The sequence below is a fragment of the Solea senegalensis genome, linkage group LG6, assembly GCF_019176455.1.
Source record: "Solea senegalensis isolate Sse05_10M linkage group LG6, IFAPA_SoseM_1, whole genome shotgun sequence".
Classification (NCBI taxonomy): Eukaryota; Metazoa; Chordata; class Actinopteri; order Pleuronectiformes; family Soleidae; genus Solea; species Solea senegalensis.
The window spans coordinates 2,533,049-2,603,257 of NC_058026.1; the positions used below are offsets into that span (position 1 = coordinate 2,533,049).

The 70,209-nt window shown below is 42.4% G+C and overlaps 7 protein-coding genes, 1 long non-coding RNA gene and 1 other non-coding gene across 16 annotated transcripts in view; 4 read left to right on the forward strand and 5 right to left on the reverse strand.

The window, feature by feature from the left end:
* Positions 1-963: 963 nt before the first annotated feature.
* LOC122770886 (tripartite motif-containing protein 16-like) lies at positions 964-2,902 on the reverse strand. Its single transcript, XM_044028087.1, has one exon. It carries the CDS (start codon positions 2,791-2,793, stop codon positions 1,129-1,131), a length of 1,665 nt encoding a protein of 554 aa, XP_043884022.1. The 5' UTR covers positions 2,794-2,902; the 3' UTR covers positions 964-1,128.
* Positions 2,903-5,123: 2,221 nt separating this feature from the next.
* LOC122770895 lies at positions 5,124-15,843 on the forward strand. 3 transcript variants are annotated; one of them, XM_044028100.1, is made up of 6 exons: positions 5,124-5,384; positions 11,704-12,105; positions 13,803-13,946; positions 14,922-14,972; positions 15,557-15,622; positions 15,724-15,843. In XM_044028100.1, the coding sequence occupies exons 1-6, from the start codon at positions 5,315-5,317 to the stop codon at positions 15,792-15,794; spliced, it is 804 nt and encodes a 267-aa protein (XP_043884035.1). In that variant the 5' UTR covers positions 5,124-5,314; the 3' UTR covers positions 15,795-15,843. The 3 variants fall into 3 exon arrangements, with proteins under 3 accessions (XP_043884035.1, XP_043884036.1, XP_043884037.1); XM_044028101.1 differs by having other exon boundaries at positions 5,125-5,384; positions 11,707-12,105; XM_044028102.1 differs by having other exon boundaries at positions 5,125-5,384; positions 11,710-12,105.
* Positions 15,844-20,922: 5,079 nt separating this feature from the next.
* Positions 20,923-31,763, forward strand: tmem132a (transmembrane protein 132A). The gene is made up of 14 exons (XM_044028059.1): positions 20,923-20,953; positions 22,690-22,797; positions 24,165-24,391; positions 24,602-24,811; positions 26,399-26,580; positions 26,797-26,922; positions 26,998-27,264; positions 28,172-28,324; positions 28,574-28,769; positions 28,863-29,006; positions 29,456-29,658; positions 29,773-29,992; positions 30,095-30,286; positions 30,710-31,763. Exons 2-14 carry the CDS (start codon positions 22,704-22,706, stop codon positions 31,577-31,579), a joined length of 3,084 nt encoding a protein of 1,027 aa, XP_043883994.1. The 5' UTR covers positions 20,923-20,953; positions 22,690-22,703; the 3' UTR covers positions 31,580-31,763.
* On the reverse strand, positions 24,369-26,066 carry LOC122770906. The gene is made up of 3 exons (XR_006360566.1): positions 25,974-26,066; positions 24,580-24,768; positions 24,369-24,436 (listed from the first exon to the last, which is right to left on the reverse strand). It is a non-coding gene; the product is annotated as an uncharacterized LOC122770906 (long non-coding RNA).
* Positions 27,816-27,889, forward strand: trnai-aau. The gene has a single exon. It is a non-coding gene; the product is annotated as a tRNA-Ile (tRNA).
* A 1,589-nt stretch (positions 31,764-33,352) lies between the features above and the next one.
* Positions 33,353-56,736, reverse strand: si:ch211-89o9.6 (zinc finger and BTB domain-containing protein 49). 3 transcript variants are annotated; one of them, XM_044028075.1, is made up of 8 exons: positions 56,213-56,736; positions 52,276-52,382; positions 51,429-51,540; positions 50,270-50,397; positions 45,090-45,183; positions 43,581-43,729; positions 39,240-39,603; positions 33,353-35,398 (listed from the first exon to the last, which is right to left on the reverse strand). In XM_044028075.1, the coding sequence occupies exons 1-8, from the start codon at positions 56,487-56,489 to the stop codon at positions 34,851-34,853; spliced, it is 1,779 nt and encodes a 592-aa protein (XP_043884010.1). In that variant the 5' UTR covers positions 56,490-56,736; the 3' UTR covers positions 33,353-34,850. The 3 variants fall into 3 exon arrangements, with proteins under 3 accessions (XP_043884010.1, XP_043884008.1, XP_043884011.1); XM_044028073.1 differs by having other exon boundaries at positions 33,353-35,401; positions 56,213-56,734; XM_044028076.1 differs by having other exon boundaries at positions 33,353-35,401; positions 43,581-43,696; positions 56,213-56,733.
* On the forward strand, positions 36,737-38,610 carry LOC122770888 (tripartite motif-containing protein 16-like). The gene has a single exon (XM_044028088.1). The coding sequence runs from the start codon at positions 36,819-36,821 to the stop codon at positions 38,493-38,495; it is 1,677 nt and encodes a 558-aa protein (XP_043884023.1). The 5' UTR covers positions 36,737-36,818; the 3' UTR covers positions 38,496-38,610.
* Positions 56,737-58,791: 2,055 nt separating the features above from the next.
* Positions 58,792-62,939, reverse strand: LOC122770882 (transcription factor Sp8-like). 2 transcript variants are annotated; one of them, XM_044028082.1, is made up of 4 exons: positions 62,550-62,939; positions 62,308-62,372; positions 62,088-62,199; positions 58,792-61,963 (listed from the first exon to the last, which is right to left on the reverse strand). In XM_044028082.1, the coding sequence occupies exons 1-4, from the start codon at positions 62,911-62,913 to the stop codon at positions 60,921-60,923; spliced, it is 1,584 nt and encodes a 527-aa protein (XP_043884017.1). In that variant the 5' UTR covers positions 62,914-62,939; the 3' UTR covers positions 58,792-60,920. The 2 variants fall into 2 exon arrangements, with proteins under 2 accessions (XP_043884017.1, XP_043884016.1); XM_044028081.1 differs by having other exon boundaries at positions 62,088-62,202.
* Positions 62,940-66,094: 3,155 nt separating this feature from the next.
* ttbk1a (tau tubulin kinase 1a) overlaps positions 66,095-70,209 on the reverse strand; it is a 39,186-nt gene continuing 35,071 nt past the window's right edge. For all 3 annotated transcript variants that reach the window (XM_044027948.1, XM_044027947.1, XM_044027946.1), the window contains exons 15-16: positions 67,598-69,009; positions 66,095-67,502 (exon numbers count right to left, since the gene is read on the reverse strand). In XM_044027948.1, the coding sequence (XP_043883883.1) occupies positions 67,088-67,502; positions 67,598-69,009 (1,827 nt within the window). In that variant the 3' untranslated portion in view covers positions 66,095-67,087. The remainder of the gene's footprint in view (positions 67,503-67,597; positions 69,010-70,209) is intronic.

Genomic DNA, 70,209 nt, shown 5'->3' on the forward strand with positions numbered 1-70,209 from the left:
CTAACAAACACTTATCATTTCAAAATCCACCATTATGTACTTCTACAAGTACTTCTATATGTTTGCATATGAACTGAAACAGACTAAAAATACACTTTATTTCTAAAAGGGTGATTCGGACACAAGGACATTTGACATTTTCTGTCTCTCAGGTGTTACCTTCCCTCTCTGTCCTGGAACATCTTTTGAAGGTTATTAGGAAGCTTCAAACCTAATCTGTGAAGCCCGGAATTTCACTACATCCATGAATCACAATATCCAGCCTTATTTATTATCCTCATTGCCCTTTTTTTTTTCTTTTTTGCAGTATGTACATGCTTTGTAATGAGCTCTTGTACGCGTTAGCCCAGACGTCTTCACAAAAACTGAGATATGTCAATATAAGTCTATACTACATATATATAATATGTAGATATTTAAATTGAAGAAAAACCCACTTTTACACATAATTCCAGCACGTTTAGCCGTCTTAGAACACAAATATTCCCATAAACTCTCTTAATCACCACACTTCAAGGCAACTGATTGCAAATGTCATTTAAAAAAAATGATAATGAAAAACAAACAACTTAGGAACCAGTTGTGAACCCTGTGGCACACCACGGCTAACGTAGAGACACCCATTGAATCAAATTGCTACTAACTCCATTAAAGCCATGGATGTGGATCCGGATGATCTAAAACCTACAAGTGATGACAAGTTATTAACACTGTTGCAACAGGAAACTCCAGTTTGTAAAGCACTCACGCTCCCACACCAAAGTCCATAGAGAAAATCACTGATTTTAGCTTGCGGGGACACAGGAGCCGCTGGTCCTCTGCTGCCTTGTGTGGTCACTTTGTGTCACTGAGGTGAATCTGAACAAAGGATTTCAAACACTGAAGGGACAAAATAAGACATTTGAACTCAGTGATGGAGGCAGCAGTGGATCAATGACTCCTGTGTGCTGTGATGTTAAAATCACTGATTTTCTCTGTGGACTTTGTTGCAGAGAAACACAGAGAGTCGTGTGGACCTGACAGACTTAATCAGCGACTTTGACAGTGGTTTGAATCCAAAAGACATTTGTTTACCTTTGAAAGTTGTGGTCTACACCTTTAACTCACTTCTTCTTACATAACTCAAGGTTATTTGAGTTTACAGAACTCAGCTGTGTCTCCATAATCATAACAAAGCCAGACTCCAGCATAGAGAGGCCGAGTGAACGTGGTCTGGACTCTGTGGAGCAGAGTCATGGTGTCAGAGACGCTGTAGAAGGACAGACCTGCTCTGTGGTCCAGGTAAACTCCGACTCTGGAGACTTTAACATCTGAGACTTTAGTCTTGATACTGTTGTGATCAAACTTACAATCGTTTTGGGAACAATATAAACTCCAAGATTTGTCATTGAATCCAAATCTACTTTTATCTCCTGATCTGCTGATGTTCTTGTAAGTCACTGCTACATAAACTCCTCCTCTCCGCTCCACCTCCCAGTAACAGCGTCCAGTCAGACTCTCTTTACTCAGGACCTGACACACATCAGTGAATCTGTCTGTGTGACGAGGATAAGACTGATTTTTCTTCATAAATGTCACTTTCCTGTTTCCCTCAGATAATAACAGCTGTGTGTGAACTGTGTTTGGATCCAGTGTGATTTCCTGTGAATATCTGAGGAATTCAGCTCTGGTCTTTGGTTCTGGATCTGTCAGTAAAACATCTACTAGAGTCACAGCCAGTGAGATGTTTGTCCACGTCTCAGTCAGGACGTCCTGTATTTGACCTTTGACCTCTGCCACAGCCGCTGTCACCTCCTCAAAGTGTCTCAGAGGACGGACATGGACGGTGTACGAGTGTGTCGACGGACTGAGTGCTGACAGTGAGCGGTAGTTGAGGAGAAACTGGTTGTGGTCGTGTGTGAGTGAGAGCTGCTTCAGTTCAGCTTCTCTCTTGTTCAGCTCAGTGAGCTCCTGCTGAAGCTTCTCCTGAAGATCTTTGACTCGACTCACTTCAGTTTCCTGCTGGGATCTGATCTGCTGCTTCATGTCAGAGCTTCTTTTCTGCAGGAGACGCATCATCTCAGTGAATGTCTTCTCAATGTCCTTCACGGCTTTATCAGCAGAGAGAGTGAGAGCCTCCACCTCCTGTTGAAGCACCTTCACGTCTCTGTCTATGTCCTGGACTCTCTGCTGGATTTCTTCTCGACTCAGATCCAGCTCTCTCTGCTTCTGCGTCCTCTCTGCTGCAGCTGAGACCGTGTCGTGGTCTTTATGTTCGTCCACAGAGCAGAGATAACAGAAGCACTGCTGATCAGTACGGCAGAACATCTTCATCACCTCATCGTGACGAGGGCAGATGTTCTCCTGGAGGTTCTTGGACGGCTCTACCAGCTTGTGTTTCTTAAATGCAGGTGATTGATGATGAGGCTGGAGATGTTCCTCACAGAAAGAGGCCAAACAAACCAAACAGGACTTGAGAGCTTTATGTTTCCTCCCAGTGCAGAAATCACAGGCCACATCTTCAGCTCCAGCATAGCAGTGATCAGCAGGAGCAGCGTGGAGTTCAGTCTTCTTCAGCTCCTCCACTAAATCTGCTAACATGGTGCTTTTCATCAGTTCAGGCCGCGGTGTGAAGATCTTTCTACACTGAGGGCAGCTGTAGATCCTTCTCTCATCCTCTTTGTCCCAGTGGCTTTTAATACAGTTCATACAGTAGCTGTGTCCACATTGAAGAGTCCCTGGATCCTTCAGAAGATCCAAACAGATGGAACAGCAGAATCGCTCTCGCTGCAGCTCAATTCTTTGCTGCGCCATTTCGTCTCTCGGTAACAACGACTGTCTGAGTTTCACTTCGTCACAGACAGAACTGTTTTGAGTGCAGTGGGCGGAGCCTGTGGTCAGCTGCTCCCTCCTGAGGGGGAGGGAACCAGGAAATGTGAGCTCAAATCAGAGCAGGCTGTGTTTGAAGAGGGAGTGTGACTTGTTTCCAGGAAGAGGAATCGCCTGACAAACACTCTGTGTTTCACTGTTTGTGTGCGATTATGACAAATGAGCAGTGAAACCAGGCCTCGATTAACACACAGCAAAAGTTCTACTGTTTTCTTGTGTTGCTGCAGTTCCAGAACAATTTCTCATAACAATCTGTCCTGTGAAGTTTCCTGAGTGCTGAACCAGTCTGTGAACAAATCTTTTTAAATCCACTGATTCTAAAGATTCAGTTAAAAAGATTCAGAAAATTCTAATCTTTAGCCATAATTAGTCACAACTAGACCTGGTGTTCAATATAAACAGCCATAACTTACAAAAAGACACAAACTAGGAGCCTTTCAAGGTTCTCTCCCTAGATACCAAAGCACGGGGCATCTGGACCGGATACGAAATCTCAAGGCTGACTTACTATATGCATCAGACCTGGCACGCTGCTCGCCAGAATCGGTCGCGGATCACTGCATCGTGAAGGACGGTGGTGACATTGTTATGACCCTAGGTCACATGTTTTGTGACCTGCGAGGCCGACACTCACACAGGTCACAAAACATGTTCTATACTATTCACACAAGCACCTACATGTATAAACATAGAGCCCAGGTTAGAAAAATACTGTTATTCCCCTTTAAATAAAAAGGTGTCAGAACTAGAATTTGGAATTATAAGCAGATTTTAGAATTATAAGTAGGATTTTTAAGTCTTTTTTAACTGATCTACAGTTGGACGTTGTTGGCTTTGATTCTTGTGTCGCACTCATGACTCTTCAGTGACGACACTCTCTGACCAATCAGAGGCCGGCAGTCTGTTGATGTCACATTTCACTATCGGCTAAGCTCTTAGAACCTCGTCAGAGCAGGAACTGAAAAAAAGTACCCGGTACCTGGAGAACATACAAACTCCACACAGAACAGAAAGGACCTTGTTCCATTTCAATGAGTTTGATAGAAGCCGTCACAGAAACGGCTGCAAATGATGAACCAATGTGTTCTCCATGACACTTACAGTGCAGGAATTTATAATAACCACCAGATGGCAGGGTGGAGCAATGAGTGAAAAGCTTCAAGACAAAAGACACTGCTTCATTCTGTCCCTACAACCTATTTTTAAACACATATTTGATGTTTTCCTGCCACCTGACATTTACTGCTCCCTAACAAGGTAGATGAATCCAGAAGTAATTACAGTCATGTCGGGCTGCAACACATGGTTATTTTCATAAGCATTTATTCTGCTGCTTATTATCTTCAATACATTGTTGTGTATGATGTTCTCAAATGATTCAGTCTGAATGATTTGAACAATTTGAAAGCTGAAAATATTCACATTCAAGAAGCTGAATAATCAGAGAAACTACGTATTCATTTAAATTTAGTAATGAATTTCTCTTGGTTTGCTCCGGGTTGGGACGTTTCCAACGGATACTGGATGTTCCGAAGATAGACAAAAAGTTACATCCACATCTAAAAATGAGGTCTATACCACCAAAGATCCCAGCCACATGGTGGAGTAGTGGCTAGCACGACCGAGGGCCTGCGACCCGGTCCGACCGAGGGGCTGCGACCCGGTCTCTAAATTGTGTCCTGTCCAGGTTGTCAGCTGGGATTGGCTCCAGTGACCCCCGTGACCCAAAATGCCGATGCTTGCCGCGGCCACGCCCATTTGCGTAGGCTGCAAAACGCCAAAATGGCGCAGAAATTCAAAATGGCCGACTTCCTGTTGAGTTGAGTCCGATTGACTTTTTTGTTCGTCTTGGTCTACAACATCTTCCCACCAAGTTTTGGGAAATTCAGTGAAACTCAATTTTAGCTCCGTTTTCACCTTAGTGGGCGCTATAGAGCCCTTGAGCAACGCACAGGTTTGGGCACTAGCGATGGGAGCCATTTTGGCCCCTGGCACTTTCGTGCTCAGTACACTAAATATTTATTTAACACCCCTTTTAGACTTTCGAGGATCTGTTTGCCTTAAAAAAAAAAACATTGAGTATGATGCGTTCATGCCTCGGCCTTCCTGCACCAAGAGGTTCATGACTGACAAACAAGAAAAGTCACAGACTCTTCCCTTCACCTCTTCCTCCTACCTCTTCCTCCCTTCTTCTTATCATCATTTGTGATTTTCCCCTCCCCTCAATGCGTCTGTCGCTTTGAAGGGAGGAAATCTGCACTTTTGCACGAGCAGCAGCAGAACGTGGATGAAGTGATTCACTCACTGCATGGAGGGAAAGACAGACAGAGAGAGAGGAGGGGGGGAGTGTTTACACCTCCGTACCATTTCCTCTCTCATCACTTTTTCTGTTGTCGACGTCTTGATCTGATTTGTGTCGCCCGTTCTCCTAAAGTTCTCTTCTGTTATGGATTTCACGACTGTTGTGACCGTCTCGGCTCTTTTACTCGTGGTCGTCGCTGCTGCTGCTGTGGGCGGTGAGTGCACGTTGTTGTTGTTGTTGTTCTTCTTCTTCTTTTTCTGGCTCAGACTGACTATTAATGAAGAACCGGGAAAAAATTAAATGTCTCTTTGGTGCAAAACTACGGCTCTGACCTGAAGGCCTGAGTGGAGACTAGAGAAAAAACATCTAACTTTCCACTAAAGCTGATTTTTAACTCAACGAGATGCAGAAAAACAAATCCATGCGTTTATCGCGGGTTAGACAACTAATGCAATCTTTACTGGTCTCCCCAAAAAAACAATTGGAACTCTGACTTTGAACTACGACCAAGAAGAGTGAGCACATCACCGCTGTGCTAGCTGAACTGCACTGGCTCCCTGTTTCCTCTAGAATTGATTTTAAGGTTATGTTAATTACTAACAATTCTCTGAATGGCATAGCACCTTCATATATCGCTGAGCTTTTAATATCTTATCAACCACAAAGGAAACTTAGGTCTTTTAATGCTAATTGTTCGATTGTACCCAAAGTGCTTTTATTATCATTATGCCCCAAAGCAAAGGAACATCCTGCCTCTGCACAGCAAACAGGCGAGTTCAGTGAATATCTTTAAAAAAAGACCTGAAAACATACCTTTAGTTAACTCATCTTATCTTGTAGAATACTTTCTCAGATTACTCTACATTCGACTGCTGCTTGTTCTTATTGTGTTACATGTGCCAAATGTAAAGCACTTTGAGCTGCATTCTGTGCATGAAAGTTGCTATACAAATAAAGCTTATCATTATTATTATTACTTTGAGTAGCCTGTGAAGTAAAGTTCACCGTCACGGTTGGTGTGTGTGTGTGTGTGTGAGAAAATAAGAAATTCTGAGGTATAAATTCTAACATTTCTGATTGCTGATTTGCTAGTTTTAAGAATTGTAGCCGAGCAACTTTTCTTACATTTTTTTACACCCTAAAAATTAGATTTCTTTTATTGAATTCTTCCTATCAAAGTAAAAGTCCCGGAGTCTGTGATGAGTAAAGGTGAAAGGAAATTTGAATATTCCTGTATTTGTCCGAGGAGAACACAGGTGTACGCGGCCTGACGCTACCTCCAATTCTAAAGATATAATCAATCTGTCGAATGACCTTTAACCCTTAACACAAACTGACTTTGCTTTTGGCTCCAACATTATCCATATTTTTGGTTTACACCAAATGAACACAATAGCAATGGCTCTGTACTTTTATAATAAATAATATTCAGTAACGGTAGAGGTTGGCCAAGAGTTATGAGGGTAACCTGTGTGAATATCAGCACCTGCTCTTTATCATATCCAAACACTGGGTCGAGGGCCCACAGGTGGGTCGCAGACGTAAGTTTTTAGGTGCAGGTAAAGTCAATTTGCTGCAATTTTTCCCAGCGTTTTACTTGAGATTTGAAATGTCTTTGTTTTTAAATGACAGGCACAAAAACGTAGGTAACATATCTTTAAGGACGTGACGTGTCAAAAGTGGCGTTCGATGTCACAGAAATTGCACAGAAAATGGTTTAGAAACAACGTCCACACGCAGGTACGCAGGTACACCGTGTACAATCTACAACATTTATTGGTAAAGTCCCGTGTTGTGGCATTTCCTTCCAAGAGTGTTGGAAAACCGATGTAGCTTTCAGATAAGCGGTATATATACGATACGATGCAAGTGCGCAAATCGCCAATGGCTGGAATTCAAAATGGCGGACTTCCTGTTAAATTTGTTTGTCTTGGGTTTCGTAAAAGATTTGGTGCAATTTAGTTGGGTTTAGGAACCCGTTTCGGCCCCTGGCGCTTATCATTTTCGCTTTAAATATTTTTTTTGTCCATTGTGGGCTACTGTAAAAACACGGTGGATGACCAAACTGCTGATCTTATCTTTCATTTCTGCCAAATTAACATTATTTCCCATAATAATTGTTCACACTGGGCCTTTACAAATGAATAACTTAACTGATTTTATAGTTATTTCACTTTTATAATGTTTTATGCATAGTTATTGCTCTTGTTTTTATACATCTTGTGTGGATCCTATGTAAATATCTATATATATTTTTAACTTTTATATTTCTTAATTTTAACATTCAACCCTAAAGAGTTCCTGGGGACATTTTCTGCCATTTTAGGTCAAATTTGGAGGAGGATGAAAAACACTGGAGTTGTGTAAACATACAAACAATACCCAAACTATATTTAATATTTGATATGTATATTTCAAGACTCATTTAAAGTGGAAAAAAATATTAATATATAATATTTTTGCAGCAGTTTTCTGTTGTATTTTTGGGGCACTCTTAAGGGTTAATTTAATATTCATGTGGACATTTCTTACTTTTACAAGTGTATCTTGTTAGTATTTTATTTACATTGCTCTAATATCGCTTTCATTTTAGGTTCAGTGTTTCTTGATGTTTATTCATCTGCCTTTTTTGTTTAAATCCTTTTTTTTTCGGCAGTTCGACAAGATTAAAAAAAAGATTCTCGTCTCCACCCACCCCACACAAGTCAGGTCTTACGTATTCTGATTTTAGCTTGCGTATATATACATAGATATGTATATGTATATACATATATGTATGTATATATATATATATGCATATATATATATATATACATACATATAAAACTTAACTAACCTTTAAATAAATGTTTATTTAAATGAGAGTTTTGCTATAAATTCATGGAAATAAGTATTTAAATAAGACGGTACATATAAATAACTTATATATAGGTTTATATTTAACGATCATAGTTTCTACACAATCACTTATATAAAAGTTTTTATATATAACATCTTATACAAAACCGTTACCTAGTAAACATACAATCACAATATTAGAATGTTGTATAACAACCTATGATAACTTTATTTGATATTTATGTTGTGGAAAAAAATTAAATGTACAACAGTTTATACCATTAATATATATACACGTTTAGTCGTTTAGTTAAATTACAGTTGCAAGAGTTTATGCAAATGTTGGTACACAGTAAGCTATATAATGTGTCTGTATACATGTACTGTGTTTAATTTAAATTTGTATGTAATAAACACTGTGGCTCACGCATGCAGTAATATATAACGAGACTGAAACCCAGTTTTTGCCCTGTAAATAAAAGCTTATATAAATAATAGTTTACATTAGATGATGAGACGTTAAAAAGGATTTATAACATCAATTACTGTTTTATGAACCAGTCAAACATTCTTCGTTCTACATAAACATGAGTCAGCTTTTTAAAGCGCAGAGTCATATAAGGGTTCATATATACAGTATATATATATACAAAGTGTATATATATATATATATATATATATATATATATATATATATATATATATATATATATATATACATACACACACACACATTTAAATAACAGTTGATATTTATATGAAACTTAAATACATAAACTTTAAACAACAGTTTAAGCTTTTTAGCTTTAAGCTAATAGTATATAAGATATATATATATATATTTACACACTGTAGTATATATAGTATAGCTTGTATATCATTTTATATTATATAAACCATATAGTAAGAGCTCAGATATGAGTTTATATAAATAAGGGTTTATACTTTTATGCAAGTTTAAATTTTATTATTTTAATAACAGTACTGCAGTATGCAGTAGGAGTTTTATACGTATATATATATATACATACACATATATACATATATACACACATACATATATGTATGTGTATATTATATATATACTTATACATATAAAAAACTATTTGAATAGTAGTTTATGAGTTGAGTTTTATATGTACATAATGAGAGTTCATACACATTAAATAATAATTTGTGCTTATGTATAAGGTTCTCTTTTAACAGTGTATGTAAAAGTAATATTGTAATTGTGGTGCAAGTCAGATTTTACATGACATAAAAGTTTACTTATTAGTTTATAGTTTACACGAGAATCACATTAGGAGTTGTGTTTGTTTAGTCATAATGATAAAAATGTATAAAGTCTAAAAAATCATGAAGTAAAAGTTCATAATGAGTTTATATTAAGGTTTATACGTACAAGTGACAGTTTACATCTATATATGAGTCGGGTTTAAAAAAAATGGAATTGAAATTGAATCGTACGGTTTCTGCTTATACTGAACATGCGCATTTCTATATAACAGTACAGTATATATACATACAAATATATATATATATATAGACATATATGTATATATACATGTATAGATATAGATATATATACAAATACACTTATACAGATATAAAATAAGTTTGTTGATGCACATTTTTAATGTTCTAATCAAGTGTTGAATCGTGTAATAAAAGTTTCTGTATTCATTTATTTAAAGTACAATGTGTGCTTATATATACGTTTCTATAACTATATAAATATAGTTTGCGTAGATAAAAGTTAATAGTATTAAAGTAACAGCGTATGAGACAGGTAATCAAGATTGTGTCGAATTATAAAATGAGTTTACATTTATACTGCTAATATGCATGTGTATATGTACTATTCATATATAGATAGATATATAGATAGGTGGGTTTCTATATAGCAGCGAATATAAATAAGTTTAATGTGCATTTTTACAATTGAGTTTTCAATATAATGCTCATTGTATGAGTCAGATTCTTCCGTTATAAAAGTTTAGATAATTAACAAATTTGTGCCTACACATAAGTTTATGTATAACCATTTGTATAAATAACAGTTTGTTGTGCACTTTTCTCTAGTTTAATAGATGTTTTCTTTTCATTATTATCATAATCATAATGTATGAGTCAGGTTTTTAAAGAGCGTGGTGAGTTGTACTGTACTATAAATAAGTTTCTGCATATACTAGATATAAGTTTCTATATAGCGTTTTTTTTATATATTTTTATATATATATATATATATATATATTATGCATACATATACATATATATTTATATATTTCACAAGTTAATTGATTTTTTTTAACAATATTATACTCAAAGTAGGAGAACGGAGTTTAATCATATACGGTTTTATATATTAATTTAAATAAAAAGCAATTTGTGCTTATATACAGTATACGATCCTATATAACAGTTTTAAATAACAGCGTATGAGTGGGGTAATTAAAGATTGTGTTGAATCATAAAATAAGAGTTTACATATTTAGTATATATATAAATAACATTCTCTATACAGTTGTATAAGTTTGCTGTGCATTTTTAATTGAGACAGGTTCTTAGACGGTGTTCAGTCGTATAAACTAGTTTATATAAACTTTTTCACTCATAGAAAGAGTCGTAGTTGAGCTCTTTGTGCTTATGTGTTTGTTGATGTGGGGTTTTTCAGTTTGATGGATGTTCAAGTATATAAAAGTGTGTGTATTAGTGTATATAAAGGACAGGGTTTTTTTTGGATTGTTTTGAACAGACTGCTGCTGCTTCACATGCGTTCGTCTCATTTTTGTCATTTGGTGCCGCTGCCGTTTAGTCATGCAGAGAGTTTCACTGGCGTCTGCAGAGGCTGCCGAAACTGCCGTCGCCTCCCAAACTCAGCGGCGCTGAATAGAAAGTGGTTTGTGGCGTTAAAAAGCATCAGAACGTGACCTTAAACAAAAAAAAAAAGAAAAAACGATGTTTGTCTGTCGGCAATAAAAATGTAATTACTGTCAAACAATGATGACAATATTTAAATTGACTATACACACACATCATTCATTTTGATCCCCTATAACCTTCTGTACATAGACTTTGAGATAGATATGATAAACAAGAGATGAACTATGAATTAATTAGGATAAATAAGAGATATGAGATAAATAGGAGATACAGTACGAGACAAATATGATAAATACTAGATAGATATGAAACAAATATGAGATAAATAGGATAAATACAGATAAACTGAGATAATTACAGTAAATAGGAAATAGTGAGATAAATATGATAAATAACAGATAAAATAGGAGATAAATATAATAAATAAGAGATAAATATAATAAATACAAGATCATGTATGAGATAAACATTATAAATACAAATAAACTATGACATAAATATGATATTTACGCACGTTTTTGTCCTTTTCTGAGTAATATATTTAGCAAAGACGTATATACACAGTATGTAAGGACTTTGTTCAAGCCTGTAGATCAGTGATTACCAAACACTGGGTCGGGACACACCGATTAAAATTTTTTGGTCCTAACAAACAAACTTGCTGAATTGTGTCCGATTTAACATATTTCAGTGATTTTCACCAGTATCAGACTGATAGCGAGTATCATAACAGCTCAGCCCTGTTGGTTTTTAGCTTCAGTTTTAGCTTCAGACGACCGTCTCCTCCAAACTGACTCACATCTGTCTTTCAGAAGCAGACGAAGCAGAACTGGAGCCAAACACCGGAAACACCACGACTGTCCCAACAAACAACAGCTACGACGACAGCACTCGACCGGAACCCATCGATTCCTCCCGCAGCAACAACGAGGAGCCACCCCGGCCGACGCCCGTCCTCGGCTTCCTCAGCGTCAGCTGGAAAAGTAGATGTAAAGGACACCTGATGTTCTACCATGACTCAACCTCCTCACACGTCTGCCACGAAAGCAAGACGACCGTCCAGAGTCTTTCCGGCAACGTGTGTGAGAAAAGGAGAGGTTGTAAAGATCTGCTGAGCTGGCACAACGGGAGCCACGAGGCCAACGGTTATCACGTGTCAGAGGACGGCGTGCAGCTGAGGAGCAGTTGTGAGGTTCTGGAGGTGCGGTGTGAAGGTCAGTCCACTGCATGCAACTGAAATATTTCAACCTGCTTGAATCTACAACAAAGGGAGATTAACATTGGTTCCGTTGCCAACGCTTTGTTCCGCTCTGGGGTCTGTGATCGAAGCAGGATTTCTTTCTTTAAGTTGTGTTTATATCAGAAGATGACTTTTGATACTGAAGTACAGTAAGTGTCCTATACTTTAAGACTTCTAAAACGCAAGTACATTTTATATCAGAAAAAAAAAGACTTTAGTAATGTTATAAAAAAAGTGGAGATGCACCAAAAATGTGGCGCATCCATCCATTTTCAACCACTTTGTCCTCCACAGGAGGGTCGCGGGGGTGCTCTGCCAATCTCAGCTGACATAGCGCGATAGACGGGGTCACACCCTGGACAGTTCGCCAAAGAGACAAACATTCACTCTTACATTCACGCCTAATGTCCAATTTACCTAATCCTCATATTGGACTGTGGGAGGAAGCTGGAGAACCCGGTAAAAACCAACAGACGCACAGGGAAAACATGCAACTCCATGTAGAAAAGGCCCTTGTTCCAACCGGGGCCCTACACCAACACCTACACCTACACCGTAACAGAATTCTGACCTTATTTAATCTCAGAATTCTGACTTTTTCTTTATTCTCAGAAATCTGACTTTCTTTAATCTCAGAATTCTGACTGTAACAAGGCACTCGCAGAACTCGAGACTGTTCACTGTCCTCGCTCCCAAATGGTGGAACGAGCTCCCCATCGACATCTGGACAGCGGAAAGCCTCCACATCTTCCGCCGCCGACTAAAAACGCATTTCTTCCGACTCTACCTCGACTAAGACGACGACAAAAAAAAAACACTTATACATCACACTTATGACTAGCACTTCATAGTTTGGTTTATTTGAAGCTCTTACTTACTTCAAGCTCTTATTTGTACCCAAATGTTTCGCCAAAAAAGGCATTTTCGGTTTTCAGCCTAAATATTTTCACAGATGCTTAATTGATTTATTTTTTGAAGCATGAAAATGAATCTATACAATTGCAATGCCTTGACCTTAGTGAGGTAACTGCACACAGTTCCAGCCATGAGAACACAATTTGATTAAAAAAAACAATGGTACAGAATTGGCAAGAGCTGCAAACAACTATTTTCATAATAGATTAATCTCTCGATTAATAGTTTGGTCCGTAAAATATCAAGAAATCCTTTAAAAATGCTGATCGGTGTTTGTCAAACCTGGAAATGATGATGTTCTCAAATGTCTTGTTTTGTCCACAAACTAAAATGATTCACTTGATGAAAATGATTTCTTTACTATTCAGAGCAAAGAAATTAAGAAAATACTCACATTTAAGAAGCTTAAACAATCGGAAATCTTGTTTTAATCATGAAAAAAGCTTCAAACCGATTAATCGATAATCAAAATAGTTGATTAATTTAGTAATCGATTAATAATCGATCAATCATTTCAGCTCTAGAATGGCATAATAGTTTCTTTCGGCGTTTCGGTTTTCGGCCAACAATTTTCATTTCGGTTTTCATCACTTCTTTTACTCAAGTATCACTTTCGGGTATTTTATACACGGATCGATCATGACGACATTTTGTTTTATTTGTTTTACAAAGCACGAGAAAGAGACAGAAACTCACGTTTGCCTGTACAAAACCTCACGTGTGTGTGTGTGTGTGTGTGTGTGTGGGTGTGTCCAGTTGAGACAGATAAGGGCGTGGCAGATGTTCACGGGCGGCAGCTGCAGGTCTACAAAGTGGTGACAGCTTTGCTCTGCTGTGTCCTGCTGGTGCTTTTACTGATCCGCTTCACCAGACCCACGGTCAAAGCTCTGCAGAAGAGATGTGAGTACACACACACACACACACACACACACACACACACACATACAGGCTGCATATGTGTGTGCATATGCACCCATGTTAGCATTCAAGCCTTACTTACTGAGCTGAAAACTCATATTTACAGATTAAGACTCGCCAGATTAAAGAAAGGAGATCCGTTCCTCCAAGAAAAACTGGATATCTTGTCGTTCTGAAAAACTAAAAACTGTCCATTTGAACACGATTAAACAACCAAATGAATATAAAGGCAACACATAAAAATGAGCCATTTAAAGTGACATTAAAAAAATATAGTTTAAGACGGCTACAGCGATGAATCACTCATTAATCCAACCATTTTGATAATCAGATTGTGTGTTGTGATGTTTCAGCTGCTTAAATGTGAATAGTTTCTGGTTTCTTTGCTCCATATAACAAAACAAAAACATTTGAACGGTCATTTTGGTCTGTGGATCATCATTTCCACGCTTGATAAACACCGATCATCTCAGATTTATCGATTATGAAACTAGTTGAGAATTTTACTGAATTCTTGAAAATGTTGTTAAGAACTGCTCACTTCACTTCTCACTTTCTGAAAATGTCCTCACTCTGAAAACGTCCACACTTCCTAAAAATGTCCTCACCTCTTCTGTCCTCATTTGGAGCAAAAATGTCTCGCACTAAAGCGATAACGTGTGTTATAGACGCGTTTGTAGCCTCAGACATGTGACTCAGACATGTGACCTCACTCAGTGGTGGAAAAGCCTGGATTTAAACATTGACTGGTTATTGTTACGTTCATGTTGTTAAAAAATGATTTGAATGTGACAACAAGGCCTCAGTGTGGGACACTGTAAACAAATGATGGACATTATATCAGGCATGACACCAAAATGGGAATTTAAAAACAATTAAATGAGTTATCATGACATAAAACCAATGATCCTGGAGTCTGAAAATGGGCTAAAGTTCTTGTTTTTTTGTTTTTCTCAGTGTCAGACAGGAGACAGAGCCGCTGGATTGGACCCACACAGAGTCACAGTGGTGAGTCTCTCTCACTCACACACACACACACACGTTTTTATATCTTAGTGAGGACATATCATAGTTACAATGCATTTCCGAACCCCGGCGTCCATTTTTTTTGTCCCTTCTCCACCCAAATAACTGTAATGTGGAGCCGCAAAAACCTATTTGATCCATAGAATAAACATGACATCATGTATTAAGTTTTACATATAGATAAAACAGGACTCTTAATGTGAAGTCTTAAGAGTTTTCAACATCACGTTTGAGGCGCGGCGCATAATTTAACCCAAAGGACAAAATGTTGAACCGCTTTCATGTGTCGCATTGATCCCTAAGAAACAAATAAAGGAAGGAAGAAGGAAAGAAAGTAAAAACAAAAGCCGCAGGTTGTAGACTCCTGCCCTCGTACCCCTTTGTTTAACCTTAACCATCACAACTAACCCTTAACCTAAAACCAAGCCTTAAAATGAAAATGTCCTCACAAAGATAGGTTTGTTTTTTTCCTTTTACACATTGTTGAAGAACACACATCACGGACAATGGCAGAGCTTTAACTTTTTAAGTGGTTTCAGTATCTTTGTTTTACGTCTTTGTCTCAGTGTCTTACCATCGAGGGAAGAGTGCTGTCAAAAACAACGACAAGGAGCAGAGGCTGTCCTACCCGGGTAACACACACACACACACACACACATGCACATGCACACGCACACCCAGTGTCATACGTTACACTGAAACCGTCTGCGCTTTGTTTTTTTTTAAAAAACAGCTCTGGAGCGACTGACACTGAGCGACAGCAGAGAACCTTCGTCCAGCAGAAACAGTGTCTGCATCTTCTGATCATCGTCATCATCCTAATCATACACGGGCAAAAATGTAAAATGTATTTTAAAATAAAACACCAGATAGCCAACTGATAAATGTGTCAAAATAAACTTCAATTTAAAAAAATTGAAAATTGAAAAATGCGTCAATTTGTGCACGAGACATCAAAGATGAACTTTGCCACGAAGCAGGAAGTGGCCTGTAACTTGTGTTGCTTGTTGTTGGTGAATAATGAAATAGAAACAAGTTTTTATTTCCTTGCAAGAAAGGTCAGTTCCTTCACCCAAGCAGTGTTGTGCAGCAAAAGACCCAGAACGCCAAGACCTGTCTACATTTATACTTTAGGTTACAACTTCTCAAAGGGCATTCTGATTTAAGTAGGGTCCCTGACTTTAACACCTTGCTGGAACTGGCCTCCCATGGGCAGCACATGGCTGGGGTACCCCTGAGCAAGGTACCCAACCCCCATTTTTCCCCTGCTCAGTGGCTGCTTACTGCTCCCAATTCTACAAAGGTTCCTAGTCGAGGATGGGTCAAGGCCCTGGTATACTTCCACGCACAGTAGTCCCACAATTTGGGACTGAACTGCCGGCAGCTTCGGTTTTATGATGTATTATTTATGGCCCCGGACGGAGTCAGACAAAGAAAATCAGCCCACGTCCCCATGAGCTCATCTGGTAAGGAGTTGCGCTTTGAAACCAGAGTCCTGGGATCAAAACCCACCCGTGACCAACAGATCCCTGCACTTATCTTTTTATGTTATGTTATCTGACGGGGCGACATGGTTGGTGTAGTGGTTAGCACACTTGCCTTTGCAGCAAGAAGACCTGGGTTTGCGACGTGGGCAGAACAATGGCCTTTCTGCATGGAGTTTGCATGATCTACCCGTGTGTGCGTGGGTTTTCTCCGGGTTCTCCGGCTTCCTCCCACATTCCAAAAACATGCAGATTTGGGGCTTAGGCAAATAGGACATTCTTGATTAACCGTAGGTGTGAGAGTGACTGGTTTGGCGCATTTCCACCTTCTCTACTCGCCTCGCCTCGGCACAGCACAATTAGGTTGCAGCTCCACTACAAAAAAGTACCTACTTAACGTGGGCGGAGTCATCACTGCACGGCTGAGTGAAACTGCGGTGACTTGTTTTATACGCAACACACACACACAAGTGACTAGTGACTTTACCAGACTTCTGCAGTTGTTGGAGATTAACCCACGTTTTTAGGATAGTGAAGTAGTTTTAACTGATCTACAATTCGTCACTGTTACTGTTGGAATGAGGTCCCGTCCCCCTACGGGTGGGTCTAAAAAGTTTCAAGCCTCGGATAAAGGAAAGCCCTCGGATGACGCCACTTCAATTCAATTAAATTTTATTTGTATAGCGCCAAATCATAACATACATTATCTCAAGGCACTGTACATAGACAACATCAAGGAGAGCAGAGAACCCCAACAGTTCACACAATGAGCAAGCACTCAGGCATCAGTGGAGATGGACTTGTGACCTGTCCAGGGTGTGACCCAACCTTTCTATGTTAACTGAGATTGGCACCCCCACCTTCAAGTGGAGAATAAAGTGGTAGAAGATGGATGGATGTGACCAGAAGTGACCATTGGCCCCGGGAAATCTTCACATTATCAAATCCAGGCCTCATTAAAAAAAGAAAGTTTGGACACTCCAGCAACAATTGGTCCAAAATCAGATTAAAGTTAGACAGTTTTGGTTAAAGGGCAATGAAAGTGAGAAAAGCAAGAGGATAAATGGCTTTGAGATCAGAAGAAGGGTGAAAGCCGAGTTGATAACAAGGCGTGGCAGATTAGTTAGTTTCGTCATTGCTTTTGTTGACTTTGTACAGTTTTCGCTTTGAGTAGAAATTGTCTCAAGTTGTGTTTGACCTGATTTTGCCGTCTTTGAAGTAGGTGAGTGGAACATTTTGGAGAAGACTCACAGACGGGAGGAGGAGGAGGAGGAGGACAAGGAGACGAAGGTGGTTACTAAGTGCAGAGATGTGGTTTCCTCTGCCGTTGACACCAACATCCTGTTTGTGTTATTTCTGTCGTAACCTGAATCTCTCTCCCTCTCTTTCACTTCCTTGTCATGTTCTCAGGATGTTTTTTTGCTGGGTTTTTTTTTTTAGTCCCCCGTTCTTTTCATTTGTCTCCTGTCCTTTTATCGGTCTGCCTCGGTCTCTCTTGTCGTCTTCTGCTTGGTGACATCACGGTTGAAGTTGTTCACCGACTGAAAACTACATCACTCACTCTACTGAACACGTGTTTCAACGGGAGTGAGACTGAACCGTCACATTTAGTCGCACTGAGTGTTTTTTGTTTCGTTTTAAGATTCTTCAGCTGCTTCATAAATGGGAATATTTTCAGGTTTCCTTGCTCCATACGACAGAGAAATTGTTAAAACGGAATAATTTTGGTTTGCGGACAAAGCAAGATCATTTTTGAGGTTTGGGAAACACAATAAAACCAACTTTTTTCCACGTTCTCTGACATTTTAGGGACCAAGCGACTCATCGATTAATCAAGACATTAATGAACAGATTAATCAGTGTTCGACTTCTGCTGTTTGGATTTCTCCTGGGAAAACGTCAAGCTCTCTCAGTAAACGCCATTATCGCCCAACGGTAAAATACCGTGGTGTAAAAAGAGGCAGATTTATTCTCCCATCCTCCTCTTCCTCACATATACTTCACACACTGGTATAGTGACATTAGATTAAGATGGAGCAAGAGATGAGGTGATTGCAATTATTATTACTATTTATATATATTTGTTATTTTCTTTAATATTCTGTGCACTCCGGTCAAACTTCCTCAGTTCCACTTCACTGGTATATACCATGGAACTGTTAGGTTCTCAATATTCATTTAAGATAATACTTTATTGTTCGTTTGCACAGACAAGTGTCTTTCAGCCGGTGCGATATTGCGTTCACACTTTAGTGAAACAAACAAAAACAAAACAAACAAACCTTTAGAATAACGCTTTATTTAATAATGCACCAGACGAGGGGGAAAGCGCTATTCTAAAGGTTCGGACAACTTCTGTGCCCAAAATAAAGACAGCGTTACCCATCACCACATGACGCCACGTCACCCAAGTCCCTGGCAATTTAAAGGGACCATGGCCCCTGGGCAACCATGTTTACATGAGTGTCAACAAACCAGACTTGCCGGGCAAACGAACTAGGGTTCGATTAAGAAGCAGCCAAGTCTCCTCAGGAACTAATCCCCTGTTGGATAACATTTATGGCGCATTTCCACTGGCTCGCCTCACCACGGTTATTTTGCACCACCACTAGCATAGTACCTGGTACTTTCTTTTTTTTAGTACCTGCTCTGGCAAGGTTCCAAACGCGCTGAGGCGATACTATGCGTGACGCCGCCAGACTGATGGCCACAGATTGTGCCATCACAGGAAGAGACGTCCGACACAAGAACCAAGCCGAAAAATGCCAAACTGTAGATCAGTTAAAAAGATTTCACGATCCAAAAAAATGACCAGGGAAAGGTCTAAAATCTCAATATTTAACAGAGGAGTCTGGTGTATTTAACCCTGCCGATGTGTTTCAGTCCAGCGACTGTGTCAGACGGAGTCTGTTCTCTGGTCATGGAGGAAGTACTGAACAACTATTTTTTATTTAACTGATTCTAGTGATTCAGTTACACTTAAAACAACAGCTTTACTAGACACTCGTTTGTGTGTGTGTGTCGATGACTCCGCCCACATTAAGTAGGTATTAACTGTTATTTGTTCTGCTGCTTTAACTGTTATTTGTTCTGCTGCTTATAGATTTCATTCCTGTTTTTTGCACTACTTTTATATATATTTATATACAAAAACACTTATTTATTTCTTTTACTAATCACAGTACACAATAATCTACCTCAATTCAATGCTATGTGTTGGTTTTTTATCTGCTTGCCAAGCAACATAATTTCGTTGCCAGTTTTCACTGCTGTGTTTTCTGTGCAATGACAATAAAAGGAAGTCTAAGTCCAAGTACTATATTGTAGTTGCACAGGAACTTTTTACGTGAGAACTTCAATAAATAATAATAAAATAAATAAATGAATGAAGGTAATCAGTCATTCTTAGGGGCCCCATGTTAATACCTGCTTCACCCGGACTGTAGTTTGTGTGTGCGGGGCCAGAGGTTTGTGTGTCCATCTGTGCGTTTGTGTCCATCTGTGTGCGAGTGGGTGTATTTCATCTCGTCCTCTCTGTTCAGGTCACGGTATGAAATGATAATCTGGCCTCATTGCAAATGTCCCATCCAGAGAAAACAATGACAGATGACAGATTACAGCGGCAGATTATCCAGCGGGGATTGACAGAGGAGGGAGCGAAGTGATGAAAACATTCACTGTCGCTATATGTACAGCACAGTGTAGTGCACACTCGTGACGATGTGGAGAGGCAGGACCTGGTATAGTCTCTAATAACAGAGGTCTCAAACTTGTGGCCCGTGGCCCTTCTGAAGCCAAGTTATACCAAATTATTATTATTTACATTCATCTTGCATCATGAATACATTGTTATAGTGAACTATATACAACATATCATTCCACATCAAAACTATTATTTCGGAATTGTGAAATATCGTCATAAATGGCATAATTCCGCTATAATTTTAAGCTCATATCGCCCACCTGTACTGAACAGTTGCTTTTCCTCAGAGGACCGGCCCCCTACTGACCCTACGTGGCCCCCAGGTCTAGAGGTCGACCGATATGTTTTTTTTTCTATGATTTTATGGAATCAGGACAATATCCGATGCCATTTTTTTGCCCATACCTTTGCCAAATTCTTTTTAAATCTATATATTCTTTGGCCAAATCCATACATTTAACAACTAAAACAGAAGAACAGAGTGGTAAAGTGAAAAGCAGAGGCTCGAGGAAGAAGCAAAAATCTAAAACAGAATTGGATCGGCGTGATGAAGGGAAGGGAGGAGGGACAGAGGATTATTTACTGATGATTTAAACGCACAAATCCTCATCGTGTGAATCTGGCACATGAGTGGGAGAGTGAGAGTGGACGATCAGACACAAACACAGTGGGAGACGTAGTAGCTTTGTTTACTTTAGTTGCTTTTAAATCATTTTGGTTTCTGTGTGACGAGATTCTGTGAGGAAAAAAACAGGAGAAAATGGAACCTGGAGTTGGTGAGTATTCTTGTGTATTCCACCTTTGTTTGTGTTTCTGATTGGTCGGGCTGTGATACAGAATGTAGACCGTGTCAACTCTGTGACAGGTCCAACAAGCAGGGTGGCGACAAAATGTAACGACGGGTAAAAAAAATTTTGCTTTGTATTACTAGAATAGCTGTAGTATTTTTGAACAATTGTGCTTCCCTCCTTCAGTTTCCCCTGAATTGAGAAATATCTTTCTTGTTTGTTTTGTGAAATACCCCGCGATTCGCTTCATTTCGCGTCATCCGAGGGCATTCCTTTATCCGAGGCTTGAAACTTTTTAGACCCACCCGTAGGGGGACGGGACCTCATTCCAAGAAGGTAAACACAGCGTCCGCCTTCTTCACTAACAGTTACGGTAACAGGCTCTTGCCCTGCAGAGCAAACTGTGAATGACAATAGCAGTATGTAGTTTTCAAAGTGATAGGACTGCCGAGTGAAAAGCCCCGGGATAGGGAGCGTGGGCCAGCTGGCTTCTATGCGCCCATCACTGGATCATTTTGTACATTTTTTGATGTGATGGGACGTACGCAGGTCGCCATATTTTAAAGCCCACATAGACCTGGAAGCTCCAATTAACGCTGCGTTTGTGTGTGTATCTGCGTCATGACCTCGTTTATGAAACCCTAAAGTTTCAGAACAAACAGTTCAGCCACTGCTGAGAAAATAGTGTTGTATTGTTTTCCTGGGCTCTGCGAAGCGGATCGGTACTTCCTTAATTTGATGTCGTCATCAGAAATCCTCACTGCTCCTCTCACCGCCGTAGCGCCTCCCAGTGCGGGCACATCCGGTTGCGTACATTCAACCGCAGAAGAAGAAGAACTACTCTCGTTGTAGCTGCTGAGATGCAGAGCATCCACCGTGCCAGAGGGGGAGCTGTGTATCTGAGAGGTGGCTTATCTATTACGTCATCCAGGTACCTGGCCAATCACAGGACAGTGGGAAAGCTCTCGTTGGCTGGCCAATCACAACACAGTCCACATTCTAGGGGTGTGGTTTTGGTCTGAAACAGCGCGGCTGACGAGAGCGTCAGTGGGGAGATATTTTGATCGGCTCGTTTGCAGCGACTAGGAGGTTTTTAATCATGAAAATTAAGTTCATATATTGTAAGTAGACCTCCATAACTAACATATATGTGTGATACAAGCATTCGATGTCACCTTTAAACAAAAGTAACAGGCATTTCTTCCCCCCGCCCCCATCCACTAAAGCACTGTTGCATTCTCTGTTGTGGACACGTCTGCAGAGAAGACACCGCAGTTGTGTGTGGTTTGTGGATTCACCTTCATGGCTGGACACAACTTCGGGACCTCTGAGAACCACTCCCAGCTGAATCCTTTAGGCCTAGTCTGAAGAGCGTATGGGGATATTCTTTATTATTTACGGATAGGCCAGAGAATTAACGTCCAAAGGTCAGTCATGAGTGATCATTGGCATAAGTCAGGGTGGAAAAAATTGTCCAAACAGAATCATCCATTTATCCATCCATCCACCCTTCTCCTACAGCTTTATCCTCCACATGAGGGTCACGGGGGTGCTGTGCCAATCTGAGCTAACAAGCCGGACAGTTCACCAGTCCATCACAGGGACACACAGAGGCAAACAACCATTCACTCTCACCTTCATCGGAAACTCAGTTTCCTTCGGTACAAGACTGAGGCTGTGGAAATATGAACGAATGGTGAAAATGTCGATGACTGTCCCTGCAGACTGGCTGTAGGTGATGGCAGGCGCCGGCTGCTGTGCGATTGGGCGTTGGGGCGGAAGAGGACGTAGCATGATGCCTCCGCTGCTGCTCTTCTGGATTTTCATCGCAGGTGAGTCAAACATTGACTGAGTGTTCGTTGAAACGCCATTAAGCGTCTTCGTATTTCAGTCATATCAGAGATATTTTAGTTGATCAAGTACCATCATATTTTAGTCGACTTTGGTTTGTTTTAGTTTGAGGTTTTTTTTTTCTTTGATTTGGTTTACAAAGGGTTTTGTGTTCCGTAACATTGTACGTGAAACTGGACTATATGTCATGTGTGCCCTCCTTAGTGTTTACGTCATCTGTACCCAGTGTTTGGAATAATGCCGTTTAAAAGAACGTTAGGTTTAAAAGAACGTTAGGTAACGTCAGGATTTTGATGTAAAGTTGGCATTTTCATTGTTTGTGGCGATAAAATCACTTCTTCAAGTTCATTGTGATCAGAGGCAAGAACGTACATATAATGTGTACATTATGTCCCGGAGCAAAAACTCCGTTGTAAGCAATTCTAATTTAATGAAGCATCTCACAGTGGCACACGCATCTACAGTTAGTTGCCAAAAACACCGATTATTGAGAGTTTGATTTATTTAATTAAGAATAAGACTACAGAGCTAAACACACTTTTTTGTTGTTTAAAAGTTTACTTTTGTTGTCTCAGGTTGAGAGAGTTTGATTTAATTTGCTAGAGTTAAATGCACTTTATATGGTGTAACTGTTTACTTTTCTTACAAAGATAATACTTGAAGTGCAGGATAAACATCTTGCCGTCTGTCAACGTGCAATAAATATAGAAAGTTATGTACAAACATCTGAATTTTCTACTCATTTCAACTGACTTGTGAAAACTACACAAAGAAATCCAAATTCTTTGACATATAGCAACTTTTTTTTAACAGTAACGCAAACAGTTACTTTCCCTGGTAACAAGTTACTTTTATAGTAATTCAGTTACTAACGCAGTTACTTTTTAAGTAGTGAGTAACTATGATTACTTTTTTAAAGTAACGTTCCCAACACTGTCTGTACCTCGCAAAGAAATTAGTTCTGATCATATTTCTTCCCCATTTTAAACTTTTTTATTCAGTGACAAAGGTGTCAGTAGATTTCGTGCTAACTTTATTTTTACCTTCAGTTCCAGAACTGAAGCCTCTCCCACACCAAAGCCCATAGAGAAAATCAGTGATTTTAAGTCACAGCACACAGGAGTTGTCGATCCACTGCTGCCTCTATCAGTAAATTGAAAAGTGTTATTTTGTGACTTTGGGGTTTGAAACCCTTAGTTCAGATTCACCTCTATGGATTTTGGTGTGGGAGAGGGAGTAGTTAAGGATTTTCTTTTCTTACAGCATCTTTAAAAAACTATAAATGTTGTGATACACTTTCAACGCCTAGAGAAACCTAGTGCGTTCACTCTCTTCCTCTTTTCCACAGTCCCTCCATCCCTCCTGCAGCCCACTCTCCCCCTCTCGCTGCCCGTCCACATGTCCGTCGCTCCTCCTCCCTGGCAGTTTCTTCCCCTCTCTCAGGCAGAGCTCGGTCCCATCTTCTCCAACTCCAGCCCCTTCTCTTTCTCACAGAGTCTCTTCATGGTGCCTCCACCCGTCTGGGGGCCCAAGCCGCGCCTGCAAGCTTCATTTGGCCCTCACTCAGTGACACAGGTGAGTGTAGAAGGACAGGTGAGGTTTGTTGTCGTGTTCTTGGGTCTAAGGAAAACCAAATGATCTCTATTTCGACCATTTGTACAAAAATACTTATGGGTAGTATGATTTTTAACAAAAAAAAACAAATGGCAAAGTAAACAACTTCTGTACCAAACCTCGAAAGATAACCAGCTACTTAAATTTACCCCTTTGCCTCTCCTCCGACAGCTGATATCAGAGGTTGTTCTCCCTGCCTCTCCGTCGCCGTCTGCCTCCCTCCTCTCAGAGCATGTGGAGAGAGAGAGGGATGAGGACGGGCACGAGCGGTTCCGAGTGAGAACGCTGTTCCACAAGTGGGGCGACAGCAGCAGCAGAACCTGCATCACTCTGCACGCCTTCAAAGAGACAGAGGAGCACAAGGCCTCGTGTTTAACGCAGGTGATGAGCGGGTTCTTCCTCAGCCTGGAGCCTTTTCCCTCCGACATCCTAATAATTCATGATCACCAGAGGCCGCAGCTGTTCATGGGATGCTCGGACTCCGATTTTACCTTCCTCTTCTTTGCATGCTTGTGTGCGTTTGCTTACAGAGCAGCCATTCCCAAGCTAAAGAGTGCCAGGGGCCCCACATTGAAATCTGAAATCTGAAAATCCTCTGAGGTCCAACACCCAAAACTTAAATCAGTCAAAAAATAAAAACTCGACAAGTGTCGCTCACTGTAAACAACACAAACAAACACTAAAATGACACTGATGTTTCAATACACAACATAAAACAACTGACTGAACTCAACAAAACATCAACCTTTTTGAATTTGTTTTGGGACATATTGTAGACCAAACGCCTAATAGATTCAATCACAGATGAGAAAATAGTTGACAGAGCAACTGATTACGAGAATAATAGTTTAGGAATTTTATTTTTGCCTCCCTGATATGTAATCCACGAGATATCAATTAAATTAACCAGTTAATCATTAATTTCAGTAACAGAGATTGTGAAAGAATCTCCTTCTTTCACAATATCTCATCCCTCTTTTTATTTAACAATAAGCAACGGTCAACTGACAACAAGAGTTATGTTTCCCGTAGACAAAACACGTTCTCTCTTCATTTCTGTTCCCTTTATAAAACACATTGTGACTCAAATGAGTTCATGTACATTTGTGGACATAAAAAAAGATGTCTTATACCCATTAAATTATATAAAACATGACATTTAGCCAGTTAAATATACGGACAAGCGAAATGTCGCTGTAAAGTACCTTGATGCATGCATCAATTATTCTCTTACCCCAGCAAACTAAGTCATTTAAAAAAAATTTCAAGTTATACAACTCAATTAAACACATAATTACTGGCGAGACAGTGTGTAAATTCCACACATATACACCCAATAAACCAATTTTCCTCTATTTGTTTCAAATATGCTGGTGAGCGCCTGACACAAAATGGCGGCCGTACGGGAAAACGCGACAGCTTTTCTGTCCCTTTAAAAGTGAATAAAACTCTTCAAACAGTCTCGAAGTCGGTGAAGACACTTCCGTTCATACACCCTCAACTTACACGACGAGTATTTGTGGTTAAGTCCACGTGTACTGACCTGTATTTAGCAGGCAGAGGAGGAGCGGTGAGGACACAGGGAGTCCAGTTTCCTTTCGGACTCCAGCTGAACAAAGCGGAAGCTGGTGCTGACTTTTTCTGGTCCCCGGAACAGCGAGAGCGGCGGGCAAACGTTCCGAGCCCATCTGCTCACAACATAAACGCAGTACATGACTTCAAAATGTTTTTAAAAAACAAAACAAAAATAAGTATTCTCATTAAAACACATTAATGTGGTTACCCTTTTTTAGAGGCACCACAAAAATGTGTATGTTTTATAGATACACAGCCCTATTAAATCATACTTAGCTTCCCCTAACTTGGAAAAAACCCCTGAAACAATAAAAGTGTGATTATTCTGAACTAGTATTTCCACTGTTTTTTTAAAAAAAAAGTATTTATCTGTCCACTTGTCCTGTTTCCCAGCCTCCTCTGGGGCTTTGTGTGGTCACTCTGACGCTACCTAGTGGCTGGTTTGAGGACCTACATGCAAACCGATCCTATCGGGAAACGAGCGAGTGGCACAGCAGCGTCCACGCTCGCCACCGCGTCCAGAGGCGGCGGCGAGGTGAACGGCATCACGCCAACCATCATCGTGCGACTCTGAGGTGAAATATTAAGTTTTATCATTTCATTTTTAAGAAGGTTAGATATCCATTTAACCTCAGCAACTTATAAAGTGACAGCTGTATTCCATTTTATTAGTTGTTTTTATTAAATAAAATACATGTTTTTATGTTATCTTTGTATCGTACATGAAAACCCGTGTGTGTGTTTTGTTTTAAGCTGCTTTGTGTGACGAATGGATTTGTGCGTTCATTCAGGTTCCGTCCGGATGTTAATGTGGACCAGGCCCTGAAATATCCTCGGGTGCCGATCAGAGACCAAGTGCAGCTTTACTACTCCAACTTTGACGCAGCAGCGGTGAACACAAAGCCGACACCAGCAGAGTAAGTGTGATGATCACCTGCACGGAATCTCCTCGTCTCGCTCTCTCTTAACGACACTTGTCTGTCCTCTTGTAGATGTGAGGAGGAGCGAGAGGCTCAGTCTCAGAGGCGGCTCTTCCACATCAAAGCAGTGACACTGAGGGCGGAGGAGGAGGAGGAGAGCAGCACCAAAGACGAAGAGGAAAGGGAAGCAGCCTGCTTGAACAGGCAGGAAGAGGAGGAGCTGAGCTTAGACTCCCACGTCGTGATTCGCTCCCAGAGAGGTCCGGTTCTGGTTGGGCGGCCAATCCGGATGTCCGTGAACCTGAGATCCAACTTCAGCGCCGAGTTTGTCGTCATAAAGTGAGCACAAAATTTCAACTTCACATGCCGCCAATAACGCTCACTGTTTTTTTAAGTCATAAAATGACAGTGATACATTATCGCAAATGTTTGTTAATTTATGTTAACTTCAATATTTTGGTTCGATGTTTCATTCTTTCTTTCTCTGTATCGCCTAATATCAGACGTTTATTGCCATTTGACAAAAGACAGTGCCACCTACTGGTCTAAATCACAGTTTCCGACTTCCAACTACAACTGGAACGCATCTTACGTCAATGTTACCGCGTCTCATTTTCCTTCCACAATTTGTCAATTTGTGCATACGGGCCACACCCTTTCAGGGTACATCACAGTAAGACACTGCTGCCACCTACTGGGTGTAAATCATAGTAAGACACTGCTGCCACCTACTGGGTGTAAATCATAGTAAGACACTGCTGCCACCTACTGGGTGTAAATCATAGTAAGACACTGCCGCCCACAAGTGGAATGCATGTCGCTAATAATGCCAAGGTCACGGGTTCGATCCCCATGTGCGCAAGTCCCCTTTAGAAAGTCAGGACAACATGGGCCGGTTAGCTCAGTTGGTTAGAGCGTGGTGCTAATAACGCCAAGGTCGCGGGTTCGATCCCCGTACGGGCCAAACTCTTTTAGGGTACGTCACAGTGAGACACTGCTGGAAAGCCATCTTGGAATTCTATAAAATGCCAGGATTTGTGAAGTTGTTACGACATTCCGAGACAGAACACCGACTTGCCTCAACTCCAAATTCCAACATCCCACTGCACCTGGAACGCATCTAACATCCCGCAGGGCCACACCCTTTTAAGCTTCAGTACATCACAGTAAGACACTGCTGCCACCTACTGGTGAAAATCACTTTCTGTCAAGGTAACTCTGTGTGTGTGTGTGTGTGTGTGTGCAGGCTGAAGGTGAAGAAGGGTTTGGTGTCAATGGTGGCCCAGAGAACACTGACCTCTGACCTGTGGGTCGTGACCCTGGAGCGAAGTCAAGGCTCCAGACACGACGTGGTTTCCATCGTCTGCCACAAACACAGCGCAGCAAAGCACACTCGCAAGTACGTTTTATTTAAGTAGTTTAATTTCACCTACATGAACAATCACAGCGTGAGCCCCCCTGGTGGGTCGAGTACGCACTGCAGGTGGTGCATAAAAAGGTCAAAGGACAAATTATTATTGTCCAACAAAAACAAAAAAAAACAATTAATGTTGTTTTACGGTTTACAAAATGATAAATATATGGAGAGAAAGTTGTGATTTAAGGTTTTCGTTAATCTACGACTTGGCTTTTTTTTTTTGCCCCGCAGTCCCGCTCTCCTCCACCAGGTGGTGTGCGTGACAGTTAGAGGCGTGAGGCGGAGCTTCGGTGTTGCCATGACAGTGTCAGCTAACTGGTGGGTGGAGTACTCCGGGCACAGTAACCCCTCGTGGCCACGGGGGGCAGCAGTGAGCGTCTTTTCGTTCACTGATCGACACGTCGTCGGCATCGCTCCCGTCACGGAGGTACGTCATCACATTTATCCTTTTATTTACGTTAGTTTTCAAACCAAAAGGTCGCAAAACCACCACAAAGAAAAACCTGTTTTCTGTCCACAGAGTAACAGGATCATCAACACCGCCATTTTGACCAGTCAGCCCGTGTCACTTCCTGTCATCGTTCTGGCTGTCGGCCATGACGGGAACGTGTCAGACGTCACCTCTGCAGTCACGTGTCACTCCACGGACGAGAACACCGTCAAGGTGCGACACACATTACTCACAAGTTGTGGGCGTCGCTACCGGTTTGTTCCAGAAAACCCGTAAAATACCTATCACTTTAGTAGTTGTTTTTATTGAATAAAATACACATTTTGATGCTATCTGTCATTTTAGTAGTTGTTTTCAAAATAAAATACACATTTTTATCTGTGGTTTTAATCGTTGTTTTTTTTAAAATAAAATACACGTTTTTATGCTATCTGTCATTTTAGTAGTTGTTTTTATGAAATACAATACACATTTTTATGATATCATTAATGTTGAGTCGTTATTTCTATTAAATAGAAGTCATGTTTTCACGTTATCTTTGGTTTTATTAGTTATTTAAGAACAAAAAGTAAAGGAAAAGATCTCTGTGTGGACATAAGGCCGTGATGTGAAAAAGACTTTACTCACCAGTCGTCTCTTCCCTTCTTCTCCGTCTTGACCAGGTTTCCGCCGATTGCTCCGCTGTCTTTGTGGACGGCAGTGAGTCGGCGCTGGGGAACACTTGTGCTGTGGTGGAGTTTCACCTGGGCGGGCTCAGTGGATCAGTGTGTCTGGAGGTGTGGGCTCCGACCGTGCCCCTGCGCGTGTCCGTGTCAGACCCCGTCCTCAACGCCATCAGTGGCTGGAACCAACTCACAGACGATGGGTAACAAAACAGACAATTCAAAACCTAACCAGCTCCTCAGAAATTAGGTTCTGCCTCATTAGGACCAGGTCTCCATGAGGACAACCAGTCCTCACACGTGTCCCGTCTCCTCAGGTGTCTGCCGGTGTATCAGCGCTCCACAGTTCAGGTGCTGACTCGGTTCACGGCCCAGGACTCCCACAGCAGGACTGTTCACCTCTTGCGCTCATCTGATTGGTTCGTGGACGTGACGGTGCTGGTCCGTGATTGGCTGAGAGTCGAGGACCCGGGAGTGGCTTCCCTCCACGCCCACAACAGCGTGATTGGTTTCCGGCCTGGGAAGACGTCACTACGTGTAGGTGACACTCTGACATGGACTTCATCATCATCATCATCGTCCTCATCATCGTGTCTCTCTCTCTCTCTCTCTCTCTCTCTCTCCCTCACTCTCTCTCAGGTTGTCTCTGAGCAGTGGGACGGCGTGCTGGGCCGATGTGACATCACTGTGTCCTCCGACCCCGTCACCCCCGCTGACCTCTCTGTGCAGGTGGTCAGCGGCCTTGGCATGGCGGTCACTGGAAGCCCCGCCCACACCTCCATCCTCACAACAACGGTGACCGCCTACAACATCCTGTACAACCGCCACCAGGTGAGAGGACGGCCACGAAATCCACTCACTCTCCACCCCACTCACCCCACCCCACACTCGCGGGGACACGCGAGCTGCTGGTCTGCTGCTGCCTCGTGTGGTCACTTTGTGTCACTGAGGTGAATCTGAACGAAGGATCTCATACATAGAAAAGTAACACATTTGGCAGCAGTGGATCAAGAACTCCTGTGTGCTGTGATGTTAAAATCACTGATTTTCTCTGTGGACTTTGGTGTGGCAGAGTAAGCGGTTTACAAACGTCAGTTTCCTGTTGGAAACAGTGAGATAAAGACGTGAACACAAACTTAACATATTGTAGATGTATCTATTTAGCTACACCTTTGCTTAAAGAAGAAAACCAACCATTGTGTTATTTTAAGGCGATTATGCACTTACACAATCATTACCCATGCTCCTCTGCAGGAGGCCTCCATCAGCGTCTGGCTTCAGTTCAGCGATGACTCCGCCTCCCTCCTCTCCGCCTTCAGCGACCTCCCCTTTTTCCTGCGTCTCACCTCATTGGCCGAGACTGTGGTAGTGGTGACACCCGGCCCCGACCAGCGCGTCTTTGCCCAGGGAGATGGAGGCGGTCCTTTACTGAGGGCGGAACTTCTGGTCCCAACCTGCACCGGCCAGACAATCACATCCGAAGGGATCAATGACGGCGACTGGGACTGGACGGATACTGGTGGAGGAGGCGGAGTCAGGGTGAGGAGGCTTGCGAGAGGATCTGGTTGGGTGAGAGTGAACCTGGAGCCAGGAGATGAAAGGGCTGAGGAGGCTGAGGAGTTTGACTTCTCAGACACGCTGGTCGAGTTCGACGGCAACGTCTACACACCAGACTTTGACAACAATGGAAACGTGAGCAAAGACGCCTACGACTACAAGACGGACGAGAGGGCGTGGAACAAGAGGGGAATGGTGAGTCGGAATAATCTGGAAAGGGCTGTGCTGACGCCAGACCAGGAGGACAGATCTGTTTACTTCTCCCCAAGCCAGGAGAACCAAGGCGAGAGGGAGGAGGACGGCGAAGATGAGGCCGAAGAGTTGGAGGTCGGCGTTGGCGCCGTCCTCTCTCTGCTCTGTCTTTCTGCCGTCCTCTTCCTGGCAAACTGTCTTCCCTGTGCTCTGCGGGACAGGAGGAAGAGGAGGAGGAGGAGCGTGGAAGGGGAACTAGAGGGAGGTACGGCGGACGAAGAAGAAGCAGAAGACGGGATGATGCATGAAGAGGTGGAGAAGAGAGACAGTGGTGACGGAATGAAACAGCAGGAGGACGGGAACAATAAAGAGTAGAGATCATTTGCTGACGTTTGCAATAAACCTTGTGGGGCATGACGTAAAATATGGAAAACTGTGGCCACTAGTGTTTGAAACTGGTACTGCGATCCAAAGTCAAACCATTGGCTCTTTTCCATTTTATGCCGTGTTTCAAGTGTTTTTTTTTGTGTGTTTCCATTAGGAATAGTACCAAAATAACTGGCCCCAGCTGTTCCATTTTTTGGTACCCTTCCTTTGGGTTACCAGAGGTGGAGCTAGACCCAAGACAGTCACCTGATTGGGCGACAGAAAAGCGTCACTCCTGTTGGATTTTGGAGAGTTTTCAGTGTCTCTGGAGCCAGGAAATCTGGTCGGAGCATTGAGAGCCCACAATCGCAAGCACTGCTGAAAAATAAGTCCATTGTCCTGTTCAAATCTCCCTCACACAATCTCATTGGCTGAATCACCCTCCCTAAAGAAAGACACGCCCTCTATTGAACATTGGTCAAACCCACAGAGACACTCCTGGTTAGCTGGAACCACTCGAATCGATGGGTTTAAAGAACTAAAATCAGAGCTTTTACTCCAGAATACAGGAACCTTTTCCATTTTTGGTATTCTTACGAGTAGAACTTCCCAGGTGCTACTGATGCGAGGACCGTCGATGTGCAATTTGTTTGACCGAATAAACAGGTCTTCAGCCAACCAGCTTCCTCTGAGTCTTTTGCCCGAATCTGGATCTAGTTTTCTTGAAGAAGTTATGAAATATGACTGAACGTGGTCGTGATTTGTCGCTAAATACACCAGACTCCGCTGTTAACTATTGACATATTGACTAAACTGTATAATAGAAAAGCGCCATATAGCGGTGTGTTTTAGGGCTGTTGGAACGAATTTTGGGGATTGAATATAATTCAAATATTAAAAAAGTGTTTTTTTCCTCCCTCCGGTTCCAGGTTCACAGATGTTCGTCAGTAAAAAAAAAAAATTAAAAATTAAAAATGTTATATTTTTTTTAATTTTAAATATAATTTGAAAATTATAAATAATGAAGAACGGAATTCGAATGGGATTATAGAGAAAAACTGACAGCCCTATTGTGTTTCCATCATGGTACAGTTCATTTTGGTTAAAAACCTCCGTTGGGTTCGGTATTTTGAAAATTGCACTGAGCATTGTTTTGAATTTAATTTCTTTGAATCGAGTAAAACCCACAGTTAGTTGTTCCTACACTTTCACCCACGTCACTCAAGAGAGACAAGTGGTCTTACATTGCCCTCTAGCGGCAGATTCAAATAATAAGAGGAGGAAAAAGAGACGGAAGCAGGTAATACGTTGAGAGTAGTACAAATAATTACATTAATGAATATTACAACACGTATGGTAAAAGTCCCGCCGAAATAAAACAAATAATCGATTTAACACTGCTGTCGTGTGATAGATTTATATAGAAAACGTGCACTATTGTCACACCGTCAGCAGAGTGGCGCAGCGGAAGCGTGCTGGGCCCATAACCCAGAGGTCGATGGATCGAAACCATCCTCTGCTATGAATTATTTTTTTTTTTCCCCAACTACTACATTACAGTCGTTCCCAAAGATTAAAAATCTACTTAGGATTCCAAAATCTACTTAGAATTCCAAATTCTCAAACTGTGAAATAAATCAACATTTTATTACAACATTGTTGACCTTAAAGGGAGGGTTGATGGTGTGTTTTTGATGTGTTGTCATGGGGCTACAGTTTAGAGGTGGAAAACAAATCCTTATAACAAATTTTACAAGAACACACACAAGGACAGGACCAATGCCATGTTTTAACTTATGTGTTTTAATTCATACTATTCCTTAATTCCATGTTTGAAACCGACCAGAAATGAAAGCGTTTTTTTACCAGGAGCTGGAGGCCTCACATTTCTCTTCTACAAAGGGGAAAAAAACCCTGAGATAAGCCACGCCCATGGTCAAGCGGAGCAAAGAGAAAATTAACTCTTTGGCACAACAGACACCAACAACCGAATTCGTGCTGCGTTCCATTTATATCAGAACTCCGAAGTCGGATCTGGGACTTCGAGTTCACTGCGTTCCAGTTGAGAAGTCGGAAACTCAAACGTACTGTATCTCAGGCCTAGCGATGATTGGCTATTGCTGGCAATGCCAGTCGATAACAATGCGGTTATTTGCGCACACAAACAGTGTCGCAACTTGTCTACGGTTAAAAATAAAACTGTACTACGCGTATGACTGATTTACTGTGGAGTTAATGCGACAGAAGTGGAATTCCATCTTGGAATCCTAATTCAAAAGGGGGGATATGTGTACGTGAGATTCCCAAGTTGGACACCCAAGGTCCTTGGAAATTCCGAGTTCTGACTACAACTGGAACGAAACCACTGTAAATGCAGAGGGGCACTTTAAAAAAGGCCTAAACCTCACCAGAAAAACATTTTGTGAGTTTTGTGCGTTTGCTTTACAGGGAATTTAACTCGACGTGCAACTGCACAAACGATCAAAGCAGGAGAAGAACCTGCTCTGTGCTAATACAGTAGCCGACAGTTGGCATGATCATGAAAAACCCCCTGAAGCTGGAGTTTGTTTTCAGGGTCATGGGTGACCGCCAATCCGCTACCAGTTGCAAAGTTCCCAGATCGTCTCATTGAGATCGGGATCGTTACGTCCCTAATACACAGTTTTGCCCCAAAACGAGGGTTTCGCCACATTCCAAGTTGAGGCCTAGAATTCTGGGAACTACCATCGTAAGCAAATGCCGTTCTTCACCAAATTGTTAAAAACTAAAACCAGAATTATTTTTAAGAAAGGTCTACTTGTACAAAATATGTGGGTCCTGCCCTAGAGAACACATGGCTTGTAGCTAATGAGCTAAAGGCCCAATCCCATCTCACCCCTCACCACTTGGAACTGAGTTAGTACGGGTAGTTAAAGTCTACCCTTACGGAATGGGACACCCGGACAAGAACGAGACACGTCACCACAAAGGCAACATATTGATACTGTATATCACTGTCATCAGCAAACGACCGTTATTGCTGGGTTCTCTGAAGCAAACCGGAGACATCTGTCCTCCACGTCTGGGAATACCGGTGGACCAGTTTATTGGATGTACAAGAGACTGTAAACAGGTTTTGTTGTGTGGAGCCTCACCACACAACTTTCCGACCAACGTTAGCTTCAAGAAGGTAACATTAGTCTTCTCGGGGGCCGGTCAACGTGGGAGAAACAGTTGCTGACAGTCGCACAGTTTTTCCACCAAAGACTTGAAATATCAGGAAACAGTGTACTGTGCATGATCAGCTCAGTCCTAAGCCTCCCCCGATCTGTGGACCGCAGCCTGTGGCAGACTGCTGGTGCGTCCGCAGGTTGCAGATCCAGGCGAATCTCTTCCCGCACTGGTTGCAGCTGAAGGGTTTCTCCCCGGTGTGAACCCTCTGGTGCTTCTTCAGGTTGCCGGCCTCGGAGAAGTGTTTGCCGCAGGTGTTGCAGCGGAACGGCTTCTCCCCTGTGTGGACTCTCTCGTGAGCCTCCAGGTTGGAGAGGCCCGGGAACGCTTTGCCGCAGGCTCGGCAGACGTAGTTCTTCCTGCGGCGGTCGTTGAACGCGATGCTGGCCGCCTGGCTTTCGCTGTGGTGAGCCAGGAAGGGGACTCGATGCTGCGCGGCGATGCCAGGGGATTCTCCAGCCGGCAAAGATACACTTGGTTTATCGCCGCTGCTGTTAGCACTGGAGGACGGTGCAGACAGGCGACTGTGCTGCTGCCTCCTCATCATGGCTGTTGTTCTGCTCCATGGACACTGGGAAGACGGCACCTGCATCCTAACATGTACGGACGCAGATGCACCTGCTGACAGCGGGAAAAGAAAAACACTTTTATTACATCATCCTCCCTGACTGAAACGCTCAACAACCATAGACCGTTGATAAAAACTGGACGTAGCCTCTCAATATCTATAGCTTCAGGACAACCCACAAGTCAGAATATACTAAATATCCACCAGGGGGCGATATATTTGACATTCACTTTGTTTCAAATCATTTCCAGGACTGGAAAACAAGTTTTTCTTCACGTCTACATCTTTAAGTTCAGTTTTTTTTGTCATGACACACAGTCAGCGCTGACTTGTGAGCGCCCCCTGCTGCTGACATTCAGCTTGGGACTTGTCTCGTCAGTGAAAACATGGCTGCCAGGACACAGACCCGGCTTTTAGTGCACTGGAATGTAAAACTGCAACTACACAAAAAAACACATAAGAACTTTTTTTGTTTTTTATCTGTGTGTTTATCAAGGCTGGGTTTTACACTCGAGGCATTTTTATGATATAGTTCTAGCACTACTTGGCTCGACTCATTTTTTATTTGTTTTGCTTTTCCATCAGGGATAGTTCCTGGTACCTGGTGGGTTTTTTTAGTTCCTGCTCTGACGACGTTCCAATCGAACTGAGCCGATACTAAAATGTGACAGTCAACAGGCTACCGGCCACTAATTGGTCAGAGAGTGTCGTCACTGGAAGAGTCATGAGTGTGACGTCCGACACGAGAATCAAAACAAACAATGTCCAACTGTAGATCAGTTAAAAATCCCTGCAACATTTAGCAAAGGAAATGTCTAAAATGTCCATATTTAACAGAGGAGTTAGAGACAGATTCATGTATCTGTGCTTTACTTTGTTGTTTATATTTCTAGCAACTTGTACTTTTACTCCACGACATTTCCTCTAACTCTCTTTGTTACTCGTTACTACCAAATAAAATGAGACGAAGAAGAAGAGGAATGGTATTATGGTCTGTATTTATATCGAGCTTTTCTAGTCTTGATGATGTGGTTACGTGTCTTTGCTCAAGGACACATATAGACTAGCAGAGGCAGGGACTGAACCCACTACCTTGCAGTTGAAAGACAACTCAGGAAACTTCACAGGACAGATTGTTATGAGAAATTGTTCTGGAAATGCAGCAACACAAGAAAACAGTAGAACTTTTGCTGTGTGTTAATTGAGGCCTGGTTTCACTGCTCATTTGTCATAATCGCACACAAACAGTGAAACACAGAGTGTTTGTCAGGCGATTCCTCTTCCTGGAAACAAGTCACACTCTGATAAACCTCCCTCTTCAAACACAGCCTGCTCTGATCTGAGCTCACATTTCCTGGTTCCCTCCCCCTCAGGAGGGAGTAGCTGACCACAGGCTCCGCCCACTGCACTCAAAACAGTTCTGTCTGTGACGAAGTGAAACTCAGACAGTCGTTGTTACCGAGAGAGGAAATGGCACAGCAAAGAATTGAGCTGCAGCGAGAGCAATTCTGCTGTTCCATCTGTTTGGATCTTCTGAAGGATCCAGGGACTCTTCTCTGTGGACACAGCTACTGTATGAACTGTATCAAAAGCCACTGGGACAAAGAGGAGGAGAGGAGGATCTACAGCTGCCCTCAGTGTAGAAAGATCTTCACACCAAGGCCTGAACTGATGAAAAGCACCATGTTAGCAGATTTAGTGGAGGAGCTGAAGAAGACTGGACTCCACGCTGCTCCTGCTGATCACTGCTATGCTGGAGCTGAAGATGTGGCCTGTGATGTCTGCACCGGGAGGAAACATAAAGCTCTCAAGTCCTGTTTGGTTTGTTTGGCCTCTTTCTGTGAGGAACATCTCCAGCCTCATCATCAATCACCTGCATTTAAGAAACACAAGCTGGTAGAGCCGTCCAAGAACCTCCAGGAGAACATCTGCCCTCGTCACGATGAGGTGATGAAGATGTTCTGCCGTACTGATCAGCAGTGCTTCTGTTATCTCTGCTCTGTGGACGAACATAAAGACCACGACACGGTCTCAGCTGCAGCAGAGAAGACGCAGAAGCAGAGAGAGCTGGATCTGAGTCGAGAAGAAATCCAGCAGAGAGTCCAGGACATAGACAGAGACGTGAAGGTGCTTCAACAGGAGGTGGAGGCTCTCACTCTCTCTGCTGATAAAGCCGTGAAGGACACTGAGAAGACCTTCACTGAGATGATGCGTCTCCTGCAGAAAAGAAGCTCTGACGTGAAGCAGCAGATCAGATCCCAGCAGGAAACTGAAGTGAGTCGAGTCAAAGATCTTCAGGAGAAGCTTCAGCAGGAGCTCACTAAGCTGAAGAAGAAAGAAGCTGAACTGAAGCAGCTCTCACTCACACACGACCACAACCAGTTTCTCCTCAACTACCGCTCACTGTCAGCACTCAGTCCATCGACACACTCGTACACCGCCGACGTCCGTTCTCTGAGACACTTTGAGGAGGTGACAGCGGCTGTGGCAGAGGTCAAAGGTCAAATACAGGACGTCCTGACTGAGACGTGGACAAACATCTCACTGGCTGTGACTCGAGTAGATGTTTTACTGACAGATCCAGAACCAAAGACCAGAGCTGAATTCCTCAGATATTCACAGGAAATCACACTGGATCCAAACACAGCTCACACATCACTGTTATTATCTGAGGGAAACAGGAAAGTGACATTTATGAAGAAAAATCAGTCTTATCCTCGTCACACAGACAGATTCACGCAAGCGTTTGTGCGTCAGGTCCTGAGTAAAGAGAGTCTGACTGGACGCTGTTACTGGGAGGTGGAGTGGACAGGAAGAGGAGTTTCTGTAGCAGTGACTTACAAGAACATCAGCAGGTCAGATGGATGTGAATTTGGATACAATGACAAATCTTGGATGTTCATTTGTCACCAAAACATTTGTGAGTTTGTTCACAACAGTATTAAGACTAAAGTCTCAGATGGTTTGTCCTCGAGAGTCGGAGTTTACCTGGACCACAGAACAGGTCTGTCCTTCTACAGCGTCTCTGACACCATGACTCTGCTCCACAGAGTCCAGACCACGTTCACGCAGCCTCTCTATGCTGGAGTCAGGCTTTATTATGATTATGGAAATACAGCTGAGTTCTGTAAACTCAAATTGCCTTGAGTTATGTAAGAAGAAGTGAGTTAAAGGTGTAGACCACAACTTTCAAAGGTAAACAAATGTCTTGTGGATTCAAACCACTGTCAGACTCGCTGTTTAAGGTCCACACGATTCTCTTTTCTCTAGTCCATAGAGAAAATCAGTGATTTTAATTAGGGGTGTCAAATTATCGCGTTAATTGCGATGAATGAATTAATTATTAATCATTTTAGCATGTTATGTTTTTTAATTGCATTAATCTAATTTTTAATTCTAAGTTTTTTAGCCTACCACGTCAATACCACCCAGTCGCGAGTGCAGCCACAGCTAACGTTAGCGGCGAAGACGTTAGCAGTTTAGCGAGCCATAGCAAAGGCTACTCTATATGAACCTATATTTTCTATCTCTTTTATTTGGAGTTTGAGTTCAAGTTTGTTAAAACAATAAATTACTTTAAAAAGCCACTTTTTGTTATTATTGTTAGTATTGTTGGTATCGCTTTCATTTTTTTTTTTTACTGGATGAAATTGTGAAATAAATCATTTCCAAAACATGATGTTTGAAATCATGCCAGGCCACAGACAGTGATGCTGGCGGGCCAGTTTTGGCCCACAGGCCGCCGAATATTAATCTGTACTATGTATACGAATAATCCTCACACGGGCTACACGAAGTTAGAAATCCGAATTCCCTCGACGGGAACGCCCCCCGACCTCAGACATTCCGAGGTCCGAACACGGACATGCGTTTGACGCAAACTCTCGTCACCTCGTGGTTCAGTCGGCTGGACGTGAGCCGTGGACGCGACGGCCGCAGAGGACACACCCATCGCCACCCCTGCTGACGAACCCGGCAGCTCGGTTTCTACGATAGTGACTTCATCCGGGTCGCAATCTGCCGAGTCATCGGTGCTGAAGGAGCACGACGGGCCAGTGGACGCTGACGCGGAGTCAACGTCAGGAGCCCAGCGCGTGAAGAACGTCTCCAACTCAAACAGGGAGTACTCGGATCTCTGCGCCGCTGGTTGCTGTTGTTGTTGTTCTGCGCTGGGGTTGGCGGGCGTGTTGGTGTCGGGAACATGCAGCTGGACTGCGACCACGCTGCTGGAATCTTCGGACATCACAGGAGCCGACTGGGGAGGTGAACAGAGAGAGAGAGAGAGGGTTACAGGAAGCAGTCAAAACAAAAACGTGTCTGTTCAGATTGTAGACGAGACCCGTCGCCGTCAGTGCTGCACGTCAGCGCCCCCATGTTGTCAGACACGGAGGCTCGCTGTCACTCGGTACATTTATATGCACACACAGTTTAAACGAGCTAAAGTCGTAGTCCGACTAATGCTGTGATCAAACCGAACACTATTTGTCAACGCCGCTCTGCTCCCACCGCATCTCCCGCGCGGCGGGACTATTTTGTACATTTTGTGACGCGATGGGAGTGCGGGTTTTCAAACGTTTCACCATCAGCCAAAGCATTGTTACAATAATCTCTGTCTTGGAAACGTCTGCAAAGAAGGAAACTACTATAAGTAGATTTCGGAATTATAAGTAGAATTTGGAATTATAAGTAGAATTTGGAATTATAAGTAGAATTTCGGAATTATAAGTAGAATTTCGGAATTATAAGTGGAATTTGGAATTATAAGTAGAATTTTGGAATTATAAGTAGAATTTCGGTATTATAAGTAGAATTTTGGAATTATAAGTAGAATTTGGAATTATAAATAGAATTTGGAATTATAAGTAGAATTTGAATTATAAGTAAATTTGGAATTATAAGTAGAATTTGAATTATAAGTAGAATTTGGAATTATAAGTAGAATTTTGGAATTATAAGTATTTGAATTATAAGAATTATAAGTAGAATTTGAATTCTAAGTAGAATTTCAATTATAAGTAGAATTTATAAGTAGAATTTGGAATCATAAGTAGAATTTTGGAATTATAAGTAGATTTTTGAATTATAAGTAGAATTTGGAACTATAAGTAGAATTTAGAATTATAAGTAGATTTTGGAATTATAAGTAGAATTTGGAAATATAAGTAGAATTTAGAATTATAAGTAGAATTTGGAACTATAAGTAGATTTTTAAGTCTTTTTAACTGATCTACAGTTGGACATTGTTGCTTTGATTCTTGTGTCGGATGGCGCGCTCATGATTCTTCAGTGACCAATCGGTGGCCGGCAGTCTGTTGATGTCACATTTCAGTATCAGCTCAGTTTGCTTGGAACCTTGTGAGAGCAGGTGCTAAAAGAAAAAGGTAGTTAATTTTGTGCTATACAAAAAAAATTTGATTAACTTGTTTGCCTTCATGGGCGAGTGCTTCTGTTTGCTTTTGAATCTCTTTTATGAGATATTTCCCTCTGGTGGCCACACAGCATGCAAATGTGTTGTGATCTAATTTTGCGGACAGCCTGAATTTGCGTTCGGGTTTAATACTCTTTGCTAATTTTGTGTCACAATTTTGTAATGGTTGTATGATTTAATTATTTTTCTCAGAATTTTTTTTTAGCCTTTTTTTTTTTACAATGAAAACACAAATTCACGTTTCATGATTTGATATAGTTTTAATCACTGACATTACAAAAACGGCGCACACCGATTACAAAATTGTGACACAATCATTAAAAAAAAGACAAAAAAAAAAGTTCCTGCAGTTAACATTTACAGGATATGGTGTCTTTTACACAACATTCAGTTTGATGTTAACACATTCCTCCAGAGGAAAATTAATCTTGTAGCTAAAACAAACAAATATAAAAAAGTGGTCCTGTGTTATTATCATTATTATTATTATTATTCCTTTTCAAATCAAACCGGATTAATTCCCACTGGAAGACCATGATTCAAACCACGAGGATGTTAAAATACACATCAAATTTTCTCTGTCTCATTATTACAGTGGCTGTGAGTCTGTATTTATCTAACAGAACATGTGAAGAAGAAGTTACATCAGGATTATCACTGTCTGTCACCCTAAATTCCCATTGGAATTGAATTCCTTACTGTTTTAAAAGGTTGTTACGTGCAGATATTGAATAAGTGTCTGACCTTGCTTGAAAAGAAAAAAAGAAATGTTTGGTTTTGTAGCCCTAGAACAGGCGGCCATGTTGTGCTGCTGTTGCTACGGCAGACCGAACAGGCAGCCATCTTGTGCTCCTGTTGCTACGGCAAAAAAAGAGTGGACAGTTGCGAAAAAGGTCTTAACAGTCTTTCTGGTATGTGAAGGCCACCATAGTTTTGTTGGTGTGTGTGTGTGTGTGTGTGTGTGTGTGTGGGGGTTATCAAATGTTATCAATCGCATTCTATCTATCTATCTATCTGGCTGAAAATCGTGTAGTGAAAAGCAGACACAAAGGAACATTTTTATAACCTATAACTATAAAATACTGACTCGGTGCTGCCCTCTAGTGGGTGTATGGCACCAACTCCTTCTGGCGTAAAAGGCTGGGTCTGAGTCAGGCTTGCGTTTGGACTGAGTACAGGACCTACATTTGGTAGGCTGGGCGCGGGTTGTGCCGGTGCAACGACAACGACATCGAACGTGACAAAACCGACTTTTGGGGGAAATCCAGCAGGTCCTTTTGTCCTGCTGGGTTTGTGGCCGTTTGTCTCAGGAAGACTTTGAAACTTGTATGAGAACAGACTGCGGGCGTTTAAGGAACACCTGTCACAAGGGAGTGACGTTTTTGTACCGCCCAATCAGCTGACATTCATGGGTGGAGCTAAGACCGGAAAGAGCGGTCTGGTCAGATGACAAAGCCTGTCCAAACCGTACCCCAAGGCAAGGGTGCCAAAAACATGGATAAATTCAGCCCTTAGGGCGAAATACGTCCTTGGCACCAAACTTGTGGTTTGGCATTTCCGGTCAGTAGTCGTGTAGCTTGACGCAGCAGGCAAGGAAAACCTAAAATAACACAAATTGTGGGGAAAAACAGGTATCGTATGTGCGGTCGGGTTGATGTGACAGTTGAGTGGAGTGAAGGTCAATGGCCGCAAACAAAACCTCTACGAAATTAGTAAGGAAATTACACGTCTCTTTGCCTGTTTGGCTGACTTTGTTGAAAATCAGCCTGCGCTATGAAGCGCCGGTAAAACGTCAGCATCTGCAGGTAAAACCCCAGCTAATCAGGACTTAGTACACAAGAAAATCCTTATATACGTTATATGAGGCCACTTCCTCATGTCCTCAATCGTGTTCCCACGTTAATTAAGAAAAAGAAACTGGCTGTGTTTACAGATACGTGAAGGAAAACCGGAGGTGCCAGGACGTCAGACCCCTAGATACTTCCGCATTGAAGAATAAGATCGATACACTGAAGTTTGTTTTCTCACAGTTACAAATATTCTGAGGTACGCGAGATAGCATCTCTAAAAATGTGCCAAAAACCATTCTCCTGATGGACGTTTCCAACCAAAACACTGCGATAAACGTGGATCAATGCAAGTTAGACAGTGTGGCAGAATCTAGAACGCGCCTAGGTCTGAGGGTGGAGTCTCTTCTGGTGCTTTTTCAGGTTGCTGGGATCAGAGAACCTCTCGGGGCAGATCGTACACGGGTACGGCCTCTGCCCGGTGTGGATGTTGGTGTGGATCTTTAGGTTCCAGGCCTGGGAGAACTTTTTCCCACAGACGATGCAGACATACGGCCGTTCTCCAGTGTGAGTCCTCGTGTGGGAATCTAGACTGGCCGCTGACATGAAGCCTTTCCCACAGAACCTACATATCCAAACCCTCTTCCTATTGCCATGCTGCTGCTGCCGCTGCTGCTTATCGGCACTACTGGAACTGCCCTGATTCTGACTCTGCCCCGGCTCCCGGTACAGACCCTGAACAGACCCCTGCCCCCCATGACTGTGACCTGAAGCCTGGACAGGGAGGTTAGACTCCTCGGACAAATCGATAACAGGATGCTGCTGCTCAAAGGAAGCCCGGAAGCTTCTGGAGCTTTCACCAGCAGATCTTCTCCGTGAGGTGCCAGACTCTGCTGCAGAGAGTGCGCCAGGCATAAACGATAGGGGCGCACAGTGTGAGGACGGCCGCAGCAGGCTGTTGTCATGACAATAACTACTCCCATCATTAGTCCACAGTGCAGAACAGCCATAGCTGACCTCTGAGAAGCTGCCATCAGACTCCTGCAGCTCAGACAGATGATTAATGGGGGCTGGTGTGGCTTCATCGACCGCTAGCGCTCCTCTGTAGTCATCCGTACTCGACTCCACCAAACCTGGACCCAAAGAGAAGGACACTGAGTGAGAACCTGTGGGGGAAGATGGACTAGTTAGGAAACGACTTTGTTTGGCGAACACGGCACACTGAAACACTGGAGACATCCTGTGCTTTGCTACACGATTACAGCATAGTTTACACACCGTGGTTGTTCTTGTTGTTGACAAAACTCACGGGAACGCAGAATATTTCCACAGCGGTGATTTCAGAGAAGCGGGAGGGGGTTCGAGTTCGGTCGAGGTGTCGCCCAAATCAGCAGTTGCCATGGTTACTCTAAGTTGGCAGCCGCTTGCGGTTAGCGGGAGGAAATCCTCGATTCCACCTTTTAATTTGAAGGCTGAGATTGATTCTTATACTTTATTAATTCCCTTGGGGAAATTCCTTCCTCTACATTTGACCCATCCTCTACTACGGGTCTTGGATGGACTAGGAAAGCATCCCTTTCCTCTTGGCCAAGGGCTGCCCCCTCAATTTACAATAGAGATCGTGACACCCAGGGTTTGCGGTATCAAAGGCAAAAATATCAGATCAATGACTATGGATTCAATATTCAGATACCTGAGATATGTTACCAAGCGAACCTAACTATATCTGGATTTGTAGCGAGACGTGGTGCCACTGCTCTGTTATGCGTGGGTATGGACGCTGGAATTTCCAAAATGCTTGTGAAACAGTCATAAGGGATTTGGGGGAAAACAACCCTGACGGCTGTGAAGCTGGGGAAGCTCACCATCATAATTCCCATGCCGAACGAGGATTCTCGCTCCACAACCGAATCAAAACCAAAACCCAAAGATGCTGCCTCACTGAGGACAAACTCACAAGGTTGATGAGGATCGCAGGTCGTCACAAAGACTTGGGACAATTTTGATTTCACAAAAGCAGCCGAGCACTTCTTTGCTTAAACGAAACACCGATGCAATCGGACATGAGCGGAGAATAGTGACATTTGGACCGAGCCGTGTGTTTTCACACGTTTACACTTATTTCCCTTATTTTCTATTTTCATTATTTATTTATAAATAGTTAACGCCAGAGATAAGCGTGTAAATTAAGTCAAATGTATTTCTGCTTAATTCAGCAGAGCATTCTTTGTCTATTTAAGAATACTGTATGTCCGGCATTAAATTCGCATGGCCAGAATTTCTAAATATGAACGGCCACATGGGCCGTCCAAGAATTTCCTAGCGTAAACTCGATAATGGTTGTATAAACCCAGCAAGATTCCGTGTTTAGCGGCTGATTTCCATTTTCATTTTGCTCAATTCCGTCGATTCTGTCCGGCTTTCCTACAAAACACCTTTTAGATTAAGTCACTGATCAACAACGAATCGTTATTTTTTTAAAATATTTATCCTCGAGTCCCTCGAGGGCCGGTCGTTACCCCTCACCCTCCTGAATGCTGAGGCCCATCAGGTCGTCAGTACCCGTCACTGGCTCCGCCTCCTCCACCTTCACCAGCACCACATCTGGCTCCTCCTCTTTCTGCGCAAACAAAGGAGGGAGAGAGGGAGAGAGAGAGAGAGAGAGGAAAAGTGGGTTCAGCCATTTAAACACAACGAACAAGACACGTGACGACGACATCTGGAAGACACATGCTACTGCAGGATTTAACGACTTTGGTGTGGGTGAGTGAGTGTGAGTTACAACCAGTTTCTGTGATTTTTCAGCTTCTTAAATGTGAATATTTTCCGGTTTCTTTGCTCCACATATCAAAAGAAATCATTAAAACTAAACCATGTTTAAGGTTGTGAGAACATCATTATTTTCAACATTTTTTGGACCAAACAATTACTTGATTGATTGAGAAAGTCGGCAAATAAGTGTTATTTTGGGTGATCATTATAATTAAATATATCAATATAATTACTACTTAAAAAATGAAGATCAGCATTTCCCAGACCTGGAGAATAACTTTCTCAAGTTCATCCTCAAACAAAAATAAGATGTTGAAAAGTCAGAGAACTTGTTTTAAATATACATATACTGTATATATATATACTCTATGTATATATATGTATATATACAGTATATACACACATATATATGTAAAACACTCAAGATAAAACAAACACATGGAGTGGTTTAAAATGCATATTTTATTTCAATCAATGACACATTGAACACAAAGTGAGTCTCTTTAGTTTTTTTGAACATACGGCGCGAAATCAAAGTCCACACTTTGATAATGCGATCAAACATTTACATGGATGATCAAGCATACAACTTCCTTTCCAGAGAGAGAAAGAAAAATAAACAAAAACTAGGACTGCACGCAGTCATGATAAGGCCTCTGCTCAACCACGCAAGTCGGAGAGTGCAGCAGTTCTAGTGTCTAGCTCATTTACGTAGGGTGCAAAATCACCAAAAAGGACACCAAGATTCAAAATGGCTGACTTCCTGTTGATTGAGGCCATGGTTACGGTCGACCTTTTTGTTTGACTTCTTCCCACCAAGTTTCTGGAAATACGGCGGAACTCAATGTAAGCCGAAGTTATAGGGCACTTCCTGTTTTTGTGGCGAAATTCGCCAAAACGCAGAGGGTTGCGTCGACAAATTTTCACCTATGTCGGTACTACAAATGACGGGTTCGCTCATTCACGTAGGTTGCAAATCGCCAAAATAGACGGCAAAATTCAATATAGAGCCCTTGAGCAACGCACAGGTCCAGGAACTATGCCAATATCACATTTTTGCCAGACCTGACCTCCATGCAAAGTTTCAAGAGTTATATGCACATTAACACCCTCAAATATGACTGACAAAGCCACGGATATAATAATAATAATAATCTGAAGGATAAATCTGGGGGTGGAGTGGCTCAGTGGTTAAGACCCGCACCTTGTGTGCGAAAGACATCATGGTCGCAATGGTTGCAAGTTTGACTCCACCCCTGGCTGATTATACTCAATTCCATTGTAAGTCGCTTTGGATAAAAGCGTCTGCTAAATGACGTCGGATGTTTTCCAAGTCATAACCCTACAGAAAAGCTGCCGAGGTAAAGGCAAAAGAATTTGGGGAGAGTATGTCAATCGAAGTAGTTTCACAAACGGTGACATGATGGAACAATAATGAGACTCTTACTCTGACACTCGCACACTAGCTCATCACAGGCTTTGTAGCGAAAAAAAACCCTTTGGAATTAAAGTTCTTCGTCAACATCCACAGTCTTTAGTTTGGCATTTGGAACCTGCGTATTATGAAAAATGAACTTGCTTGGGCTGGGCAATATAAGCTAAAACAAATATCACTGTGTACTTTATCACTTTATTTATCATTCAATATGTGTATATATATATATATATATATATATATATATATCTATATATACACACACATACATAGATATATACATATGTATATTTGTATATATATATACATATATATACACACACATATATATGTGTATGTATGTGTGTGTAAAAATGTCTACGGCTGTAAGGCTGGGTGACTTAAAGGTATTGTGTGTATATTTTTAGTCTTCATTGTGCTTTAGCAGATAGTAGTGAAGTTTGAACGACAACACTGTAAAATAAAATATAATCTACTGTTTATGATCTGTATCACATGACCTTAAAATACACGTATTATTACCTGTCATTTCAGATACAAACACTTAGAAACAATGACATCAAATATAAATATGGCCAAATTCTGCTATAACACAAATAATTAGGCCCATTTTTGAATCAATATATATATATATATATATCTCAAACATATACATATATATCTCAATATACACATATATATATACTGTATATTTAGTGTATTTCACAAATGTATTCAATATAATAAATATTTAAAATTCTACATCTCGTCTCTTGTCATGATATAGATAAAACACAATGATATATTGTTGCCCAGCCCCTCTTTAACATCCACTTAGAATTCAAACACTTCCCCAGAACAATCACTTAATTCCAAACCATTTCCAGGTGTGGGAAACTGTGGGAAGCCTGTGGATTATGTCAATTTTTGCATGGGTAGGAAGCTAATCTGGCCTGTTGCAATGACGTATGCAAATGGATCACGCACGGCAAAGTGGCAGTTTGTTTGTAAAAGGACAGCCAACATTTTTGTTTTATTCAAAAATCATGATTAAAAGATCACACAAATACGATTTAGTCGGTCGGTCCCTTGTTTCTGTTTCTCTGCGATCCCTAACCGACACATATCTTTGAAAACCATTCAATTTTGTTCAGCCAACTGTAAAGACAGATAGTTATACATCCATCTATATACACACAAATCAATCTCTTTTCCACCGCAGGAAATTTTCTCATTTACCCGGGATTTTTTTTTGTTTCCACTGAAATCACCCGAGGAAAAAACTTTGCGGAGGACGAGTCGGCGACACGAAAACGACTGTGTGTCGTTTTCCGGGAACTTTGAGGGTGTGGTGGGAACGCAAACCACACAGATAACCTGGGAATTCTGGTAATAAAAGTTCCTGGAAATGATGTTGTTCGGAAAAAGGGGCCATTGTCTGCAAATGTTTATATTTTCTTTTACATTATCCACAATTCCCAGTTAATGCCCGGGGATTTCTACCTTTTCTACCTTTCTCACCCTAGTTTAGAATGAGTTTAGGGTTAGACCAGCAGTAGTTATTGTCAAGGTTAGAGTAAGACCCTGGGAAATTAATGTACGTCAATGTAATGTCCTCAGAATTCATGGAAACCAGACTCTGTGTGTGTGTGTGTGTGTGTTCCAGTATGTGTATCTTTGTAAGGGCAAACCAAATATTTTTAAGGGCTTTTTTTGGTAAGTCTAAGGCCTAATTTTAAGGTAAGGGTTAGGCATTTAATTCTGATGGTTAAGGTGTGTGTGTCACAGAGCAGCACAGTCTCCGTAAGCATCTGAATTTGCGATGCAATCCGATCCTGCAGAAACATATGGTAACGGGGGTCAACGGTGGTTCAGTGGATTCCAGGCTCCGGGCTCCACTAGTCTACGGCACTGCTCCAGACAGGTGATAAGAGCGGCGCGTGAACGGGTATGAGTGATGAAATGAGAAGACACAAACGCACAAACTAGTGACTCGTAAGGCAGTTTTGTGTTGGGTGTAACTGAATCATTAGAATCAGTCGATCAAAGGGATTTGTACACAGGATCGTAAATACTGACATTTTACCTTTGCTAAATGTTGGAGATTACTGCACGTTTGTGACCCCGGCTTCTCAGCACCATTATTCCTAAACGGTCGAACTGCCAGATATGGAAAGTGAAAGTTATCTTGGGAAGAAATCACTCATTGAATATCTTTTGACAATTCCACAGCCGTAAAATCAAAATACTGTAAATCAAGGCAGCCTGATGATCATGTTAAGAGGGTTCCAATGACGACACTCTCTGACAAACCAGTGGCTGGCAAATTGATGATGTCACTTTTTATTATTGGCTCAACTCGCTTGGAAAATTGCCAGAGCAGGTACTAAAAAAAATCACTGACGTAGGAGTAAAAAAAGTAGAGCCGAGTCATGCTGGAAGTGTGTAGTGGAATAGCGCAAAACCCTGTTCTTTCTAACAAAGAAAAAACTGTAAAACAATTTGAAGACCTGTGACGGGGGGTTGTAATGGCGATTCAGTGGGATTGCGCGTGTATATCAAGCTTCTAAATAGTTTTCATGGACGTTCACTCTGTAGGTGTGTGTGTAATTTTTTCCCCCCTCGTCCTCATAATTTATTTCTATATTCTATTTCTAACATTCTAAATTATCCACAACTTTCCAGTGTGCAAAGGCCTGAAGCCTAAATGTGATTTCACCGGCAAATACTCTCAACTTCTGTCACATGCAGCCTCGATGCCTCCCTCCCCCGTTCATTCCACAGGTTTCTTCGCAATTACTCCATGAAACATTGACAAATCCATTTGAACAACAAAAATGAATTCATTTGGATCAGCACAAAGTGAGATGTGAGTTCATGTCAGCTCCGGTGTCGCCTCGTCGGTGTGAAATTCCGGGTGGCTCCGTTGCTGGTGGGCTTTCAGGTTTCTTATCCAGGCGAATCCTTTGCCACACAAGCCGCAGCAGTACGGTTTCTCCCCGGTGTGAACACGCTGGTGTTTCCTCAGGTTCCCGGCCTCGGAAAACTTCTTCCCGCACGTGGAGCAGCTGAACGGCCTCTCCCCCGTGTGGATGCGCTGGTGGATCTCCACCTTCTTCGGCCGGTTGAACGCTTTGCCACAGTAGCTGCAGACGAACAGTCTCTCTTTGGCACTGGTTCGGTGCTGTAGCGTGCCACTCTCGTCTCCGCAGGGCTGGGGCAGCGGGAACGCGGGGCCGTAGCGGGCCCAGCCGTTAACGCCGGAGGAGGTGGACGGGAAATCGGCCGCTGCCAACGAGTACGACCACGACGGCGGCGGCTTCTGTCCTTCCCCCTCGCCCCCCGCGGACTCAACGAAAAAGTCCTCAACCAACGAGTTTGCACTTTTATCATCGTCACACAAGACGTCAAACCGAGAGTCATCGATTAAATGCGGTGGGGTTATGGTTTCTTCCAGCGAGTCTCTGGCTTCATTAGAGGAAGTGGGTTGACAGTTAAGGAGAGGGGAGGAGTCACTGACCTCCACTCCTCTGCTGCTGCGGGCGGGAGGCCTCGTCCTGCTGGTCTGGGTCTGGGACTGGGACTGAGCATCCTGCTCGAGGCTGGCTCTCTGTCCAGAGGCTCCACGATGGATTCGCTCCAGCACTCCTTTAAAGAGACGAGGATATGAAGAGAAAACACAAAACCTGTTTAATACTTGTCGTGTTTGCACATATATTCCATAACACCTTTTAAAGCCAATATTGTGCGATACCGATATAGTGGCGATAATATCGTGCATTCCTAATCTCGAGATAACTCTTTTGTGTACGATACCAATATCACAACCTCGAGTATCTACAGATATCAGTCCGATACTAGGTCCATCGCTATGTTTACATGGACACAGGTAATCAGAATGAAAGCCTGATTGGAATAAAAATATGTCACATAAACAGGCCAAACTCTATACATCCACCGAGACGGACGGTCAAATAATGAACTATTCTCTACATCCACCGAGACTGATGGCCAAATAGTGAACTATTCTATACATCCACTAAGAACCTGACTGCCAAATAATGAACTATTCTATACAACCATGAGCCTGAGGGCAAAATAGTGAACAATTCTATATATCCACTAAGAACCTGACTGCCAAATAATGAACTATTCTATACAACCACGAGACTGACGGCCAAATAGTGAACTATTCGATATATCCACCAAGAACCTGACTGCCAAATAATGAACTATTCTATACATCCACCAATAGACTGACGGCCAAATAATGAACTATTCTATATATCCACTGAGAACCTGACTGCCAAATAATGAACTAATCTATACATTTACCGAGACTGGGGGTTAAATAATGAACTATTCTATATATCCACTATGAGACTGATTGCCAAATAGTGAGCTAAATCCAGCATCTTTCATACCCATTCACACATGCAACATGGGGCTAAGTATTTGGTCAAGGAGACTAGCAGACCAAGAAATTACAACTTAAGTACAATTTATCAGAAAATTACCTTTGATACTTCAGTACAGTAAATGTCATATACTTTTACTTAAGTAATATTACCGAAAGCGACTTCAATTTCTACCAAAGTCATTTTCTAGTAACATTTTTCAAGTATCACTTTAAGGTACTTTATACGAGACGGGATATTTCCAGTTCAGTCTTCACTCACCGTCGTCTCTGATAAGCGACACGTCCTCCTCCATCTCCTCCACTTTGTTTGCTTCCACGCTCTCCTCCTTCACCAGCAGCTGCTCTGGCTCCACCAGCTGGACATCTGGAGACTGCACAACAACAACAACAACAACAACAACAACAGGTCACTGACACACACTCACACTGGTCTCGTTGCTCTTGTGGGGACCAAACGTCTAACAGTGTTTGTACGGAATGTTAACAAAACAAAAATGCAGAGACGCAACATTTTCCACCACTTCAGTGTCAGTTTAACGACAAATGGTACACACACACAGAACTGGTTTTAGCTAAAGTCTCTCTGCTCTCTGTCACCCTCTGTCTCTATAAGTGGTACTGCATCATTTTGTACATTTTGTGACACGACTTTTCACCATCAACCAAAGCATTGCTTCACTCTGTTGCGGAAACGTCTGCAGAGAAGAAACCATCGTCTATCTGTCGTATATCCACACAAGACACCATTTTCTTCTCTACTGTCATTTCCACAAGAGGTGTTGTAAAATTAGGTGTTGTACAGCTCCGAGTGTCCACAACATGCAAACTCCAAACAGGCCGGTCCCAGACTGGGAATCAAACCCAGCACCTTCTTGCTGTGAGACAACAGTGCTTACCACTACCAACCACTGTGTCCCTATTTTCTATCGTTTTGTGTTAAAATAAAGAACAATAATGACATTTTTGCCTTTTTTTTTTTTTGAAAAGTCACAATGCATTTTAATAAATCACAGTAGTTGACACTTTATACCCAGGTGGAATAAAGAAAGGGTTTCCCTGTATCATATTCACTGCACACACCCCTTGCCCTCCCCCCGTGTTATTACCTTGCACTGCATGTCGTCAGAGTGAATGGGCTGGTTGGCTGCGTCTCCTGCGGCGGCTCCACCCGACGACCACAGCGACATGTTCATCTGTCGCTCAAACGCGCCACCTGCACACAACAGTTTAGAAGAAGCCTCAGGGTGGAGGACAAGTTTGTCAGCGCTGACGTAGGAGCAGCGAAGATCGACAACACAACAAGCATGTCCTAACTCACCAACTGAAAGACAAAAACTTTATAAAGTAGTTAAGAATGAAATAACAACCAGTCATTTATCACCAACTAGCTTGACTAATTTATTAAAAACGACACTGGTAAAAAACAAAAATTACACTTTGGTGATACATCGCCGACCTTCAACTTGCAACACGATATTCGTTACGCCAGGGCAAATATCAATATTTAAAGCAACAAATGAAGACGCTCTAAAGTAAACGGTCCCTGACAGCTTCACTCGCCGGGCGTCACTACATCATGTCTCCTCACAGTGGCGCTACTCAAATAAGTGAGGGGAAAACTTGGGTGGGAGTGAATTGACCAGAAGAAAAGGGAGTTTACAGTGTTAAGAGACGCTCCATCCACGTTCAATAGATAGACTTTATGACCTTTGACCTTTCTCTGTGTTGTGAACAAACAGAGAAAGCCCACATTTTCATTTTTCAGGTTAACGTTTTGTTTTCTTCACTTATACAGATATTGCGATGTATCGCTATACCATTGTCTCACAATATGTTGATAATGACAGAATTGCTGCATTTCAATATTATTGGTATCGTGGACTGTGTCGCGTACCAGGACTCTTCTTGGCGTTTGTGAAATTATTTAACGACAATATAAATCAAATGGGAAGTCGAAGCTCATTCATGCTAAAGACTCTTCTTGCAATAGAGTCGCCCCCTTGTGGTTTATTTTTACTTCCCAGTTGGCTTCCGACAGCAAACCGTGACAACTAACGGTGCATTGGCTGCCAATTTATTTCACAGTGAATTAGTCGTACATGTAATGTAATGCCATTGTGCATGTGCAAAAAAAATTAATTGTATAGCTAACAAGATAGCCCAAAATACTAGGGGCAGGAAACGCTAGAAGCCACAATACGATATTATCACGATATTTAAGTCACGACATGTAAAGGATTAATTCACAGCTGGAAAGCTGAATGTTTAAAAAAAACTGGGTCATCTATGTGGTAGAAATGTGAAATAATATTTGAAGCAAGTTCCTTCTTGGCCAAGAAAGACCGAAAAATTTATTTCTTGCTCGTGTAGATTAATGACAACTCCCAGAATGCACTGCACTCGCTGCCCTGCGATGCACAGCCAAAAGGCCACACCCCCACACAAATCCCCGAGAGTATTTAGTTGGCAAACACATTACAGAGTTGTAAATTACTCAGGGTTTTTTTCTATGGTGCTAAATTGTACCGGGATGAGCAGTAAAACAAGGAAAGGACAAGCAGTAAGTTCCCATCAACCACCCGGAGTTCGTAAAACACACTGAAAACACCGGTATATCGTCTCCATGTTTTCACACCGCGGTCAAATGCTCACAGCTAACTCAGTTGGCATATTTTACTGAAAGGTTTATGTTTTCCTGGAAAAAGGTCAAATCTTTGGTCATATTTCATGTGTAATTGTATTCCTTGTTCTTTACGGGAGAAGCATGGTTTAATCAAGCCTTGGAGAAAATCTTTACGCCACACACGATCCAGTACCTGCTCCTCTTTTTGTTTGCGTACTGTGTTACATCTGTCTCCTTGTTTATTTTAACTTGAGGCCTTGAATATGACGGCAAAACATTTTCCTTTGTGAATAATAAAGTTGTTCGTTTTCACATTAGCCTGCATTCATGTGTACACCACAGTTACTTACTTACTTTTCTGCACAAGTTAGATTTACACGATAAAAATTATGCAGTTGTCACCAGTAAACAAAGTAGCTCTTTTATTATTAATAACAACAACAACGATAATAATAATAATAATAATAATAATGATTAAAAAAAGGAAAAATGTCAGACTTATTATAGCTCATCGTTAGCATCACAACAGTGTCTTCATATACATAGTACTGCTTATCAGGAGCTGAATATCTTCTTCTGATGTCCTGAACAACACAGGCAGGTAAAACAAGAAGATCGTCTTTCCTCAGTCTCTTGCTGGATCCACTCCACAAAGTGAGGGTAAGCTGTTAGGTGATATTACAGTCTACAAAACAATGAGCACAACATTAGGTGATATTACTGTCTACACAACAACAAGCACAACACGAGTGATACAAACTATTTGTGCTTACAATAGAATAGATGACAATGAACTGATGAAAGATGCTAACGTTAGCTCAGATGGCGACAGGGACGAATGTGTTGATAAAAATAAATATAAAAATACAAAAACAACTTACTCTATGCTCAGATGTCCATTTATCCCTGTGGGCTTTCCAATTCACATTCAGGATCCTGAAATGCCTATGTGGCACAAAGCTGGGGTGCTCGGTTACATATATGGCCGTGTCCTCCGTTTCTTCATCTTCACCCAGATGCAGGTCTTTCCCCTCGCAGCCATATCAGTTTGAAAACTACTTTATGTCATTGTTAGCCTGTTAGCGTAACTGTCAGCAAAGATGGCGGGACACGGTTTACGATCAGAGAATGAGGTCGCGTCCCCCTTTCGGGTGGGTCTAAAAAGTGCAGAACTAGCGTTGTAGTTTCAGGCCTCGGATCAAGGCTTCGTCTACCGGTAAAAAAAAGAATGAATATATTTCTCTACTCAGGGGAAAATGAAAGATGGAAGCACAATTTTTCCAAAATACTACTGCTATTGTAGTAAAAAAAAGCTAAATGAAAATCAGTATTCCAAGTCAAGGTACAATATTATCACGATATTTAAGTCACAAAACGACATCACATATTATCATGACATTTAAGTAATGGTACGATATCACAATATTTAAGTCATAGTACAATATTATCACGTCATTTCAGGCACAATAAGATACCACAATATCTACATCACGGCTCAATATTATCGGTACTATATTATTACGGTACTATATATATATACATATACATATACATATATATATATATATATATATATATATATATATATATATAAAAAACACTCAGTGTCTCAAACACAATATAATGTAATATTGCCACACAAAATATTGCGATATTTTACTTTGTGTCCACGTTTTGTGAAGACGATGTTAAACTCATTGATTTGGCTTGAGTTAATGGGACACAATATACATCCACTTTAAAACTAAAATTTTAAAATATCTGCACAAAATTCATGTATCTGTACTTTACTTTGTTGTTTATATTTCTAGCAACTTGTACTTTTACCCGACTACATTCCCCTAAATATCTGTTACTCATTACTACCAAATTAAAAAATTAAATCAGAAAAATAGTTGGTACTAGGGTCGTTATTTATATAAAGCTTTTCCAGTCTTGATGAGCTGCTTTACACTACAGTTTTCACCCATTCACACAACTTTCATACCGATTCACACACTGCAACGTGGAATTAAGATTGGAATTTCTTTGCTCAATGACACAAAGACCAGCAGAGCCAAGAACTGAAAAAAAAATGAAAATTTACAGTACAGTAAATGTCATATTGTTTAAGATTTTTACTAAAGTAAAGTTAGTTCACTATTATCACTTTATAGTTATTATAAAGTGAGTTCAACTAGTACCAAATTAATTTTATAGGAACACACTTGTACTTTTACTCAGGTATTCCCTTTTATTACTTCATACAAGACCGCTTTAAACACGCAGTCTACGTTTGCACGTCACCGCCTCACCATATGATGTCGCCAATTTTCAGACATTGGAAAATGTAATCAGTATTAATCACATAAAAATGAATCTACAAGTCATAGAAAACGCGTCCAGTGTGTCATTGCTGTGGGTTGTGGGTCAACTCTCACCGGTGGAAGACGAGGACTCACGGATCTGCACCCTCGGTCGGCTGCTGTTGGCGGCGCTGTCGCGGAGCCTCCTCTCGGCGGCTCCCCTCGCCATCTTCAGCTCCAGCAGGTGAAGCTTCCTCTTCAGGGCCTTGTTCTCTCGCTGACACTGGGACATCTGTAAACTCACCACGGCGTAGTCGTCGTCCACCAGCTTACAGATCTCCGCCACGGCAGCGTTAGCGAGCACCTCCATGATGGAGGCCAGTTGGGTCTGGAAGGCCAGGCGGCTGGACATGGCGGCGGCGGCGGCGGTGAGGAGGCTTCGCGGGCGTTTCCCTCGCTGAAATCGCCGACGTTCTTCCCGTGGAGACACCACAAAGGCCGCTAGAGGCTCAGGCTTAAATATAACAAGAACAGAGTCGATGTGTTCCGTTGTTTTGTCTGCATATAAGCCGTGAGACCTTCTTGGTTCCACCACAAGCTCCGCCCACAAACGTCTTCCTCTATTTTGTTGTTCATTAGCGGATGGCGAACATCGCACTACCGCCACCAGCTGGTCAGGAGTGTAATAATAATAATAATAATGATACGATTAATACAAACAAATAATGATCAAATAATAATTAAAACATGGGCAAAATAGATAAAATAAATAAATAATTTAAATTTAATAAAACTATCAAATTAAAATAAAATACCAAATACCCAACTATTAAATATATCAAAAATAAACTACAAAACATGGCAGCTTTGGTTTAGGAATTTTGTAAATATTCCAAGTTGGACACAGATATACCTTATGTATATATATGTATATATATACATATATATATATAAACATATATACATATATATATATATATACACATATATATAGATATACATATATATAAGTGTGTATAAGAAAAACACAGAAAAACAGAAACCATGCCCACATCGCTGCCAGGTTCTTTGCAAACCTTGTACACATTTAATGATGCCCATACATTTTCAAACATGGGAACAGGTCATGAAAGAATAGTAGAAGACAAAATATTTGTCATCATGTGCATGACAACCAATACACCGACACACACACAACTCCGACACTTTTTTTCACTTTACATCTTTTTTTTCTTCTTTATATTATTTATTTTATCGGGACAAAAAAACAAATATAACACATCATCACCACAACACAGTCATACATGGGAAAAGTGCAGGTCTGCATCACAATGTTTATTCAACGGAGAATTTACCATTCGACGGCAGACAAGGGAAAACAAACACGGCTCACCCGTGAATCGCGTCGCTGTAGCAGCACAAGCAAAGAGAGTGGACGATGCGCGGTAAATTCATGAACGAGATAAAACAAACTGAACGCGGCTTAAAGGACATCACAATGACGTTTAAAGTGCTTTAAAATAAAGGACAATTTTGCACGTTTCCTACACAATTTGTTGCCTTTCTTTTATGCCAGTGTGGCTTGGCTCGGCCACGTAGTTTTTTGGTTATTTATAGTTCCTCCTCAATGTGGGCGGGGTCGAAACTGCGTGACGTGGTTTTATACACGACACAAACTAGTGACTCGTAAAGCAGTTGTTTTGAGTGTAACTGAATCATTAGAATCAGTCGAATAAAACGATTTGTTCACAGAATGGTTCAGTGCTTCCTGCATGAGTGGTGCACAGACTCTGTCTGACACGGTCACTGAACTGAAATACCACTGAACATGGTCGTCTCTCGGATACAACTTGGCAAGTTTCACCATTAACTTCGGGAGCTGGAAGCACCTCTCGTCCATACGGAGCCCCCTGGATTGAGTGGTGAAACTCGCCACGTTGTGTCCGGTTGTTGTTAAACGGCACAAGACGTTTCCACAAGAGTTTAAGTGTTGTACAGCTCCGAGTAGTGGTGCAACGGATCATCATTGATCCGTGATCCGTTCGGATCAATATCTTCGGTTCGCATGTTCAGTCCACACACAGCGTGGTCATGGTGAGCGGAGTAAATGAAGGCTGCTCAACAACTGCTTATCACCGCGGGATTTAAGCAGCCCCTTGTTGCACAATCAGACCGGGCTAAAGCCATCTCAAACGGTGTGTTTATAGGTGCAGACATGAGGCCATATTCGGTTGTGCAAAACGAGGTCTTTAAACACATGCTGAAAGTGCTTGAGCCACGTTACGACGGTGCACGACGTCGCACACCCACTTCAGAGAAAAGATTGCGGCAGACCTTTTTTGCTGATCCGAAAAATGATCCGATCCGTGAGTTTTTTTATCCATTGCACCCCTAGCTCCGAGCGTCCAAAACTGGAGAATCAGAACGCTGATTGGCCGCCGCGATTTGTTTGAAACTTGCGATGTGTGCGTTAGGCACGATTTGACACGCATCGACAGCGCCACTTGGCCCGGCCGACGTATATTGACTTTGTTTGTAAACTTGTGGGAACGCAGCATAACGCATGTTTTCAGTGATTTTTAAGTCTTTTTAACTGATGCATTGTTCGACTTGATTCTTGTGTCGGACGTCTCACTCATGACTCTTCCAGTGACGACACTCTCTGACCAATCAGTGGCCGGGCAGTCTGTTGACATCACATTTTAGTATTGGCTCAGCTCGCACCATGTACCAGGTACCATCCCTAATGGAAAAGCAATAATACGACAGAAAAACTGTATAATGAAAAAGCTCCATAAAACCAAAGAAAAGGTGGTAGTGGCAGAAGCAGCCAAACGTGGCTTTAAATTGCAGACAAACCCAACCTGGCAACATACGACTTGTAGCTCCTTTTTCTAAACTGGTGGACCAGGTGGACTAAAGTTAAAGGAGACAGTGAGTGTAGCTGTCATATGTGACTTTTCAACATAAACGAATTACATTCGTTACTTTAATTTCAATCTATTGTGTCACGCGACTAATGGAAGGAATACATTAGCATAACAGCTACGCTAGTGAAGTGAGGCAGCAGCAAAATTACAGTTCTCTGAAACAAGAGTTGAAAAAGGAGTTTCGGTCAAGGAAATATCCGACAAACGAGTGAGGTAGTGAGCTACAGAAAACGATGGAATATGGACCCAGTGACAGCCGTTTAGAAAGCTCCGCCCCCTCAATTTAAGCTGGGGGGTTAGCGATACTAGCATGGTTTTAGTGACAGATACAATTACACTAACACTTTGAGGGAGGAGGAAAAATTGGAACATGGATAAACAGAAGACGCATTGGAAACAGCGAACAAAGGACGGGCCTTTTACATGACAGAATATAAAGTGAGACACAATGGAACATTCCTTCACAAGAAGCCAATACTAAAATGGAGTGAAACCAGCTGTGCTACTTCTTATTTTCGTTAACCTCCACCTTCTTCTTATTTTTCTGTTGTGACAGAGACTTTGGCGCCACCTACTGCTGATCTTGGTGAACTACCTCCCAGTATTTGCTGTATAACAGTGGACCGAAACATTTTGGTTTACAGATTATTTGAAAATTCCGTTAAAATTTGCAACACATTGTATCTAAACCTAGCTAAGGTTGAAAAATTGTGGGGTGACAGATGATGGCACCACCTACTGGTTACTTTGGTGAACTGACTCCTAATTTTTACTTGACAGCTTTGAAAATTCCGTTTAAAATTTGCGATACCAAGCTTGCGTTGAAATATTATGCGAGAACAATCGTTCTACAACTTTTTAAAAGAACACTTGTATGTACGTAAACGCAAAGAAAAGGGGGGTGAAGTGTTTTTGTCAACACTGTCTGAGGCACTCACTGATCCTTTCCTTTAAAAAATAAAAAAAAGACCTGGTACCAACATCAATCCTGAATCCAATCACAGTTGTTCAGGTCTTCAGGTGTGAACGCGCCAAAATACAGTCTGAATGCACCATCCGATCCAGAACCTAAGGTCATATTCAGAAGTGTTCTTTGTGAGGCTTCATTGACACTGCTACGTTTTCTTTTGAAAACCACATTTTTCTTTTTTGAAGGGTTTCTTCGGCCACCATTTCAGCTCCATATCAGAAAGGTTGTGTCCTAAAAAAGAAGAAATAAAAACGTTGTCGGGGGAAGCGGGGAAGAGGAAACAACTGACCGAGCGAGAAAACCAGGACTGACTTAATTTGAGACCTGGAAAAGACGGAAGCACACATGCCGATCTGGTGTTCACTCTGTTGTTCTTGTATCTTTGGGATAAACTCTATGTATTCCTGTGTGTTTGCAGTTCCTCAAGGGGCCACACGTTTGTTTGTCTCTATGTGTCCCTGTCCAGGGTGTACCCCGCCTTTCGCACTGTCAACTGAGATTGGCATCAGTAACCCCCGCGACCCTCACGTGGTAGAAGAGGAGTGGGTGAGTGAGTGACTGAATGCACTTCCTCGATGTATGCTATTGTTGTAAAGTTTTGCGTTCAACCATTTTTATGACCGATGACAGTGAGTACAAAGCGCTGGATATATTGGCTTACTGGTCGTTCCTCTACTTGTCGATTGGATCTCTGTGGACGGATGTCAATACCAGATCTGAACGTGGTCAAAGAGAAAGAGAAGGTTGAGACGAGCTCCACCTTGAAGCACAGTTCACATACTGCTATGACTGAGGGCAAACATCAACTCTACATACGTCGTAATATCACAGGATTCAGTCTCGTCACATTTGTTCGTGCTTACATGAAGACGCATGAATTCCCACGTGAAGAGATTCTAACCATCCACGCTTCAGATTCCATCTGCCTCCTGCAGCACTCGGTCTATAGGCCACACTGCGACTGCTGCCGGTGTCTGCGAACGCTACACATCTGGCTGAAGGACTGTCCACAACGCGCGCAGCTGTACGGTTTCTCCTGCGTGTGGACCGTGCGGTGCCGCTTCAGGTGGCTGGACGAGATGAAGCTCTTCCCACACAGTGTGCACCGATATCGCCTCTCTCCAGTGTGGATGAGGAGGTGGACTCGCAGGTTGTTGGGTTGGGCAAAGCCCTTCCCACAGTGAGGGCAGGTAAAGGGTCTCTCCCCCGTGTGCACCCGCTGGTGAAGCTCCAGGGCGGCGGCGCTGGGGTAGAGACGGCCGCACACCGCGCACGCCACAGACTCTTTACCAACAGCAGCAACGGTGGCAGCGCCACTCCTGTACAGCCGCCTCTGGCTGGTTGTGGTGACAGAAGGAGCTGTTGGTGGAGGCGGAGGAGGAGGAGGTGGTGCAGCTACAGCAGCGGCGGCGGCAGCCATGTCAAAGGTAGCGGCCAACGCAGCCATTTCATGAGCTCCGCCCGTGAAGAGCATGGTTGGAGGGCCGTCTAAACTGTCTCCTCCTCCCTGTGAGGAGAAGGAGGCGGAGGGATGTTCTGCGTTTCCCAAACCCAACTGTGCCACCGCGTATGCAGCACCAAGATGGCTGACCCTCTCCTGCATCCAGGCCAGGTCCAGGCCCAGGCTGTTGAGTCGATCAGGGCTTGGCTCATCTGATGCTAGTGGGGTCGACAATTGAGAGGGGTGAAGTTCTTCTACAGTGACATCATCAGTCTGGATCTCTGGCTTCAGAGCGCCATCTGTCACGCCAAGTTCCCGGCGTGCAGCATCAGGGACCGGGCCACCACCTCCACCTCCGCCGCCTCCACCGCCAGTCAAACTGCTGCCCAAGGGCTTGACGGCTTTACGCTTGGCTCGAGGTTGGCAGGCCAGATCCATTGTGCCGTCAGCGGGGGAGGAAGAGGGGAGTATGGTGGAGGCGGTGATGTGGGTGACACTGGTGTCAGTCACAACAGTGGGAGGAGCCTCTTCACTGGACTCCAGAGCTGAGGAACAAGGTGAGTGGGGTGAAAATCACATTGCTGCTTAAACAGTTAACCGATGACTGTAGCACTCACACAAGGGCTGTAATAAAACGTGGAAACAAGTCGCGTGAATGAAAACACTCACCAGCAGAGAGGCCACACTCCGCCCGGATGTTCACCTCCACCTTCAGGTCCAGGTTGCAGTCGCCTCTCTCCACCCGCTCCTGCTTCACCAGCGGCAGCGGCTTGGTTTCCTCCTGCTGAGAACGTGACAGGACATTTACCGCACACTTAAAATTCCTTGGGATAAACATAAAAGTCCAATATCGTATATGATCCATCCCTACCGCAGAAGAACAGCTTACCTTTGAAAGGTGGTGGAAGGACTTGTCTTCAGAGGAGGCAGGAGGAGTGTGAAGGTCTTCAGGTCCTGGAGAACAACACATGCACCAGTGACTCCTCATTTAAAGTGCGTAACTTTGATTCTTTCTTAAATGACCAGCACGAAAAAAGTGTGTACAAGGACACGTGTGTATGAGGACATGTGTGTGTATGAGGACATGTGTGTACATGAGGACACCTGTATGTGTCTCCTGCATCAGTCTACCTGCTTCTGCTCCTCTGCTCTTGTCCTCCTGCTCCCCGTGTCCCTCCTCCCTCTGGAGGCGCCTCCTCATCTTCCTCTCGTAGCTCCTCATCTTCACGTCCATGTCTCGCAGCTTCTGCCGCAGCGCACTCTTGTCCTTCTCGCTCTTGTCTCGCTCCTGCTCCATCTGAGCGCGCAGCGCCGCGTAACCGTCCTCCACCAGCTTACAGATTTCCGCCACCGCAGAATTGGCCAGAATCTCGACGATCGAGGCGATCTGAGCCTGGAAGCCGACGCAGTCCGCCATCGTCCGCGTCAAAGTCCACCGTCTGTCACCGCTGTCTGTCTCCGCCTGTCTGTCTGTCTGTCTCCGTCTGCTCCTCATCAATGTTGTGGCTCTAAAAGGTGCCAGCGTCGCCCTCTGATGACGTCACTTTGTTGTTCAGCATCACCTCAGCTGAGTCAGGCAGTAAAATTGTTCAGATAAAAACATCAGGAATCTTCTGCACGATGCAACTTTCACCAGCTACCAGCATGTTTGGACGTTTGTGGAGTAGAAGAAGACAATATGTGTCACTTTTTTTATCACTGTATGTACAATAAACATGTTTTGGGAGCTGTTGGGAACTAATAGAGGGTAATGAGAATATGGAAGAGGGTTAGGGCAACATATTGGAAACATATCTATACATATAAAACAGCTTGACTTGAGATTTAAGTATTTTTTCCTTAAAATTCTGAATTAAATTTTTAAATTCTGACTTTTATCTAAGAATTCTGATTTATCCTCAGAATTCTGACTTAAATCTCAAAATTCGACCTTTTTTTTCCACAAGATTCTGACTTTTTTCCTCAGAATTCTGACTTCTTTCCCTAAAAATTCTGACTTTAAGCTCACAATTCTGACTTAATAATAAGACGTTTTGTATATGGGAAATATTATGGAACTAAGGACTGGACAAAGGATTGAAACAAGACAAATACTTTTTGATTTATTTAGAGGATTAGGGCAACATGTAAAAATAAAATTGGAAACAAAATTAAAAACATAAAAACCCTAACAGCCTGAATTCTTGGATTCATTTTTTTCCCCTTAGAATTATTAAAATCAGTGAAAAGTCAGACTTTTTGTAAAAAAAAACATCCTCCAGGGATCCTGAGGAAATATTAATCAGTGTTCCTCAAACCTGGAAATGATGATTAAGTTTGAATGATTTATTTGTTTTAACTTTGATTCCTTGAAGTTAAATCAATATCTCTTTTTTCAATTGTCACTGCCTGTGTTAGGCCACAAGATGGCGATACTGAGTCATTTTTGTGACTTCTGCTGCATTCAAACACACCACAGTGTCGAAAGCTCCACGATTACACAGAATCTTTTCTACGCCAGTGATGAAGACATTTGCTGAAATGGAAAACTTCACTTTCAAAACTGACAGAGGGAGAAAACGGGAGTTTTTGTGTGGATAAGGCCTTAATCAGTGTCATGTGAACTGAGTTTGACAGTGTTTTGAATCCAAAAGACATTTGTTTATATTTAAAAGTGATGCACTGCACCTTTAACTCACTTCTTACATAATTCGAGACTATTTGAGTTTACAGAACTCAGCTGTGTCTCCATAATCATAATAAAGCCAGACTCCTGCATAGAGAGGATGAGTGAAAGTGGTCTAGTCATGGTCAGAGACGCTGTAGAAGGACAGACCTGCTCTGTGGTCCAGGTAAACTCTGAGACTGGAGAACAAACCATCTGAGACTTTAGTCTTGATACTGTTGTGAACAAACTTACAACTGTTTTGGTGACAATATAAACTCCAAATGTGTCATTGAATCCAAATCTACTTTAATTTCCTGATCTGCTGATGTTCTTGTAAGTCACTGCTACATAAACTCCTCCTCTCCACTCCACCTCCCAGTAACAGCATCCAGTCAGACTCTCTTTACTTCAGGACCTGACACACATCAGTGAATCTGTCTGTGTGACGAGGATAAGACTGATTTTTCTTCATAAATGTCACTTTCCTTTTTCCCTCAGATAATAACAGCTGTGTGTGAACTGTGTTTGGATCCAGTGTGATTTTCTGTGAATATCTGAGGAATTCAGCTCTGGTCTTTGGTTCTGGTTCTGGTTCTGAGGGCAGATGTTGTCCTGGAGGTTCTTGGACGGCTCCACCAGCTTGTGTTTCTTAAATGCAGGTGATTGACGATGAGGCTGGAGATGTTCCTCACAGAAAGAGCCCAAACAAACCAAACAGGACTTGAGAGCTTTATGTTTCCTCCCAGTGCAGACATCACAGGCCACATCTTCAGCTCCAGCATAGCAGAGATCAGCAGGAGCAGCGTGGAGTCCAGTCTTGTTCAGCTCCTCCACTAAATCTGCTAACATGGTGCTTTTCATCAGTTTAGGCCTTGGTGAGAAGGTCTTTCTACACTGAGGGCAGCTGTAGATCCTCCTCTCCTCCTCTTTGTCCAAGTGGCTTTTGATAAAAATCATACAGTAGCTGTGTCCACAGAGAAGAGTCCCCGGATCATTCAGAAGTTTCAAACAGATGGAACAGCAGAATCGCTCTCGCTCCAGCAGATTTCTTTGCCGTGCCATTTCTTCTCTCAGTTACAATGACCGCCTGACTTTCTCGGAAGCAGAACTGGTTTGAGCCGATCTCTACTACAAGTTTTAGTGCCATGGGCGGAGCCTGTGACCTGCCAGGGTTCGAGCGCGGTCAGTCTAGGTCAAAAGCAGAAATTGTCTTTCTGTTAGAGATAACATTCAGATGAACACTGGGTTAAACTTTGACTTTAGACCGGACCCAACAATGCAAAAACTAAAACACAAACTGATTTCATAGAAAAAAGTTGGTCAGCAAGTGACGTCTTGGTAGGTGGGTAGAAGCAAAGCAGTGTCAGAGTCTCGAAAGGGTCAAAAGAAATAACTGGACATGGCAAACAGACGGAAGACTGTAGTGACCATGGCCAGTCTTAGCTTCCATGCATATGTTTGTGAATTACAGGTGCGACCACTCTCTGTAATCAGCATACTGCCACGCCCATTTTTGGTGCCTTAGTATCGATCTTAATTTGGACTTACCCTACCTTAGTCTTGGTCTTGATCTACCTTGGTTTTAACTTGGTCTTGCCCAACCTCAGTCTTTGTCTTGCCCTACCTCAGTATTGGTTTTGTCCTACCCCCGTCTTTGTACCTTAGTATTGGATTTGCTCTACCTTGGTCTTGATCTACCTTGGTTTTAACTTGTTCTTGCCCTACCATAGTCTTGTTATTGACATACCATAGTCTTTGTTTTGCCCTGCTGTAAACTTTGTTTCCCCTACCTTTGTATTAGTTTTGCACTGCCATAGTCTTGATCTAGATTAGTGTTGGTCTTGCCCTACCATAGTCTTGTTCTTGCCTGACCACACTCTTGTTCTTGCTCTACCTTGGTTTTGTTCTTGCCCTTCCTTTGTCCTGGTCTTGACTTTGTCTCTGGACTTTGGAGTGGAGACCCAGATCAGACCCACATCCTGCATAAACAACAAAAAAAAACATTGAGGAAAATAATGACAGGACAGCCTTTCACATGATCAAGACTTTACTTCACAGTTCAGTGCCCATCAACCCCTTCACAAACACATCACAAGCCCCAACAACCAGCTGGCCTTTGCACTGTCAGCAGAATCCAAGCAGGTATAATATCCTCTCATGGTTAACCCTGTTTTTCTCATGCGCAAAAAAAACAGGCATAGTGCCAACACATCAGAACAGAAAGTTAAAGACTTGAAATTTAGACTTTGCTTGGCAAGATAAAAAATAAATATGTCTTTATGGGAAATGATTCTATTATATTCTGTACAATTCAGAGCATAAACAAAATAAAAACACCCAGAAAATAGATTGAATTAAGCATGCCCATTGTCGCACCATGAGGAGGAGGCTAGCAGCCGAGCAATTTATTTTTGTGTTCACATCCATCTTTTTATCCAAGACTATAATGAGTACAGGGTATAGTTAGAAATCTCTTACCATAGTTACATAGTTCAGGCATTCAAACCAGTCCAATTTATTAATTTTTGGCCAATAAGGAGTACTACATCACATCATTTAAAGGTACAGATCTTGTACATATCATCTTCCCTCTACAATTCAATGTATTTGTGGTAGACTTCACCATGCAATGTGACACCAAGCAGGGTACTGTTAGTAGGAGAGTAGTAGAGCTGTGGACAAGCTGGGAGTACTATATAAGATGAGAGTCTTTGTAACTGGACTTGTTTTCACCTCCTGGGATCAGTTGGATTGGGGATTGGCCAGGGAGCAGCAGATATAATCATAGCACCATGGCACCAATGCTCCTGTACGATAGTTAGTCAAGATTACTGGAAGCCCATGAAGATTGTTCAAAAAGCTGAACATGGAAAAAAAATGAGAGGTCCATATACACTGAAGGATTTAAAGGAGGTCATTGTAACAGCACAGTCTAATATGGAATCAAGTGAGAACCTTTGAGGCGAAGCTTGTCTGAAGACTGATTATACACAAACACGTCTCAGCAATGTGTCTCTTTGTATTATCTAGCGGTCACTGATTTCTCCCTGGCCTTTGTTTTCCCCTTAGTCACACCAGCTGATTTTGGCCTGGTCCTGGTGGACATGGTGCCAGAGGAGGACTGGGCAGTGACGTCCTGTGAGGCGCTGCGCCGCATTGTTGCTGTAGTAGTCCTAGGCGGTAGCATGGGGACAGTTGGGGCACGAACCGAGAGTGGCTGCCTGGATGGACATATTCTCTGTGGAGAAGGGCTGTCAGTCCTGTAGTGGGTAGAGCTAAGGCTGCGCCGGGTACCAAACAAGACTCGCAGGGGCATTCGAGGACTGCCAGATGTGGCAGGGACAGCAGTGGGACGGGGACACAAGGAAGAGGACCTGGGTGACACAGGTATGGATTTCCGTTGGGTGCTAAGAGTGCTAAGTCCAATTTTCTGATTCCTGTGGACAGAAGAGTAAAGTGAAGGTGTTATATTTATTCAAACCATACCAACATGAAAACTTTGATTGACTAACGGGGAGAAACAGAATCATACCCATTGGCAAAAGATGGTGCTCCTTTGGTAGTGCTGGAATCTGGAAAGGAAACAGGAGGAGAAGTGGCTGCAGGCCCACCCGAAGGCCTCTTTACAGGGGTGACAGGCCTGGGGATCCTGCTCCTGCATTCCTTTGAACCTTGTTCTACAGTCGTTTTAAGGCGGGAGCTTCTTCTCGACTCGTCTGAGGTATGTGTGTCCTCCTCAGAGCCCGCAGTGGACAGAGTCTCAGAAGCCCGCCGGCGCTCGTCGTCCCCGGATGACAATGATGATGATGTCCCAGACAGCATCCTCCTCCTGATCCAACGACCCTGTTGCTTCTGGACCAACAGACGGGCCAAGTCCAGCTGCCTAGCCCGCTGCTGAAGCCGAGCCCGAGCAGAGAGGGAAGAGGACAGTTCAGAACCTGAGTCCTCTTCAGAAACAAGTACTGGGATCCGGCTACGGATTCGGGGCCTTGCGGGAGCTGGTAGTGGTGATACGGTTGTCCGTAGTTTAGCAACTTCTTCATTATTTTCATGAACTGGGGACACTGCTTCCAAAACAGGCTCCAAAGACTGAGCCAGGACAGATGACAGACTGCTCTCAGTTTTGGTGAGTTTGTCAACTGGTGCAATTTGATCGGGCCCCTCTAGTGAATCTTCTGTCCCTGGAGTTTCCCCCTGCTCACAGGTGTTATCCTCTACAGCTGATTGCTTCATGATGGCCAAGACTTCCCTGTCACTCTCCTTAGCAGAGTGACCATTGGAAGACATAACATTGAGGTGTGATGTCTCTGCAATATGGATAAAAGTGCGCTCAACTTTGGTGAAGGGTGGTGATGCAGGAGCAATGGGAGTGGAAGGTCTCAGGTCTGACCTGAGTGCTGGGGACAAACGGCCAGTCTCAGAGGGTTCAGGCTGCATTGCCTCTCCAACCAGGAGGCGGTCAGTACGTGAAGTGGGGGCAGACGGTGTGGCCAACTCACCTTCTAGCCCATGATCACCACCAGAGGGAGACTTGCGTGTGTCTCCAGGAGAGAAGAGGACAAGGGTTTTGGATGCATCCTCCAAGTCAGGGTCTGCATCGGCGGCTGAAGCAAGCTCCCGCTGAACCCTCTGGTCCTCTGCCATGAGTGTGGAGGGTGCAGCTTCCTGGCTTCGTTCAGTGCTTTTCTGACTGGCCTCACTGTTGGACTCACTCTTTGTGACATCATCGTCCTTTGGCCCTGCAGGTTCTGGGACTTCCTCTTCTGGCGTGGCAAAGCTTCTTCGTGGAGGCAAAGTACCGGTCAACATGACGGTGAGGAAGTCCGCTCTCTTGGCCTGGAGCTGAGGCAGGATGTGGAAATGCTCCTTCTCGTCACTCTGGCCCTTAGTTCGGTAGTCTGGGGAGGTTGGCGGTGGGGCGCTCTGCTCCGTGGGTGACAACACCTGGAACCAATGTGAGACAACTTTTGATTACCACTCGGAAGACAGCAGTGAAAAGACTCCACACAAACATTATGGAAGAAGTTTACTAACATCACAAAGGATTAGTAGGATGATCACTCAATCAGTCAGGCTTTATTTATAGAGCACCTTTCATACAAAGCAATGCAGATTAAAAACAATTGACATGGAAGACAAATCAGATTATACGAGGGCTGGAGGTCAATCACTGTATTGTGTTCATGTGTCAACAATTTTTAAATAAAAACAGCTTTATTTATTTTAATTGAAATGTAGTCTGTTTTAGATGAACTCTGGTTTTGTCACAGTGAAATGAAATGTCCTTCCAGTTTGAGTGTGATGCTGAATTAGAATTATCGCAATATCAGCTCTTGTTCGAAGCCGCCAAAATACGAAAGACTGCGTTTAAATAACAGGTTCTATGTTCGTACGTAAGAAAGACAATGAGGTCGTTTGTATTTGCCCCCAAAACCATTTTAATGTCATTTTGGTTGTACACAAGCTTTTCAAGATTGTCTAGATTACATACATTGATATAAAAGGCACAAAAAATGCATTGCAGAGTTTATCGTTAGACAGCACGCAGTCTGATATCCGGTGATTTTTCAAGTGTTTCCCTTCGTAAAGATTTAACATAGAGCCTGTACATACATACATACATACTAAACCCCTGCTAATTATCATGCTATTAGAGATTAACTGCAAACGTTGTGACTTTCTACATTTCTGTATATATGTACACATTTATCATTTGGATTTACAAAAAAGTTTAAAATACATGCTTTAAATTATACAAGCAGTACTGTACAGTCATATAGTGATAGAAAAAAATGCATTTTACACGTGAAAAGACACTCACGGGTCGTCAGACTGGAGTAACGCCATGAGTTCTTTGAACCTCATCACCTCCACCACAGACACCCTGCCATTATTGCGAAAAACTTTGAAGGAACCTTTGCTAGATTTTATGAAATTCTTTTGTGGTTTTTTTTTGTCGACCAGAGTCACATGATGGTGCCTTCAAAATTTTTCAAAAAACTCTTCATCAAATAAAACCAGGAGATATATGAGTCTCATTTGACGGCACCATAATTTCAAGATGTTGTTTGCCTAGCTTAGCACAAAGACCCGTCGCAGGGTAACAAGGTAGCGCCGTAAAAAAAAACAACAACCAACATCTCT

Coding starts and splice junctions, on each gene's coding strand:
- LOC122770888 (XM_044028088.1), top strand. CDS start 36,819: ATGGCACAGCAAAGAATTGAGCTGCAGCGAGAGCAATTCTGCTGTTCC.
- LOC122770895 (XM_044028100.1), top strand. CDS start 5,315: ATGGATTTCACGACTGTTGTGACCGTCTCGGCTCTTTTACTCGTGGTC. Junction 5,385..11,703: donor CGCTGCTGCTGCTGTGGGCG/GTGAGTGCACGT, acceptor TCTGTCTTTCAG/AAGCAGACGAAGCAGAACTG. Junction 14,973..15,556: donor ACCCACACAGAGTCACAGTG/GTGAGTCTCTCT, acceptor TCTTTGTCTCAG/TGTCTTACCATCGAGGGAAG.
- si:ch211-89o9.6 (XM_044028073.1), bottom strand. CDS start 56,489: ATGTCCAGCCGCCTGGCCTTCCAGACCCAACTGGCCTCCATCATGGAG. Junction 43,730..45,089: donor GGGCCTCAGCATTCAGGAGG/GTGAGGGGTAAC, acceptor CTTCCCCCACAG/GTTCTCACTCAGTGTCCTTC. Junction 35,402..39,239: donor CCAGCCGACTGAACCACGAG/GTGACGAGAGTT, acceptor TCCCGCTGTCAG/CAGGTGCATCTGCGTCCGTA.
- LOC122770886 (XM_044028087.1), bottom strand. CDS start 2,793: ATGGCGCAGCAAAGAATTGAGCTGCAGCGAGAGCGATTCTGCTGTTCC.
- tmem132a (XM_044028059.1), top strand. CDS start 22,704: ATGGCAGGCGCCGGCTGCTGTGCGATTGGGCGTTGGGGCGGAAGAGGA. Junction 28,325..28,573: donor GCAGCAAAGCACACTCGCAA/GTACGTTTTATT, acceptor TTTGCCCCGCAG/TCCCGCTCTCCTCCACCAGG. Junction 29,007..29,455: donor CGGACGAGAACACCGTCAAG/GTGCGACACACA, acceptor CGTCTTGACCAG/GTTTCCGCCGATTGCTCCGC.
- LOC122770882 (XM_044028081.1), bottom strand. CDS start 62,913: ATGAGGAGCAGACGGAGACAGACAGACAGACAGGCGGAGACAGACAGC. Junction 62,203..62,307: donor CCTTCCACCACCTTTCAAAG/GTAAGCTGTTCT, acceptor TCACGTTCTCAG/CAGGAGGAAACCAAGCCGCT. Junction 61,964..62,087: donor GGAGTGTGGCCTCTCTGCTG/GTGAGTGTTTTC, acceptor CTTGTTCCTCAG/CTCTGGAGTCCAGTGAAGAG.